This window comes from Haematobia irritans, chromosome 4 (genome assembly GCF_050003625.1).
Source record: "Haematobia irritans isolate KBUSLIRL chromosome 4, ASM5000362v1, whole genome shotgun sequence".
NCBI lineage: Eukaryota > Metazoa > Arthropoda > Insecta > Diptera > Muscidae > Haematobia > Haematobia irritans.
Window position 1 is genome coordinate 48,687,955 of NC_134400.1, and position 72,089 is coordinate 48,760,043.

The 72,089-nt window shown below is 34.6% G+C and overlaps 2 protein-coding genes and 1 long non-coding RNA gene across 3 annotated transcripts; 1 reads left to right on the forward strand and 2 right to left on the reverse strand.

Moving 5' to 3' along the window:
- Positions 1–4,344: 4,344 nt before the first annotated feature.
- LOC142233245 (uncharacterized) lies at positions 4,345–5,254 on the forward strand. The gene is made up of 4 exons (XR_012721367.1): positions 4,345–4,377; positions 4,781–4,846; positions 4,976–5,051; positions 5,146–5,254. It is a non-coding gene; the product is annotated as an uncharacterized LOC142233245 (long non-coding RNA).
- Positions 5,255–26,534: 21,280 nt separating this feature from the next.
- On the reverse strand, positions 26,535–26,966 carry LOC142235387 (ATP-dependent DNA helicase PIF1-like). The gene has a single exon (XM_075306641.1). It carries the CDS (start codon positions 26,964–26,966, stop codon positions 26,535–26,537), a length of 432 nt encoding a protein of 143 aa, XP_075162756.1.
- A 589-nt stretch (positions 26,967–27,555) lies between these two features.
- Positions 27,556–34,863, reverse strand: LOC142235388 (uncharacterized). Its single transcript, XM_075306642.1, has 2 exons — positions 34,374–34,863; positions 27,556–27,701 (listed from the first exon to the last, which is right to left on the reverse strand). The coding sequence occupies exons 1-2, from the start codon at positions 34,861–34,863 to the stop codon at positions 27,556–27,558; spliced, it is 636 nt and encodes a 211-aa protein (XP_075162757.1).
- Between the last annotated feature and the right edge of the window lie 37,226 nt (positions 34,864–72,089).

The following is a 72,089-nucleotide window of genomic DNA, read 5'->3' on the forward strand; positions in this document are numbered from 1 at the left end:
GTTATCACACCACCATGGAAAGACAAATGCGTGTGAGAATTTTCAAGCAAAATTTAAAAATCATACAGGATTTGAATGCAAATGAGCGTGGTAGTGCCAAATATGGTATCACTGAATTTGCTGATTTGACCAGTACCGAATATAAACAACGTACCGGCATGTGGCAACGAGATGAGGGTAATGCTGCTTTAAGGCCGGTACTATGTTCATTCTTGCGAAAAATTTTTATGGAAACCATTATTTCGCACATAGAAAGCGGCGTTTTTTTAGGTAGCTTGGAGCGCTGTTTTACAGGGAGCGATATTGGATTAAGTTGGTGGTTGTTGCGTGTTTTTAGAAAATAACATTTTATTTTTCCTTGGGCAATTGATCTGCTATTCCTTTGATCCTTTGTATAGTTTCGGAACAAAAATATGGTCCGTGTTTGATTTATAAACCCGCACAAATAGTTTTTAATAAATAAATTATTTCTTAATTCACATTGCAAATGGCGCCGTGCTATAAACGTCAGTTTTTCAACACGAAAAAACATAGTATCACAAATGGAAAAAATTTCGCAAATTTTTCGCATTTTTTGGTTTTGTATGCAGTTTCAACGCGAAAACCGAACAGAGTACCGGCCTTTAAGCCCTAAAACTGAAATTCCAGACATTGAATTGCCCAAAGAATTCGATTGGAGAGAAAAGGTCAATGTGGCTCTTGCTGGGCTTTTAGTGTTACCGGCAATGTCGAAGATTTGCATGATGTCAGGACTGATAAACTGGAACAATATTTCGAGCAGGAATTATTAGATTGTGATACAACAGATTCAACTAGTAATGGTGGTTTGCCCGATAATGCTTATGATGCCATTGAGAAAATTGGAGGTTTAGGACTTGAACTTGAAATGAATTTCCCTATCATGCACGCAAAGAACAATGCCGCTTCAATACATCGAAAATCCATGTTAAAGTAAAAGGTCATGTTGATTTACCCAAAAACTCATACATGTGATGGCTATCTGTACAACTCTTTGAAAGGTTTTTATGCAGCCATCATGGAAATACAAACCATACCATTTCTCATACTTAATACCACCACTCCATACCCAATAAATTTTCATCTAGTTTTTTTTCTCACATATATATTTTTTTCTTCGTCTTACGATATTGTTACTTCCTTATTATTTTTTGTCAAACGAAGGTATAGTGTATAATGTAAAGTTCATATTCAAATTCAATAAACTTAAGCCCATAACTCACGTTCAAGGGTAGTTCCTAAGCCAAAGTCACTGTTCCCGACTTATAATTCGTCACAAAGGAATGTTAGAGTTCTATACCAGAGACTATCTCAGTCACGTAATAAAATTGAATTGATAAAATGCAAGATATATGGACAATGAATGTCGCTGAGTGAAATTTAAAAGCAACAATTAAATTAAATCGCTTCATTCCAGCCTATCGCACTGATCAACATCAGTCCAAAATGATTGCAAGCATGAGTGCAATACATGAAAATTATTTTGCTATTTAAATAAAAACAAGTTAGAAAAGTCTAAAGTCGGGCGGGCCGACTATATATGCACCACTTTGTGATCTAAATTTTCGATACCATCTGAAATCCTCCAAATTTGTTGGGTGATATATATAAAGGTTTATGTTCCCATATACATACTTTTAAATCTGAACCGACAATATATTTAAGACTTCTTAGAAATTTTTTGACTTAAAATTTAAGTCGGTTAAATCGGTTAACGCCCCATGGCGATAGATATTTATTAGAAATAAAGTTCAATTTGAGTTATTTTTACAAGTTTTCGACTAACAGTGATGATTTTACAATGTATTTTGATCATTTTTCTCGAAATCAAAAAAAATATATATGGGAGCTATATCTAAATCTGAACCGATTTCAACCAAATTTGGCACGCATAGAAACAAAGCTAATTCTACTCCCTGTACAAAATTTCAACAAAATTCGAGTAAAAACTTGGCCTCTTTGGTCATATGAGTCTAAATCTGGCGAAAGATATATATGGGTGCTATATCTAAATATGAACTAATTGTTTTCCTAGTGCAAAATTTTAAGCAAAATACGCTAAAACTATGGCTTCTGTGATCATATAAGTCCAAATCGGGACTTAAATCTGAATCGATTTCAATAAAATTTAGCACACTTAACTTTACTGCTAATTGTAATCCTAGTGCAAAATTTCAACCAAATCAGGGTAAATCTCAGGCGTCTGGGCCCATATAATCGGAAGAATGATATATGGGAGCTATATCCAAATCTGAACCGATTTCAATAAAATTTGGCACACTAGACTATACTACTAATTGTTCTCCTAGTGCAAAATTTCAACCAAATTGGGGTAAAACTTTGGCTTCTGGCCCCATATAAGTACATATCGGGCGAACGATATATGGGAGCTATATCTCACTCTGAACCGATTTCTTCCAAAATCAATAGGGTTCTATTCTGATCCAAAACACATAATTGTGTCAAATTTGAAGTCGATTGAGCTTAAATTGCGATCTAGACTTTGATTATAAAAATGTGTTCACAGACAGACGGACATGGCTATATCGACTTAGGAACCCACCCTGAGCATTTTTGCCAAAGACACCATGTGTCTATCTCGTCTCCTTCTGGGTATTGCAAACATATGCACTAAATTATAAAACCCTGTATAGGGTATAACTTTTTATTTATGTGGCATTAACATTTACCATTTATTATACCCTCCATCATAGGATGGGGGTATATTAACTTTGTCATTCCGTTTGTAACACATCGAAATATTGCTCTAAGACCCCATAAAGTATATATATTCTGGGTCGTGGTGAAATTCTGAGTCGATCTACACAGAAAAAAAAGTGTCTCGTAAATTTAAGAAAATTTTTACAATAATTTATTACAAGAATTTTCCAGAATTTTAGTTCATTTTTCGCATCTTCAACGAAAATTAACTACTCGGAAGGAAATTTTACAAATTCTAAGTAGCAATCGTTTAGTTCATGGCCTACAAAATACGATGGAAATTTCCTTAAAAAATTTCTTAACTGGTAGTTAAAAATTCGTTTGTCATGCTATAAAACTACTTGTGAAATGTAAAGTATTTTGTAAATAATAAGTGCAATTTACTGTAAGATTTTTTTGTATGAGAAAATATTTTTTTACGAAAAATGAACTTGAAAGTGGATAGCAATTTCTTTCGGACAATTCCTATAGTTAATAATTGTTGGTAAAAAATTACCCAATGAAATATTTTTAGTTCACATGTAATTAAATTTATAGACATTTTCGTCAAAAATGGTAGATAACATTTCTTGAAAATTTTGCAAATTTTAAGTTAAACGTTTCATTGTTCGTAAACTGGTGTGCCTTTATGAATATTATTCTTATAGTAAATTGTCAGCAGATGCGATGAACTAATGCATAGTACAGAGATCTTTATCGGCATAGTGGAATGTGATTAATGTAAAGATGATGTTACTTGAGTTTTGTTGTGTATACATGAGCGTGGGGTTGTTTTTATTTTTGTTCATTTAGTGGTTTGCGTGTGTGTGTTTGTTATTCGCGGATGGTTTATTTGGCTGGATGAGGTGTTGTTTTCAATAAAGGCACATGTGTTTTTGTTGTAGTAGGAATGTTTTGGCTTTGCTTGGTTTTGTTTTGCATGCTTCAGTTGTATAGTTGGCGTTGGCGTGGGCTGTTGCATCTTTTAAGAAGGGATGCAACAAGGGATTATAAAGGCATGGAATATTTTGGATTTTTGAGACATATATTGGTGTTTGTTTATTAAACCTTTTAAATGAAAGTTGTTAATATTTTATCGGTAGTTTAGAAAAAAGTTATTACGAATATTTAGGAAAATATGTTGAAAGTGTATTGACATTTTTATTATTCTATGTAAAAAATTAATATTCAATTCCAGATGAATTTAGAAAATTTTTGTTATATCTCAGCGTATAGTTTATTCATAAATTGGTAAGTATTTTTTTAATATGACTTTCTTTTAAAAAGAATATTTTTTATGTATATTATTTTTTGTTAATTAATTTTTTTGGAAACCAGTTTAATGTTTTTCTTTGTTGTAAAAACAATATTTAATTTCAGAGCAACTCCAGATGGATTCGAACAAATAAAAAATAGAGAATTGGTAAGTTTTCTTTTAAAAATTGGCTTTATTTTAACTAGAATATTTACGTTTTTGTGACCTTTTTATCATCAAAATTACAGGTTTTTAATGCCTTATTTTAGTATTTCTTTAATCAAATTTTTTGGAAACCAATGTAATATTTTTAATGTAAAAACAAATATTTAATTTCAGAATAACCCCTTAAACATTTGGACTAATTTTTAGTACTCCTTTGCCTGTAATTTAATAGTGAATTGGTAAGGATTCTTTAACTTTCTTTTAGCCCCGGACAGTCATCCTTATTTTTTGTACATTAACGTCAGCCTTCGTCATTTTGACTACGGCTCATTTCAAGACGCTAAAATTTTCATCGTGAGCGAAAAAGTGAACCAAACTTGAGTTTATTTTCTTATTCAATTTGGTTTTAAGTAGTATAAAACAAAAATTCATAAAACGGTTGAATTAGTATAACTTAAATTCACCATTTACCAATAGACTAAAATGCATTTTAAATCGAAAATGAAATTACGTGTCGTCATTTTGACGAATGATGACTGTCTAGGGTTATCAAGAATATTTGGTTTTTAATGCATATTATTATTTTTTTCATTAGATTTTTTGAAAACTTATTTAATAATTTTATTTAATATTTAATTTCAGAGTAACCCAAATAAATTTGGACAACTTTTTATATTTCCCCTCAGCGTACAATTTAATAGAGAATTGGTAAGTTTTATATTAAAACTTTGGCTTTCTTTCAACTAGAATATTTATTTTATTATATCCTTCACATCGATAACAACACATTTTTATGAGTTTATTTAGAATACTTCATTATTTCTCTAATTGTTTCAGGTACAAATTTTATGAGATACGTTTTCCAAAGAAAAGTTGAATTCTTTACACCATTTGATAAAATGCCCCAAATATGGTAAGTTACAAGCTAAAATTAAGAATTAAAAATTATATTTCATTACATGGTGTTAGTTTTTAACAATTTTCATTTTTGTTTCCATTTTTTCCAGCAAGATATGTGAAAAAACTACCTACGATGAATAAAAAAAAGGATAAGTCAAAATGTCCAAACAGCGGGTTCAAATGAACTACTCTCTGTTCCACGTGGTCATAATTTTTATTCACAAAAAACATTGTATTAAGATCTTTCATCATAAGTTTTTATAATAAAGTACTTTTGCTTAAAGAAAGTTTAATTTTAATGTATGAAAATTTTCATAATAGTAAAACGGTTTGTTGTTTCTTTAATTATTTAATTTCTCTGTACTGTGGAATGATTGATTTAAAAATAGTTTAGTCGTCGACATTTTAAAGAGACTGTTAACCAGTTTTTATTATCGGGTTTCCCACAAAATAAGCAAGTAAACCAAAATAATACTGACTTTTTAACTTGGTAGGGGTATATAAATCTTATGGTGTTGTAAAAATGAACTAAACTACAATGTTATAGATGAACTAAAATTTAAGAAAATAATAAACTAGACAAGTTGAAAAAAATCTTAAGGGCTAAATCATGGTCAATATTACTACAGTTTAGTTCATTTTGCAATGGAAAAGGGTTCATTGTTTTTTCAGTGTAAGCATGTCCGTCCGTCCGTCTGTTGAAATCACGCTAACTTCCGAACGAAACAAGCTATCGACTTGAAACTTGGCACCAGAAGTTGTTATCGATGTAGGTCGGATGGTATTGAAAATGGGCCATATCAGTCCACTTTTACGTATAGCCCCCATATAAAGGGACCCTCAGATTTGGCTTGTGGAGCCTCTAACAAAAGCATATTTAATCCGATCTGGCTGAAATTTGGTACATGGTGTTGGTATATGGTCTCTAACAACCATGCAAAAATTGGTCCACATCGGTTCATAAATATATATAGCCCCAATATAAACCGATCCCCAGATTGGCTTGCGGAGCCTAAAAGAGAAGCAAATTTCATCCGATCCGGCTGAAATTTGGTACATGGTGTTGGTATATGGTCTCTAACAACCATGCAAAAATTGGTTCACATCGGTTCATAAATATATATAGCCCCCATATAAACCGATCCCCAGATTTGGCTTGTGGAGCCTCTAACAGAAGCATATTTCATCCGATCCGGCTGAAATTTGGTATATGATGTTGGTATATGGTCTCTAACAACCATGCAAAAATTGGTTCACATCGGTCCATAATTATATATAGCCCCCATATAAACCGATCCCCCGATTTGGCTTGCGGAGCCTAAAAGAGAAGCAGATTTCATCCGATACGGCTGAAGTTTGGTACATGGTGTTGGTATATGGTCTCTAACAACCGTGCAAAAATTGGTCCACATCGGTTCATAATTATATATAGCGCCCATATAAACCGATCCCCAGATTTGGGTTGCGGAGCCTCAAAGAGAAGCAAATTTTATCCGATCCGCCTGAAATTTTGTACATAATATTGGTATATGATCTCTAACAACCGTGCAAAAATTGGTCCACATCGGTTCATAATTATATATAGCCCCCATATAAACCGATCCCCAGATTTGGCTTGCGAAGTCTCCAAGAGAAGCAAATTTCATCCAATCCGGTTGTAATTTGGAACATGGTCCATATCGGTCCATAATTATATATAGCCCCCATATAAAACGTTCTCCAGATTTGACCTCCGGAGCCTCTTGGAGGAGCAAAATTCATCCGTTCCTGTTCAAAGTAGGAACGTGGTGTTAGTATATGGTCGCTAACAACCATACCAAAATTGGTCCAATCACACAAATTGGTCCATATCGGTTCATAATCATGGTTGCCACTAGAGCCAAAAATAATCTACCAAAATTTTATTTCTATAGAAAATGTTGTCAAAATTTTATTTCTAGAGAAAATTTTGTTAAAATTTTATTCGGTTCATAATAAAATTGTCATCATTGTCAAAATTTTATTTCTATAGAAAATTTTGTCAAAATTTTATTTCTATAGAAAATTTTGTCAAAATTTTATTTCTAGAGAAAATTTTGTTAAAATTTTATTCGGTTCATAATCATAGTTGCCACTCGAGCCAAAAATAATCGACCAAGATTTTATTTCTATAGAAAATTTTGTGAAAATTTTATTTCTATAGAAAATTTTGTTAAAATTTTATTTCTGTAGAAATTTTTGTCAAAATTTTCTTTCTATAGAAAATTTTGTCAAAATTTTTATTTCTATAGAAAATTTTGTGAAAATTTTATTTCCATAGAAAATTTTTTAATATTTTTTTTCTGTAGAAAATTTTGTCAAAATTTTATGTCTACTTTGTCAAACTGAATTATATACGTATTGGATCGATCTTTTTTGATTTAATATATATCACGTATGGACATACAATTTAGAAGATGGTGTTAGGAGGTTTTAAGATACCTTGCCATCGGCAAGCGTTACCGCAACTTAAGTAATTCGATTGTGGATGGCAATGTTTAGAAGAAGTTTCTACGCAATCCATGATGGAGGGTACATAAGCTTCGGCCTGGCCGAACTTACGGCCATATATACTTGATTTTGTATAACTTTGTTCAGAACAACTAATTTTATTTTTGGAACATAGCAAATTATTCTTGTGATTCCATTCTTTCCAACCATAGTACTGCATCATCAATAGCACTGCCTCCTTTATATTTACCATGAAATGACAGCATAATTTGTGTTTATTATCCCGATGCCCAGTAAAAAGAAACGATTGTAAAATGAACTTCGCTAAATAGAGCTTTATTTGTTAACATATTTCTATAAATTTCATGTTATATACATTATTTCTATTCAATCATGTAGTAGGGGGCGGCTAGATGGTGGTTGCTAGTTTATTACGAAAATACCACTCCATGTTATATTTATTTCGTCAATCGATCGTATAACAATTTTAAATAACAACGCGAACCACTTTTGCATTATAATTTAACACAAATCATTTGAATAAATAAATTATTTCTTAATTCGCATTACAAATGGCGCCATGTTTTGAAACTAACTAATCTCATCATATGGAAGGATTTAACACTATCTAATTAGGGACTGTGCGCTTTACGTCAGTTTTTCAACTCGAAAAAAAACAAAGTATCACAAATGAAAACATATTTCGGTAGTTTTTCCAATTTTTGGTTTTGTATGGGATTTCGCTGCGGAAACCGAACATAGTACCTACCTTAAGACTTAAATTCATTTACAATTTTAGTGTCACCTGTGATGTTAAGAGTGTAATAACGCTCTCGATTTTAATAATGCTCATGTTTTCAGACACGTCGTTAAGGTATATTACTAAAAAAAATTTTCGTTAGCCACGACATTTTTCGTGAGTCACGATATTTTTCGTGAGTCACGGTATTTTTCGTGCGTGAGTACAAATTTTATATTCGTGAGTGTGCGTGAATCCTACCAAACAATATCGTGCGTGAGTAAGATTTTTCAGTCGTGAGTGTGAGTGAGCGTGAGTAACCTATTACTCACGTGCACACCTCTAGTTTCTGTACGAACGAACGAAATCCCAGTCGACAGAAAAGCAGTGCCGAATACGGTGAGTATCGGTCCATGTTTTGGTATAACCCCCATATTAACCGATCTATAGGTATCATTTTATGACAATTAAAAAAATTTGTATATTGTATTTTTGTATATTTCACTTAATTTTTTTCTAATATTCTTTTCCAACGATCAACTTAGACACGAGAATTGTTATCAACGAGAGGTTTGAACAAAAGTTCTCCCTGAAGCCAAGCATTATTGTCTAAATTAAATCTGTCGAGTTGTCTGCCTACTTTTTGCCGCTTTTGATCTATTTTTACACAATAACATCGCACTTTTATTTTAATATAGTTAATATATTCCGCTGAAATGCTAAGATCTCCATAGTTTTTAGCAATATGGTTAAAAATATTATCAAATTTTTCTTCTTTCCGGTGTGAATTCAACCAAACATTGAGCAAATCTCGGTTTTTGAAACAAAAAGTGCCTAAAGGTAAGTACTATGTTCGCTTTTCGAGTTGAAATTTTCGCGGTTACTTTATTAAAATACTTCAATATAAAACAGATAAATTAACTCAATTGATACGCAGTTTCTTGTTCTTCTACTTTTCGGCAAGACTTTACAGGAATATGTTTGTTTTCATTTATAATTTTGATTATTTCATGAAAAGTAGTCGCGAAAATAAAGTGATTTTCAACTCGAAAACGGAACATAGTACCCACCTTAAAATAAAAACGCATTTATTCTTCAAAAAGCTGATAAAGGCAGACGTTTAAAGCGGAATTTAAAACGTGAGATGTTCTAGAATCATTCTGTTTTAAAGCCAAGGTGGAATAATGGTGACTTTTTTAGTTTTATTCTATTTAATTTTACGAACATTTTTGATTTTTTAAATTTGAGGTTATATAATAGCACTATTATTTGATATCACATTAACATTTTCACATTTTGTTTTCTGATAATTAAAGTACATACCATCCATCATCTTTCATTTCCATATTATAAATATTTATAATATATTTTCACTTTAAGGCCGGTACTCTGTTCGGTTTTCGCGTTGAAACTCCATACAAAACCAAAAAATGCGAAAATTTTGCGAAATTTTTTCCATTTGTGATACTTTGTTTTTTCGTGTTGAAAAACTGACGTTTATAGCACGACGCCATTTGCAATGTGAATTAAGAAATAATTTATTTATTAAAAACTATTTGTGCGGGTTTATAAATCAAACACGGACCATATTTTTGTTCCGAAACTATACAAAGGATCAAAGGAATAGCAGATCAATTGCCCAAGGAAAAATAAAATGTTATTTTGTAAAAACAAGCAACACCACCAACTTAATCCAATATCGCTCCCTGTAAAATAGCGCTCCAAGCTACCTAAAAAAACGCCGCTTTCTATGTGCGAAATAATGGTTTCCATAAAAATTTTTCGCAAGAATGAACATAGTACCGGCCTTTACTTTGAAAAGTGTTCTTGATATGTTAAAAATCACAACATGTGTTATAAATAGTTAAAACGCAGAAAATTGCACATGTTGTCAGCCCTGGCAAATAACGGTTTTTTGACGCATATTTTAACAAACCATAATTTCTGATATCTGAAAGTATTTATTATCGTATGACAGTAATAATTCTTGAATTTAGAATTTTGATTTTTGGCTCAAAAATTTGGTCCGCCAGACCATAGTGCGTTGTATTAGAATACGTTGATTATTAAAAATGAGTACTATCAACATTTTGGCCTGAGAATTCATTCAAATTCTAACAATGTTTTCACTATTTTCTTGACACATATTGTATATGTTCGTTTCCTACTCTACAACAAAATATGAAGAGACTTACCTTTCGCCCTAGAGAAACCAAAATTATTTTCTGTCATTTAAAATACGAAAGAAAACTATCCTTCGACATATTGAAACAGGGCATATAATTTAGGGTGTAAATTGTAGTTCAAATTATTTTAAATTATAGTAGTTGTAGAGTATTGTAGAAAATTCTCGTCAATTTATTGTTCGATATGTCATATAGTGTGACGAGTTAAATATTCACAAAAAACCGATTACGTGATCTGTGGTTATTCGGTACTCTTGGCTATTGTTGACGCCATCATCTCTAAATCCTACGGCATTTAATTTTTAATCATTCGAGATTTAGTTTGGTTGCCTTCAGAAACGTTGAATGTAGAAGCGCTAAAAAATTTTAATAAAAAACATTTCTCTAAAAAAATTGAAAATTACAAGGATTGGATACCCAGCTATTATTAAATTTTTGTCACGTGGAATTATTTTTAAAAGGTAGTGTCGTATTTGTATACCCTTCTCCATAGGATGGCGGGTATATTAACTTTGTCATTCCCTTTGTAACACATCGAAATATTTCTCTAATGGTGATTTCGTTTGGGGAAAAAAGTGTTGCATACAAATGGTACAACATTTTATGGTGTTACCACAGTGTTGCCGAATCCCCTTGCTATGACAACACCGTTTGCGTGTGAAAACGAACAAAAAAGGTGGTACGTGGTGTAAGTATATGGTCTCTTACAACCATGCACAAATTGGTCTACATCGGACCATAATTATATATAGCTCCCATATAAACCGATCCCCAGATTTGATCTCGGGAGCCTCTTGAAGGAGCAAATTTCATCCCATCCGGTTGAAATTTGGTACGTGGTGTAAGTATACAGTCTCTAATAACCATGTAAATATTGGTCCATATCGGTTCATAATTATATATAGCCCCCAAATAAGCCGATCCCCAGATTTGACCTCCGAAACCTCTTGGAGAAGCAAAATTCATCCCATTTGGTTAAATTTGGTACATTGTGCTTGTATTTGGCCACTAACAACCAAGCCAAAACTGGATCATATCGGTCTATAGTTATAAACCTACTCCAATCACACAAAAAATTGGTCCATATCGGTTCATAATAACGGTTGCCACTCGAGCCAAAAATAATCTACCAAAATTTTATTTCTATAGAAAATTTTGTCAAAATTTTAATTCCTTTTAATTTTTTTTTTCAATTTTTTAATTCTATAGAAAATTTTATTTCTATTGTTATTTTTTCAAAATTTTATTTCTATAGAAAATTTTGTCAAAATTGTATTTCTATAGAAAACTTTGTCAAAATGTTATTTCAATCGAAAATTTTGTCAAAATGTTATTTCAACCCGTGTAAAAATTTGGGGATCTAACTAGATATGATTAGATCTCAAAATTGGCAACTTTAGATCTAAGCAGATTTACCTTGATATGGTGAGACAGAATTAGATCAAATTATATAAATTCCACATATGACGAGATCTAACTTTAGATCCGGCTATATAATCATATCTAAGCCAATATAGACATAATCATATCTAAGCCAATATTGAGATATAATCATATCTAAGCCAATATTGAGATCTGATCAGACCTAATTCCATGGTAATTAGATATGATTAGAGCTTACTATTTTTGGAATCTACTCCTATCTCGGCAATAGAAAATTTTTTCAAAATTTTATTTCTATAGAAAATTTATGAAGTACATCTTAGTTGGAGAGGAATATTTTGCAAAATCTACCAAAACATCAAAAATTCTACCAATCTACCAAACAGTAAAAATTTGTAATTTTTGGTAGAATTCTACCAACAGTGCCAACCGTGTTCATAATTGTATATAGGCCCCATACACACAAAAAAATTTCACGAAAAAATTTCCAATTAAAATTTTAATTTAATTTTAAAAAATATTCAATTAAAAATTTAATTGATTCAACAAATGTTTTAATTGAAACAAAAATCATTCACAGAAATAATAGTATCAATTAATTTTTTAATTGGATCAATTAACTTTTTAATTGATCATCAATTAATTTTTTAATTGATACTATCATTTCTGTGATCATTTCTGTGATTGAAGACATTTCAATTAAAAATTAATTGGATCAATTAATTTCGTGATTGAATCAGAAAAAAAATTTTTTTGTGTGTATAAAGCGATCCCCACATTTCAATTCGGGCTCTCTGATTAGCGCGCAAAAGTTCATATCGGTGCGTAATTATTTGTAGACTTCCCTATATATACCGGACGAGAGCTGAGGTATATACGTATTTAATCGGCCTTTTTATACCCTCCATCATAGGATGGGGGTATATTAACTTTGTCATTCCGTTTGTAACACATCGAAATATTGCTCTAAGACCCCATAAAGTATATATATTCTGGGTCGTGGTGAAATTCTGAGTCGATCTAAGCATGTCCGTCAGTCCGTCTGTTGAAATCACGCTAACTTCCGAACGAAACAAGCTATCGACATGAAACTTGGCACAAGTTGTTGTTATCGATGTAGGTCGGATGGTATTGAAAATGGGCCATATCGGTCCATAATTATATATAGCCCCCATATAAACCGATCCCCAGATTTGGCTTGCGGAGCCTCAAAGAGAAGAAAATTTCATCCGATCCGGCTAAAATTTGGTACATGATGTTGGTATATGGTCTCTAACAACCATGCACAAATTGGTCCATATCGGTCCTTAAGTATATATAGCCCCCATATAAACCGATCCCCAGATTTGGCTTGTGGAGCCTCTAAGAGAAGCATATTTCATCCGATCCGGCTGAAATTTGGTACATGGTGTTGGTATATGGTTTCTAACAACCATGCAAAAATTGGTCCATATCGGTCCTTAAGTATATATAGCCCCCATATAAGCCGATCCCCAGACTTGGCTTGTGGAGCCTCTAAGAGAAGCATATTTCATCCGATCTGGCTGAAATTTGGTAAATGGTGTTGGTATATAGTCTCTAACATTCATGCTAAAATTGGTTCACATCGGTCCATAATTATATATAGCCCCCATATAAACCGATCCCCAGATTTGGGTTGCGGAGCCTCAAAGAGAAGCAAATTTCATCCGATCCGGCTGAAATTTGGTACATGATATTGGTATATGGTCTATAACCACCATGCAAAAATTGGTCCACATCGGTTCATAATTATATATAGCCCCCATATAAACCGATCCCCAGATTTTGCTTGCGAAGTCTCCAAGAGAAGCAAATTTCATCCAATCCGGTTGTAATTTGGAACATGGTGTTAGTATATGATCTTTAACAACCGTGCCAGAATTGGTCCATATCGGTCCATAATTATATATAGCCCCCATATAAAACATTCTCCAGATTTGACCTCCGGAGCCTCTTGGAGGAACAAAATTCATCCGATCCGGTTCAAATTAGGCGCGTGGTGTTAGTATATGGTCGCTAACAACCATACCAAAATTGGTCCAATCACACAAAAATTGGTCCATATCGGTTCATAATCATGGTTGCCACCAGAGCCAAAAATAATCTACTAAAATTTTATTTCTATAGAAAATTTTGTCAAAATTTTATTTCTATAGAAAATTTTTTCAAAATTTTATTTCTAGAGAAAATTTTGTTAAAATTTTATTCGGTTCATAATCATGGTTGCCACTCGAGCCAAAAATAATCTACCAAGATTTTATTTCTATAGAAAATTGTGTCAAAAGTTTATTTCTATAGAAAATTTTGTTAAAATTTTATTTTTGTAGAAGTTTTTGTCAAAATTTTCTTTCTATAGAAAATTTTGTCAAAATTTTTATTTCTATAGAACATTTTGCGAAAATTTTATTTCTATAAAAAATTTTGTTAAAATTTTATTTCTGTAGAAAATTTTGTCAAAATTTTATGTCTACTTTGTCAAACTGAATTATATATGTATTGGATCGATCTTTTTTGATTTAATATATACCACGTATGGACTTACATACAATTTAGAAGATGGTGTTAGGGGGCTTTAAGATACCGAGCGTTACCGCAACTTAAGTAATTCGATTGTGGATGGCAGTGTTTAGATGAAGTTTCTACGCAATCCATGATGGAGGGTACATAAGCTTCGGCCTGGCCGAACTTACGGCCGTATATACTTGTTTCAACTTGTTGTATCTAATATATACCCCGTATGGATTAACTTACAATTTAGAAGACGATGTTAAGAAGTTTAAAGATACCTTGTCATCACAACCGATGACAGTGTTTAGTAGAAGTTTCTACGCAATCCATGATGGAGGGAAATAAGATTCGGCTGGGCCGAACTTACGGCTGTATATACTTGTTCATTATTATTTCCTATTATATAAAAAGATATCTGCCGATATTCAAAAATTTGTCCTATATAGACGATTTATTAACGTAGTCATATAAAGTTCTTTCGATATTCACACATATGAGAACATAAACCGATTTCATACAAATTTAAAACATTGGCTAATGAAAAAGGTATTAACCGAAGATTTAAATTTCAACGAAGTAGGCGAAAATAATGTGAATAAATTTGTGAAAATCGGAAGAGCTTTATGAACTGTGAACCGCTAAAATAGGTTACTAAATTTTTGTAATACGGACAAATATGTGAAAATCGGCAGATATATATTTTTGTGAGCTATATTTAATAGAGATACAAAAGTAAAAAAATCGAGTTTACGAAGAATCGACTTTTTGTAGCCTTCAAATTCTATTAAATGAATTTTCATTTCAACTTTTAATGTTGGGAAAATCATTTCTATCAGGGTATGATCTACAAAAAAATCTGTCTACCGTTCGTCTTTCCACGTATTTGTTGTTCGCATGATTTCGGTCGAAACTATTAACCAATTTTGATGGAATTTGCTACAGAGTGAGTTGTTATAGTTCTACCTATACTTGCAAAAAACCATCAAAATCGGTTCAGATTTATATATAACTCCCATAAATACCCATCGACCGTCTCCCAATGTCCTTATTTATTAAACAATCTTAATCAAAGTTCAAGTTCAGATGTATAAGTAAATATGTTTCCACAAATTTAAGTAAATTTATTAGACATAAATAATTTTTTCACTTGTTAGAAAAAATTTCGTAGTTTGATGGAAAAAATTGAGTTGAAAATTGCAAAAATGTATTTAGCCGCATACGCAATTCAAGATCAGAGCATTTGAGGTAAAATTTACAAATTTTAAACTATTTTGTGGGGAATACGATTTTAGTAAATACTACGTATACTGTTTTTGTGTGTACAATCTCTCTCAAAATCTAGTTCAAAATTATTAACGACAAAGAAACTTTCTCATATAGGATAAACAACTACGCATAAACAGGAAGGCGTTGGAGGATGTCGAGGATATGAGACGAAATAAGAATGTAATTTTGCCTACGCATAAACAGGAAGGCGCTGGAGGATCTCGAGGATATGAGACAAAATAAGAAAGTAATTTTGCCTACTTAAAAAGACATAAGGACATTATATTTGTACCTTACACAAAAAATGGAAACTGACATTGAAGCTTTAAGGAATGAATTCTTATTGGCATCTTGGATCGAACTGAAGACTTCATCTTTTACACTAATTAAAATTTTTAATAGAAGAAGGCCAGTTGAAATACAAAGACTCTCGCTGAAAAGTGATGAGAATCAAGATAAAACTGCACATATCACCGACCTTTTGTCCGTAAATCTTTATCGCCAGTTTCAGTTGATTTTGCCAAACAAATGGAGAAACACCGTTAGTATTCTCCTTGACCCTGTAATGAAAGAAGCAGTTTAATTATAGAGACAACATCACAAGCAGAGATAGCATTGAGGAAGCATATGGCCAGAAACCGCTCAATAATCAACGTCGAGGAAGCGTCAATTGATAAGGTGGCAAAATTTATGGGGCACCACAAAGACATGCATAAAGGTGTATATCGTCAAACTGTACCTGAAGCTGAAATTACAATCGTCTCAAAACTGTTAACGTCAGCGAAGATGACGACAGTGATTCCGACCAAGAAACAAATTTAGAAGATTCAAATCTTGTCGCAAAATGTGCAACTAATTTAAATAAAGGAAAAAAACACCATCAAAAAGATTCTATAAAATAATAAAAACACACAATTCAAAAGACGATATTGCCTTCATAGAAAATGTCACTTGAAAGGGATATAAGTGTACAATCACTAACAACATTATTTGTGATGACTCAAGAAAATCAAGGTAAACATTTATTAAAAAGGAAAAGAAATGAAAACTCGGTAAAAGAATATGCGTCAAATCTTAATGATACAATCGAAAGTCAAAATCTTGCGTCCAGTGATCCTAGCGTCGGCTCAACGCATTAGTTTCAAGATGAGGTTGAAACCATTAATCTTCCATCAAGAAGAAAACTATGTAGTAAGTTGATCTATAAGGAAATGAGATCATAAATGTAGATTTTTTCCTTTCCTTTATCTTAGTTTGCTCCTTTATTTAAATAGTAAAAAACTTCATCCCTGCTATCCTGCACTATAATTTTTTCATACTAAAACATTTCATTTTTTTATTTAACCCAACCCAAAGAAATAGTTAATATTTTTCACCTTTCTATTCTTGTAAAGGGTGATTCTTTTGAGGTTAGGATTTTCATGCATTAGTATTTGACAGATCACGTGGGATTTCAGACATGGTGTCAAAGAGAAAGATGCTCAGTATGCTTTGACATTTCATCATGAATAGACTTACTAACGAGCAACGCTTGCAAATCATTGAATTTTATTACCAAAATCAGTGGCAGAAAATCCGCTTTTTTATCGACAAATTTTGTTCAGCGATGAGGCTCATTTCTGGTTGAATGGCTACGTAAATAAGCAAAATTGCCGCATTTGGAGTGAAGAGCAACCAGAAGCCGTTCAAGAACTGCCCATGCATCCCGAAAAATGCACTGTTTGGTGTGGTTTGTACGCTGGTGGAATCATTGGACCGTATTTTTTCAAAGATGCTGTTGGACGCAACGTTACGGTGAATGGCGATCGCTATCGTTCGATGCTAACAAACTTTTTGTTGCCAAAAATGGAAGAACTGAACTTGGTTGACATGTGGTTTCAACAAGATGGCGCTACATGCCACACAGCTCGCGATTCTATGGCCATTTTGAGGGAAAACTTCGGAGAACAATTCATCTCAAGAAATGGACCGGTAAGTTGGCCACCAAGATCATGCGATTTGACGTCTTTAGACTATTTTTTGTGGGGCTACGTCAAGTCTAAAGTCTACAGAAATAAGCCAGCAACTATTCCAGCTTTGGAAGACAACATTTCCGAAGAAATTCGGGCTATTCCGGCCGAAATGCTCGAAAAAGTTGCCCAAAATTGGACTTTCCGAATGGACCACCTAAGACGCAGCCGCGGTCAACATTTAAATGAAATTATCTTCAAAAAGTAAATGTCATGGACCAATCTAACGTTTCAAATAAAGAACCGATGAGATTTTGCAAATTTTATGCGTTTTTTTTTAAAAAAAAGTTATCAAGCTCTTAACAAATCACCCTTTATTTAGGAAATAAATCAAGACGAAGCTGGACTCAACCTGAAAAAGCGGCAGTATGTTTGGAGTCTGGATACCCCAATGACTTGGCTCAGTTACCGAGCTTTGCCGAATATATAGCCGCAATAAAAAATATCCTGCTTTAAGCGACCGAACACCCGAACAACTAAAGACTTGGATAGACAATCAACGAAAGAAAAAGAAGAGTAAGGAGGATCGCGCACTAAAGAAAAAAGAAATATGATGTTTTTTTCTGTTCATATTTTCCTACAAAAGGCATGAAACCAATGTGATCAGCAAGAACATTTTTGTATCTAAACCCCTTGTTTAGTAGTTTTGAAATTTCACTTTTTTTGGTTGAGCTCCCAATTCCGAAATAAAATCTTTGCATATGTGGTAGATATTCATGCATCGACTTAACCGAACTGTCGACCGTTAATACTTTTATTTAATAATTTCACATTGTCTACTGATTATCCCCTCTAATGTATTATCGTTTTACATGATTATGCTTCATTAATAATATCTTGATCCTATTAATTTTAATGGCATATTTTTATGATTAACATTATAGATGTTAACCATAAAATATCTTCGAAACAATAAATTAAATTGAAAATATTAATTTTACGACATAATCCCATTATGACATTTACTTTGTAATTTACTTTATCGTTTGGTGGTATTATTTTCAATTGTAGTAAGCTATTCCGCGGTTATATGAAGAACAAAATATTGGTATATACTTGACAAATTCAAGAATAAATTCCAAGTCATATATAAGATAGTGTATATTAAAATCTTCCAATGTATGTATATTAATTTGATGTTATGAAAACCTTTTCAATTTAAAAACAAGTATATACGGCCGTAAGTTCGGCCAGGCCGAAGCTTATGTACCCTCCATCATGGATTGCGTAGAAACTTCATCTAAACACTGCCATCCACAATCGAATGCCGATGGCAAGGTATCTTAAAACCTCCTAACACCATCTTCTAAATTGTATGTAAGTCCATACGTGGTATATATTAAATCAAAAAAGATCGATCCAATACGTATATAATTCAGTTTGACAAAGTAGACATAGAATTTTGACAAAATTTTCTACAGAAATAAAATTTTAACAAAATTTTCTATAGAAATAAAATTTTCACAAAATTTTCTATAGAAATAAAAATTTTGACAAAATTTTCTATAGAAAGAAAATTTTGACAAAAATTTTTACAAAAATAAAATTTTGACAAAATTTTCTATAGAAATAAAATTTTGACAAAATTTTCTATAGAAATAAAATTTTGGTAGATTATTTTTGGCTCTAGTGGCAACCATGATTATGAACCGATATCGACCACGGTTGTTAACGATCATATACTAACACCATGTTCCCAATTACAACCGGATTGGATGAAAATTGCTTCTCTTGGAGACTTCGCAAGCCAAATCTGGGGATCGGTTTATATGGGGGCTATATATAATTATGAACCGATGTGGACCAATTTTTGCATGGTTGTTAGAGACCATATACCAATATCATGTACCAAATTTCAGACGGATCGGATGAAATTTGCTTCTCTTTGAGGCTCCGCAACACATATCTGGTGATAGGTTTATATGGGCGCTATATATAATTATGGACCGATGTGGACCAATTTTTGCACGGTTGTTAGAGACCATATACCAATACCATGTGCCAAATTTCAGCCGGATCGGATGCAATTTGCTCCTCTTTGAGGCTTCGCAAGCCAAATCTGGAGATCGGTTTATATGGGGTCTATATATAATTATGGGCCGATGTGGACCAATTTTTGCATGGTTGTTAGAGACCATATACCAACATCATGTACCAAATTTCAGCCGGATCGGATGAAATTTGCTTCCCTTTGAGGTTCCGCAAGCCAAATCTGGGGATCGGTTTATATGGGGGCTATATATAATTATGGACCGATGTGAACCAATTTTTGCATGATTGTTAGAGACTATATACCAACACCATGTACCAAATTTCAGCCAGATCGGATGAAATATGCTTCTCTTAGATGCTCCACAAGCCAAATCTGGGGATCGGTTTATATGGGGGCTATATATAATTAAGGACCGATATGGACCAATTTTTGCATGGTTGTTAGAGACCATATACCAACATCATGTACCAAATTTCAGCCGGATCGGATGAAATTTTCTTCTCTTTGAGGCTCCGCAAGCCAAATCTGGGGATCGGTTTATATGGGGGCTATATATAATTATGGACCGATGTGAACCAATTTTTGCATGGTTGTTAGAGACAATATACCAACACCATGTACCAAATTTCAGCCGGATTGGATGAAATTTGCTTCTCTTTTAGGCTCCGCAAGCCAAATCTGGAGATCGGTTTATATGGGGGCTATATATAATTATGGACCGATGTGGACAAATTTTTGCATGGTTGTTAGAGACCATATACCAACACCATATACCTAATTTCAGCCGGATCGGATGAAATATGCTTCTGTTAGAGGCTCCACAAGCCAAATCTGAGGGTCCCTTTATATGGGGGCTATACGTAAAAGTGGACCGATATGGCCCATTTTCAATACCATCCGACCTACATCGATAACAACTACTTGTGCCAAGTTTCAAGTCGATAGCTTGTTTCGTTCGGAAGTTAGCGTGATTTCAACAGACGGACGGACGGACGGACGGACATGCTTAGATCGACTCAGAATTTCACCACGACCCAGAATATATATACTTTATGGGGTCTTGGAGCAATATTTCGATGTGTTACAAACGGAATGACAAAGTTAATATACCCCCATCCTATGATGGAGGGTATAACAAGTAAGTAAAGTAGAAAGTTGGGCGGGCCGACTATATCATACCCTAAACTACCCCTACTGAATAAGTAAACAGAGTTAATATGCCAAATCATACCAACGTTATTATTATTATTGTTAAAAAGAGGAAATCGGTGAATTGGTCTCGCTTATAAATCCACAAATATATTGTTATGGAAGAGCTTGCTTCAACCGCCGAACTGAACGGACGTGTTTTTAATAGCGAATTATTCAATTTCATCGTAATAAGTACTTATTACGAATTACAAGTGTGGTGGTAAATGAAGCCACCATGGAGCGAAATTCAAAGTCACCCACTGGGTTGCTAAATTCAGGGCCCAGTGGACGGGTATCGACTGGAGTTATAAATTTGGTTAATGACCAAGAGTTAGGTCCAATTAGTCGACCTGTAGACGGGTCGACAGGTTGCGATACTTTGACAAGTCGAACCTTCCCTAAGGTAAGGACATCAAAAGGTCATCCCTCAAGAGATTTAGAGAACGCTGAAATTCCTTGCTTATCAAAAAGAAATTAGGATCAGTCGACCCAAGCACGTTATCGACTAAGCAAAGCAATTTCTTAAAATGGGCGGAAGTAATTCTGGAAGTTGGAAAAATGGAAAGATTGCCGAATGAACTGTCATCTTCCAAAAGGGATCAAAGATCATTTACCTCAGCGGCAAAAAAAAACGTCTTGTGATGGCGATTGTTAAAAGGGGAGCAGTGGACGGTTCTAAAGCAAAATGGGGAGAAATTGAGAATGCTTTGTCTGGCGTCTACTCACAGGTGCTGGAATAGTTTCCCGGTCCAGATCCTCAACACCAAGAGGCTGGTTGGTATCAAGAAGTTGCTCTACAGTTAGTCGATAAGAAAGACATACCGGCTAGACCTAGAGCACATGTATGGATAGGTTAGGTTAGGTGGCAGCCCGATGTATCAGGCTCACTTATACTATTCAGTCCATTGTGATACCACATTGGTGAACTTCTCTCTTATCACTGAGTGCTGCCCGATTCCATGTTAAGCTCAATGACAAGGGACCTCCTTTTTATAGGCGAGTCCGAACGGCGTTTCACATTGCAGTGAAACCACTTAGAGAAGCTTTGAAACCCTCAGAAACGTCACCAGCATTACTGAGATGGGGTAATCCACCGCTGAAAAACTTTTTGGTGTTCGGTCGAAGCAGGAATCGAACCCACGACCTTGTGTATGCAAGGCGGACATGCTAACCATTGCACCACGGTGGCTCCCACAGTTATATGTAGCCGATCCCCAAAAAATATCTACCAACATTTTATTACTATCCTGGGATCGGTTTATATGGGGCCTATATATAATTATGGACCGATGTGAACCAATTTTTGCATGTTTGTTAAAGACCATATACTAAAACCATGTACCAAATTTCAGTCGGATCGGATGAAAGTTGCTTCTCTTAGTGGCTCCGCAAGCCAAATCTGGGTATCGGTTTATATGGGAGCTATATATACTTATGGACCTATTTGGACCCATTTTTGCATGGTTGTGAGAGACCATATACTAACATAATGTACCAAATTTCTGATGAATTTTGCTCCTCCAAGAGGCTCCGCAAGCCAAATCTGAGCGTTGGTTTATATGAGAGCTTTCGATTGTGTTACAAACGGAATAACAAACTTAGTATAGCCCCATTCCTATGGTGGTTCTATCTTGACACCGAAGTAGACTACATTTCATTTACCGTTTTCGGACAGTATTGAACCAGCTGAGTTGCTAACAAAGAGAACTATGAAAAGATTAATAATTTCCTTAATGCTAGATTGCCGGATGATGACTATATCAGACTTCAAACTGTAGATGAATTCACACTTAGACTTCAGCACATAGGCAACAAATTTATTAGCGCATCTGAAGTATCTGCTCAGGAAGCGGCATACAATAAATTGGGTTTGAGTCTATCTCAATGCAGTAATTTTCATAAATACTTTTCCGCTACAACAAAGTGTTCACATAATTAAGTCTAGAGAAGAACTTCAAAGCCTACCTCAGGATTCAACGGATATTTTTAAATCAAATCTTCTAGATCATTACGCTCTTCGTCCACAACTTTTGAATAATGTATGCTTGGTAAGCTTTGCTGCACACAACGTGTATTAAAAAACTTTGAGAGGTCGTGTAGAGGACGACAACTCCGAAAACGTTGTTTCACATTCCGGCCAAATTGGAGCTCCCATGCCTTTAATGAGGACAAGGAATGGATATATTTACAAAACAACCAATCCATGCATTACAAGGTTTCCATTATTCAAAGGTGAGTCCAATAGTAAGAAGTATTTTAGATCCTTAGTGATGCTGTATTATCCATGGAGAACGATAATGAGAGTACATGTAGAATACACAAACATATTATTGAAGAGAACCGGTTGAACTATTGAAGCAGGGAGAACTTGACGAAATTTTACAGAAAGTTCAAGATGGTAACAATAATGATAATATCTCTGACGACAATGCAACTTCAGCTCAATTGCTTGATTATGAGTTCAGAGCATTAGCGTTTCTAGAAATTGGCGAACATGTGACTGCTCTCAATATTGGCGAAAACGAACAACGCGAGGACAACGATTTTCAAGATGGTGTTTGTCTCATTAGACTTCCACCTTTAGTTAATGAAACCGACCTACTGGCTTCTGTAAGGACCTTAAATCCAAAACAAAGAGCGTACTTACATATTTTGTACAATGTAGTCGAGAGAGTGACATTTTACGTGTATATTGGTCGTTGAGCAGGTGTTGGCAAAAGTCGACTTCAGGTTTAACTCCATTCCAGGAGTAAACCTAACTTTGCTCAAAGTTTTACTTGCTGCCCCAACGGGTAAAGCTGCATTTGGTATAGGAGGTTCGACGCTTCATGCAATATTTTCTTTGCCAGTAAATCAATTTTCAGGAGAACTGCGACCTCTTAGCAGTGACAACGTCAATACCCTCGTAGCAAAATTTTTGGATTTCAAGGTTATTATTCAATGGTTGAGTCCAGAAAGCAAATTTTTAAGAACACCAATTCATTCGATGAGATTTCCATTTTGGCATTTGGAGATTTCAAGCAACTTCCACCTGTTTGTGACAGATGGATCTTTCACAGTAATTCTGCGAACCCTTATGGAGCCATTGTTGGAGGACTGTGGGACAGATTTAATTTTTACGAACTAACGGAAATAATGCGACAAAGTGAGCAATTGGCATTCGCTTTAGCTTTGAATCGAATGTCGACAGGAGAAATGACCGATGTGGACATATCTATATTCAAATCACGGATTGTGAATTCTACTGCAGATATTCCATGTAATGTAATTCACTTGTTTTGCTCTAATGAAGAAGCAAATAATTACAATACATCGGAAACTCAAGGTATTTGTCATGAACTTACTTTAGAAGTTCCTGCAAAGTATATGATGATCATAAATATGAATACAGCCGCTGGTCTTTCTAACGGTGCTTCATGCATACTAAAGTCTATAGATTTTGAACAAGGCTCATAAGATGCACGCAGACAGAGGCCTCACAGTACCGAACTATTGTGGACTGCTATTGATAAATGCCAAAGAACGTTTCAATTCAAAAGAAATGAACAGATTTCTATAGACAATTCCCTTTAGTGGTTGCTGAAGGAATAACTATCCACAAAAGGCAAGACCCTACATTTGAATTTGAATTGAAAAGTTTCAGAGCACATAGAGAAGATTTAATAACAGATATTACAATTATGGCATCTGATTTTCTTTGCCTGGTTGAAACGTGGACTTTTGCAGAAGAAGAAACAGATATAACCGGTTTTGCTGTCATCGACAGATACACTAATCAATCCTGATAGAAATGAATTGCGAGTTCGACACAAACGAGGCATTACAATACTTGCTAGAACAAGTTATGCCAAGATACTAGAACTGTACTCAAAAGTGACTATAGCAATGGGGGGTCAAACTTTCCAGTATGTTGTATTCGAGTACAATGACATATATGTCATTGTTTTATATAGGAATACAGCATACGAAGAAACATTTTTCAGATCTCAACTTGGAGAGCTTGTGGACAATGTGAAGTCTCGATGTCAGAATATACTTCTCATTGGAGATAACTTGACGGAAAAAATGCTTTGCGCAAAAGGTTTCTCATCCCAAGATCCGAAACAACAAAACATGGGACGCAAATTGATTGGGCATTTTCTACACTGGAACCGAGTGGAATAATAAGCAAAACTTATACTACAATGTACATCCCTCATGATGGAATTACTGTGGCTATTTAGTTACTAAGAAACTATCTTTATTTAATTAATATTATTTTTATTATATTAAGTCATATCATAAGTATACAATATTATCAATTAGTTTTAGACCTATTACTAACTAGTTTTAATTATTGTTTATATAAATTTATTTTCGAATTGAAATATAGATATATTTTAAAAGTGAAAAAAAAAATTAAGACTTATTGGTTTAAAATTCACGAAATTGTACGTTGGCAAAGTACAGTTAATTCAAGCATTTCGAATGTACATGAATTAATTGTTCTCACTTCAATCACTTACGTATCCATGGTGGAGGGTACATAAGATGCGACATAGCCGAACTTAACCTATTTTACTTGTTTTTGGTTGGGTTCCCATTTCCGAAATAAAATCTTGCATATGTGGTGGATATTTATGCATCGGCTTAAACGAACTTTCGACCGAAATACTTCTATATAATCCCTTAATATTGTCTACTGTTTATCCCCTCTAATGAATTATCGTTTTACATGATTATGCTCCATTAATAATATCTTGATCCTATTAATTTGAATGGAATATTTTTACGATTAACATTATAGATGTGAACCATAAAATATCTTGGAAGCAATAAATTAAATTGAAAATATTAATTTTACAACATAATCCCAATATGACATTTACGTTGTAATTTACTTTATCGTTTGGTCGTATTATTTTCAATTGTCGTAAGCTATTCCACGGTTATGTGAAGAAAAAAATGTTGGCAGTATAATTAACAAATTCAATAATAAATTCCAAGTCATTTATAAGGTAGTGTATGTTAAGATCATCCAATGTATGTATATTAATTTGATGTTGTGAAAACGTTTTCAATTGAAAAACAAGTAAGTACAGTAGAAAGTCTTTAACAAAGATTTACATTTGGCATATTTAGTCAGTTTTTTCGCTTTTTACGACATTACAAGCATAATATTGCAAAAGCTATATGGAAAGAAGTCCTCTTCATATTTTTGTTCTTTTTTTTATTTTTTTTGTGTTTCAGAAATAAAGCATACAAAGAGGTAGTAAAAAACAATAATTAGCTCATTTAATATGTATTAAATGTAATGTATTGCAATACATCAATAATACAATAAAGGAAAAAGTCATATTTTAAATAATCAAATAAAAAAATTAAATTTCACGAACGATTTATCCTTTGCTTCAAATGAACTGCCACACTAACATAGTATTTATGAATAGTGATTCCTTCAGCAGGAACTACAGGGAATTGCTTTAGGTCGATGTTGACGTTTTCATTCCTTCTGTATTGAAATTAACGAACCAAAGGCACCAATTTTCACCAAGTATTAAATTCTCGCAAATGATGTAGGAGTCATATCCTGGTATATCAAAAAACTCTCGATTTAATGTCCACATTTCAACAAAGCACAATATATCTGCCTTAAGCATTACTTTGTCATCTATGTGAGCATTCAAACTTTGCACGTTATGATATATAATGTTAAAACTATTTGAATTTAGCAAAGCGTCAAATTTAGTCTTTAAGCGCTTAACAGTTGTAAGGGCATTAAATTCCACATTAACGGCGTCAGAAACTGAGGGATAAAGTTTCCAACTAAGTAAAGGCCTGATGCTTGTGTTGCTCTGCTGTATGCATCGTATAAAGCCGAACGATTCATCCGTTGCTTCAAATGAACTGCCACACTAGTATATGTTCCTCCCTGACTTTTATGAATAGTGATTCCTTCAGCAGGAGCTACAGGGAATTGCTTTCGGTCGATGTTGACGTTTTCATTCCTTCTGTATTGAAATGAACGAATCAAGGGTACCAATGGTGTCCATAAACGTTCATTATCAGGAAATTTAATCCACGATGTTGATACCTTTAGATTAGCATCGTGATCTATTTGCATTAGAGTACCTGTCGCCCCATTAACTAAGCCATCACTCGTATCGATATTAACCGTTATCATGTATTTAGCTGAGGTTTTAAGTACCAACACACATGAGTTTCTGATGTCTTAAATAATTTTACGGCTTCAAGAATTCTACTTCTGCTATTTGCAGGTAATGACGTAGATTTTATATTATCCTCCGCATGTAATATTACTCCTTCCGTTGGTATGGAATTCAGCATCTCGGTATTGAAAATATCGTCTTCGTTATTCGAACAAAACAAATGTATAGCTTCAGAAGGAACATTTGCTGGTGATAGAACTCGTGATCTGAATAATTCTATATCAGCCTCTGACATTGTCCCACATGCCACATTATTTAAAGCTATCGCAAATGCTTGGTCTCTTTGTCGCATTATTTCGGTTAGTTCGAAATATTTAATATTGTCCCAAAGCCAAGTGCCATATATAGCGCTGTACGGATCATTTGATGGAGGAGAAAATATCTATCTATCCCAAACTGGAGGGAGTTGTTTTAAATTCCCAAACACAACTACGGAAGTTCCGCCAAATGCAAGCGTACTTCGGAAAATTTGTATCATAGCTTAATAATTTTGCTCCCACCATTGATATTTCGTCAATTATTAACAATTTTAGACTTTGTAATTTAATGTTCAACGTATTGACAGTATCCGCATGTAGATTCATTAACAGGCAAGGAAAACATAGGATGAAGTGTAGTACCGTCAATACCAAATGCGGCTTTTCCAGTTGGTGCGCATAGCAAAACTTTTAGCAAAGTCGGATCTGTTCCTGATATTTGATGTACAAACAAAAAAGTGTCTCGTAAATTTAAGAAGATTTTTACAATAATTTATTTCAAGAATTTTCCAGAATTTTAGTTCAATTTTCGTTAAATTTTTCGGAAGGAAATTTTATAAAATTTAAGTAGCAATCGTTTAGCTCATGGACTAGAAAATACGATGGAAATTTCCTTAAACATTTTCTTAACTGGTAGTTAAAAATTCTTTTGTCATACGATAGAACTACTAGTGAAATGCAAAGTTCTCTCTAAATAATATGTGCAATTTACTATAAGATTTTTTTGTATGAGAAAATATTTTTTTACGAATATTGAACTTGAAAGCGGATAGCAATTTCTTACTAGCAATTCCTATAGTGAATAGTAGTTGGTAGGACATTTCCCAATGTAATATTTTTAGTTCACATGTAATTAAATTTATAGACATTTTCGTCAAATTGGGTAGATACCATTTCATTAAGTTTTTGTTAATTTCAAGTTAAACGTTTCATCGTTCTTAGACTGATATGCATTTACTGTTTTTCGAGTAAATTGTAGACAGATGCGATGAACTAATGCATAGTACAGAGATAGGCTGTCCATTACATCTCTTTTAAAGAGAACATGTTCTCTTTTTGTGTTCGTATCTTTTTGTTCACTCTCTTTTTTAGTGCCGTATTTTTATGTCCAACAGTGCTCTTTATGTACTCTATTTCAAAAAAAAAAATCCTAGATTGATGGAATTTTATTTATTTAGTAGGAATTCGCCACTAATTGTTTACTGGGTTAAATCTGTTGACAAATTAAAGGCCGGAACACAAATGCGACGTTTCGACGTACTGCGTAAAAATTAGAAATAGATGTAATTGAACGTACGACGTAAATACGCCAAACCGTTGTCGTCGTCAATTGTGGGCGAGATCATAGGAACATGTGTGTTTTATTTTTGACAGCGTATTTTTGAATTTATTTTGCTTATTTTTTAAGAAAATGTGATTCTTTTTGTTTTTTATTGTTTTATTATATATTTATTTCGTTGTTTCTATCATTAGAAACTTTTACTATTTTTATTTTAATTTTAACATCAATAAAATTATTAATTATTTAATAAAGAATTTTTTTATTGTAAACTCTGTTTTAGTTAAAATGTTCTCTTTTTTTAAAGCGAAAGTTCTCTTTTGAAAATTATCCATATGGAAACCCTATACAGAGATCTTTCTTGGCAAAATGGAATGTGATTAATGTAAAGATGATGTTACTTGAATTTTGTTTGAGAGCGAGAGCATGCATTGAGAGCAATGCAATAATGAGAAATGGTATCGAGTGCCGGGTATGTTGTATATATCTGAGCATGGGGTTATTTTTATACCCACCACCATAGCCCACCAACACATCGAAATATTGCTCTAAGACCCCATAAAGTATATATATTCTGGGTCGTGGTGAAATTCTGAGTCGATCTGAGCATGTCCGTCCGTCCGTCTGTTGAAATCACGCTAACTTCCGAACGAAACAAGCTATCGACTTGAAACTTGGCACAAGCAGTTGTTATTGCTGTAGGTCGGATGGTATTGCAAATGGGCCATATCGGTCCACTTTTACGTATAACCCCCATATAAACGCACCCCAAAATTTGGCTTGCGAGGTCTCTAAGAGAAGCAAATTTCATCCGATCCGGCTGAATTTTGGTACATGGTGTTAGTATATGGTCTCTAACAACCATACAAAAATTGGTCCACATCGGTCCATAATGATATATAGCCCCCATATAAACCGATCCCCCGATTTGGCTTGCGAGGCCTCTAAGAGAAGCAAATTTCATCCGATCCGGCTGAAATTTGGTACATGGTGTTAGTATATGGTCTCTAACAACCATGCAAAAATTGGTCCACATCGGTCCATAATTATATATAGCCCCCATATAAACCGATCACCCGATTTGGCTTGCGAGGCCTCTAAGAGAAGCAAATTTCAGCCGGATCGGATAGCCCCCATATAAACCGATCACCAGATTTGACCTCCGGAACCCCTTGGAAGACCAAAATTCATCTGATTCAGTTGAAATTTGGTACGTGGTGTTAATATATGGCCTCAAACTCCCATGCAAAAATTGGTCGATATTGGTCCATAATTATATATAGGCCCCATATAAACCGATCCCCAGATTTGACCTCCAGAGCCCCTTGGAAGGGCAAAATTTTTCCCATTCGGTTCGAATTTGGTACGTGATGTTGGCATATGGTATCCAACAACCATGCAGGAATTGGTTCCTATCAGTCCATAATTATATATAGCTCCCATATAAACCGATCCCCAGATTTGACCTCCGGTGCCTTTTGGAGAAGCAAAATTCATCCGATCTGCTTCAAATTTGGTACGTGGTGGTAGTATATGATATTTAACAACCATGCCAAAAGTGGTCCATATCAGTCCATAATCGTGCATAGCCCCATATAAACCGATCCCGAGATTTGGTTTTGGAACCTCTTGGAGGAGCAAATTTAATCCGAGTGAGTTGAAATTTGGTACATTGTGCTAGTATATAGTCGTTAACAACCTTGCATAACTAGGTCCATATCGGTCTATAGTTATATATGGCCCTCAGATAAATCGATCCCCAATCACACAAAAATTGGTCCATATCAAGTTCATAATTGTATATAGCTAACATATAAGCGACCCCCATATTTCAATTCTGGCTCTCTACGTACAAAATGTCCATATCGATTCGTAATTATTTGTAGACTTAACTATACATAACTTTTTTGTCTAATATATACCACGTATGGACTAAATCACAATTTTAAGATACCACAACCCAAGTAATTCAAGTATGGATGATAGTCTTTCGTAGAAGTTTCTACGCAATCCATGGTGGTGGGTACATAAGATTCGGCCTGGCCGAACTTGCGGCCTTATATACTTGTTATTCTTTCAGTGGTTTGTGTGTGTGTTTGTTATTCGCGGATGGTTTATTTGGCTGGATAATGTGTTGTACTCAATGAAGGCACATTTGGTTTTTGTTGTTGTAGAAATGTTTTGGTTTTGTTTGGCATGATTCAGTTGTATAGTTGGCGTGGGTTGTTACATCTTTTTAGTAGGTACAGTGGCGTGCAGAAATGAGTACATACTTACTTTTTTCATTTCTAAACGAATAAAATAAGCAGCAAGAAAGAAACTCAAAATAATTTTATTTGTCCTTTATTTCTTCTTCAATTCTAAATAAAACAAAAAAAATCAAAACAAAAAGTAAAGAATTCAGAGAGATAAATAAACATAACAAAAAAACTCGCATGTCCTCAATTGTGCACTTTTCTATACCGGTGTCAGTTGGAACATGTTCTAGTACTTGGCCCATATCTCTTTATTATACCCTCCACCATAGGTTAGGTTGGTTAACCTAACCTACCCTCCACCATAGGATGGGGGTATATTAACTTTGTCATTCCGTTTGTAACACATCGAAATATTGCTCTAAGACCCCATAAAGTATATATATTCTGGGTCGTGGTGAAATTCTGAGTCGATCTGAGCATGTCCGTACGTCTGTTGAAATCACGCTAACTTCCGAACGAAACAAGCTATCGACTTGAAACTTGGCACAAGTAGTTGTTATTGATGTAGGTCGCACGGTATTGAAAATGGGCCATATCGGTCCACTTTTACGTATAGCCCCCATATAAACGGACCCCCAAATTTGGCTTGCAGACCCTCTAAGAGAAGCAAATTTCATCCAATCCGGCTGAAATTCGGTACGTGGTGTTAGTATATGGTCTCTAACAACCGTGCAAAAATTGGTCCATATCGGTCCACTTTTACCTATAGCCCATATAAACGGACCCCCAAATTTGGCTTACGATTGCTCTAAGAGAAGCAAATTTCATCCGATCCGCTGAAATTTTGTACATGGTGTTAGTATATGGTCTCTAACAACCAGGCAAAAATTGGTCCACATCGGTTCATAATTACATATATCCCCCATATAAACCAATCCCCCGATTTGGCTTGCGGAGCCTCTAAGAGAACAAAATTTCATCCGATCCGTCTGAAATTTGGTACATGGTGTTAGTATATGGTCTCTAACAACCATGAAAAAAGTGGTCCACATCGGTCCTTAATTATATATAGCCCCCATATAAGTCGATCCCCCGATTTGGCTTGCGGAGCCTCTAAGAAACGAAAATTTCATCCGATCCGGCTGAAATTTGGTACATAGTGTTGGTATATGTTCTCTAATGACGATGCAAAAATTGGTCCATATCGGTCCATAATTATATATAGCCCCCATATAAATCGATTCCCAGATTTGTCCTACGGAGCCTCTTGGAGGAGCAAAATTCATCCGATCCGGTTGAAATTTGGAACATGGTGTTAGAATGTGGTCTCTAACAAACACGCAATAATTGGTCCATATCGGTCCATAATTATATATAGCCCCCATATAAACCGTTCTCCAGACTTGATCTCCGGAGCCTCTTGGAGTAGCAAAATTCATCCGATCCGGTTGAAATTTGTAACGTGGTGTTAGTATAAGGCCGCTAATATACATGCCAAAATTTGCTCACTAAGCCATTTTTCACTATTTTTGCACTATGCTTCGGGTAACCATCCTGTTGAAATACAACTTCATCTTCAGGATAGGCACTCTTGTCAAGAAACTCTTCCTTCTTCATTATACCATCAATTTTCTGCAATGGCCCAATGTTCCACCAAGTGAAGCAGCCCCAAAACATGATGCTTCCACCACCATGCTTCACAGTTTTTATACCCACCACCATAGAATGGTGACGGGGGTATAATAAGTTTGTCATTCCGTTTGTAACACATCGAAATATCGATTTCCGACTATATAAAGTATATATATTCTTGATCAGGGAGAAATTCTAAGACGATACAACGATGTCCGTCTGTCCGTCTGTCTGTCTGTCTGTTGTAATCACGCTACAGTCTTCAATAATGAAGCAATCGTGTTGAAATTTTGCACAAACTCGTCTTTTGTCTGCAGGCAGGTCATGTTCGAAGATGGGCTATATCGGTCCGGGTTTTGATATAGTCCCCATATAAACCGACCTCCCGATTTGTGGTCTTGGGCTTATAGAAATCGTAGTTTTTATCCAATTTGCCTGAAATTGGAAATCTAGAGGTATTTTGTGACCTTAAAGAGGTGTGCCAAAAATGGTGAGTATCGGTCCACGTTTTGGCATAGCCCCCATATAGACCGATCTCCCGATTTTACTTCTTGGGCTTATAGAAACCGCAGTTTTTATTCAATTTACCTGAAATTGGAAATCTAGAGGTATTGTCGGACTACAAACACGTGTGCCAAAAATTGTGAGTATCGATCCATATTTTGGTATAGCCCCCATATAGACCGATCTCCCGATTTTACTTCTTGGGCTTATAGAAACTGCAGTTTTTACCCAATTTGCCTGAAATTTGAAATCTAGAGGTATTTTATGACCATAAAGAGGTGTGCCAAAAATGGTGAGTATCGGTCCATGTTTTGGTATAGCCCCCATATAGACCGATCTCCCGATTTTACTACTTGGGCTTATAGAAACCGCAGTTTTCATCCAATTTGCCTGAAATTTGAAATCTAGAGGTATTTTGTGGCCATAAAGAGGTGTGCCAAAAATGGTGAGTATCGGTCCATGTTTTGGTATAGCCCCCATATAGACCGATCTCCCGATTTTACTTCTTGGGCTTATAGAAACCGCAGTTTTTATCCAATTTATCTGAATTTGGAAATCAAAAGGTACTTTAGAACCGTAAAGAGGTGTGCCAAAAATGGTGAGCATCGGTCCATGTTTTGGTATGGTGCCCATATAAACCGACCTCCCGATTTGGGGTCTTGGGCTTATAGAAACCGTAGTTTATATCCAATTTGCCTGAAATTGGAAATCTAGATGAATTTTAGGAACATAAATAGGTGTGCCTAAAATGATGAGTATCGGTCCATATTTTGGTATATCCCCCATATAGACCGATTTCCCGATTTTACTTCTTGGGCTTCTAGAATCCAAAGTTTTTATCCAATTTGCCTGAAATTGGAAATCTAGAGGTATTTTCGGGCCATAAAGAGGTGTGCCGAAAACGGTGAGTATCGGTCCATATTTTAGTATAGCCCCCATAAGAACGATTTCCAGATTTAAATCCTTGGGTTTCTAGAAACCGTAGTTTTTTCTGATTTGCCTGAAATTCTAAATATTCTGGTATTTGAGGCTCACAAAAACGTGTATCGGATTAAGTTTTTATCGGTCCATTTGGTAATGCCTCCATATAGACCGACTTCACTTCTTGAGGGTGTAGAAGGCCAACTGATCATAAAACTTGCTTGAAACTCAATGTAAAATTTCCAAATTTTACTTCTCGTGTGAAAATCTACAGATTCAAGATTTCAAATCAAGACGATATTTTATAATTTTCTTGCACACTTACAAGAGATGTTAATAATTCCTCTAAAACTAAAACAAAAATGGTTCTTATAAATCCAGAATCTGATATAGTCCTCATAGGTGAAATCTTTAAATTTATCTTCCGGAAGTGTCCTCAAGCCCTCCTGAAATTTCAAAGGAAACTCTAATATTTGGTTCATGGTGGTGGGTATTTAAGATTCGGCCCGGCCGAACTTACTGCTGTATATACTTGTTTTTTTTTAACATGGTAGCGTTGAATGGTATCACCAGGACGACGCCAGCAATATTTTTTAACGTTCGATTGGAAACGGTTAAATTTTGAATCATCTGGCCAGATAACACGTTTCCAGTCATCTGTCGTCAAATTTGTATGCTCTTTTGCAAACTTAATTCGCACCTTTTGATTGTTTTCGGATAATGCAGGTTTATTGTTTTTTACATCTGAAACATAACCAATGTTGTGGAGCACTCGTCTTGCTGTATATTCACTAACTTGCTTATTTTTGGCAACAGTAGTATTTTTCGGTGTTACGGACTTGTTCTGCCTCATTTCTGCCATAATAAGGCGAGCGTCCGCTTCGGTCAACAGTTTTCGGCGGCCTCTGTTTTGCTCATTGGGAGTAGTATGTCGTCCTTTTTGGACGCGAATGATCACAGACTGACTTATATTTAGTTCCTTGACCATTTTCCGCGATGAAGACCCTTTATTAGTTAAGGACACTATATTGTACTCCACATCGCGCGATAACTTTTTCATTTTGGTTTTATGCAGAGTACATCAAAAAGTGCAAAATTGAGTACATGCGAGTTTTTTTGTTATGTTTATGTATCTCTCTGAATTCTTTACTTTGAGTTTTTTGTTGTTTTATTTAGAATTGAAGAAGGAATAAAGGGAAGTTATTTTCAATTTCTTTATTGCGGCTTTTTTTTACTCGTTTAGAAATGAAAAATATTAATTATGTTCTCATTTCTGCACGCCACTGTATGTAAGGGAATATAAAGGAATGGAATATTTTTGTTTTTTACGGTTTTATGACCTTTTTATCATCAAGATTACAGGTTTTTAAACAGGCAGGCATTATGAGTGGTTATTTTTTTTTTTTGATTTATAAATATTTTGATTTGTTATAAATATTTTGATTTATTACATAGTTTTGATTTATGATATTGTTTGATTATATAGTTGTGATTCGAATATTGCTGTGTATGTCTTACTGATCTTAACAATAATTATTTTTCTGAGTGTATGAAATACTCAAATCCATTGTTTAAGTATATTAAGCTCTCTTGAGTTTATCATTAATTCTCTAAATCTCATCATTCTCATTATTATCGTTTGTCACTTTCATTACAATATCTGATATATAGCGAATTCTCTCACTCTTGGGGATATAATTTGTTCTTTTGAAGTATAACAGTTAATTTTGTATTGTATGTAGCTATAAAAGGAATAAAGTTTGTCTACTGCGAACTGTGAACAACGTCAGTGTTCTTCTTTCTTTCCGGAAAAAATAAAAACGTGGACAATTCTAGACTTACGAGTCTGTTTTGGCCCTTACCATAAAAACATATAATAATTCGAACATTAACCAGCTTGGACACACGCCTGGCTAAGATTTGTTCCTTAATAAATAAATATAAAATAAATTAAAATAAAATAAAATAAATTTAATTTTGGACCATAACCACCGTTGGACCCCTCATCCATCCCGGTCCATCCTTAAATAGGTGTAGGACCCTTAATCCTTCCCTACAACCCTTATTTTAGTATTTCTTTCAACTAATTTAATATTTTTAATGTAAAACACAAATATTTAATTTCAGAATAACCCCTTAACAATTTGGAAAAATTTTTATTTATATATAATAAATATAATTTAATAGTGAATTGGTAAGGTTTCTGTAACTTTCTTTTAAACAGAATATTTCGTTTTTTTATGCATATTTCTATTTCTTTATAGATTTTTTTGGAAACCAATTTAATGTTTTTATTTAATGTATAAAATAAATATTTTGTGTTATTATTTCTTTAATTAGATTTTTTGGAAACCAATTTAATGGTTTTATTTAATGTATAAAATAAATATTTTATTTTAGAGTAACCCCAAATGCATTTGGACAATTTTTATATTCCCCCTGGCGTACAAGTAAACAGAGAATTGGTAAGTTTTATATTAAAACTTTGGCCTTTTTAACTAGAATATTTATTTTATTATGTCCTTCACATCGAACACAGTTTAGTAGTAGTAGTACTCTCTCTTTATTTTCTTAAGTAATACATTTACAAATCAATACAATGCATTTTACGATAACATATTTAGGTATCTTAAGATATAAAGAATAATGTAGTTGTAAGAATACATGACATTGACCTATGGTCGTTAGTCATTAAGCTTGTTTCTTTATGTGAACGTAAGTTATTTAAAAAGTAAATTCATGTAAAAGTTGTTCTCTGTATTGGATACAAGTTCTAATATAATAAGCTAAATCTTTCCAAGCAATTTAGAGGCCATCTAAAGCACAAATTAGATCATTTTCAGTAAGCAAAACATTTTTAAAATACATGTGTCTGAATTCCTTTAATGCAGGACAATGGCCTAGGAAATGTTGTAAGTTTTCAGTTTCAAGCATATTGCACATAGAACATTGGCGGTTTACGGTCTGTGGAAATATGTTGCCATTCAATTGAATTAGGTCACTTCTAGCTTTGAAGATCCACATAATTTCTTCCTGAGAGAGATGCTCATTTATATAAAACTGGGCGCTTGAAGGATTCAATTTTTTATAAAACCTTTGAGTTTCTCTTGCTTGCCTATTACACTTGTAAAGATATTCTATTCGCATATTTTGCAGCAAAAGTTCACTTCTCCGCATCCAGTCAGATTTCGTATTTATCTCCATTCTCCCAACATCGTGTTTCAACATTAAGTTATTTATGGCTTCTGCCCAAAATATTCCGCTTTGCAATATTTTGTTTGCAAGTTGGTGAGGAAGTCGTTTTTCATTATAGTCAAAAATAATTCGAGACAAATATTTCATATGTGTTCCCAAGGTAAATATGTGGCCATTTTCTACACCAGTTTCCAGCATTAGTACATATGTGGGCGTACATTTTGGCAATCTTAAAATTTTTTTCAAAAAGTATAGAACAAGTCTGTCGACTTCCCCAAAGTTGGAGTAACCCCAAACTTGCGACCCGTAACTTTGTATCGCTCTCCAAACCGCCAAAAATAATTTCCATTTAGAGTTTACTGATACATTGGGCTTATTTAGAAAACTTTCCCATGTGCAATTAATGCTATTCTTCGCCGCTTGATTTCTAGCTACGACGTGTTTGGTGAAGGATAGTTTCGGCGTCAAAGTCAACCCTAGGTAGCAGTATTCAGATGTGACCTTAATTTGTTCGCCTTTATAATACCACTGTTCATATTTTGATATTTTACCACCCTTCCTGAATACCATAATTTGGGATTTACTCATATTAACCTCCATATTCCACAAATTACAATATTCTTCCAGTCTATTAATCATCCGTTGAAGTACATTAACATCATTCGCTAGCAGGACAATGTCATCAGCATAAAGCAAAAGACGTATATTTAAACCTTCCACGTTTGTGCCGCCCCCAAGCCATTCATAAAGATCATCTAGGTACAGAGCAAATAAAAGTGGTGAAAGTAGGCAGCCTTGCTTCACTCCTGTTTTTGTGGAAAATTCTTCTGAGAGTTCTGTGCCTGTCCACACAGAAAATATGGTCTTTTCATACACCCTTTCGATAAATCGGACTATTTTTGTCGATACACCAATGTTATGTAGCTTATACATCATTGCACTTCGAGATACCTTATAAAAGGCAGCTTTGAAGTCGACAAAGAATGCATACGTCTTCATTTTTCTATTCCAGTTTAGGTGAATGACCGACGTTAGTGAGAAAATATTGTCAGATGTGGAGTAATTTCTACGAAAACCTGCTTGAAATTCGTTTAATTTGTCGTGTTTCTCAACCCAATCTGTTAATCTCTGTGAAACAATTCCCATCATAACTTTGGGAAGACAATTCATAAACGAAATTCCACGGTAATTACTTGGTTGTGATTTATCGCCTTTCTTGAATATAGGGTATATAATGCTCTTGCAGAATGAATTGTCTACTTCCCCATTCTCAAGTATATAATTACAAGATATCGCAATTTGCAATAGGAGCTCATCCGGGGCATATTTGTAAAATTCGTATGGTACACGGTCTTCTCCAGGAGCCTTATTTACTTTGGTCTTAGCAAACGCTTCCTTAACTTCACGGAGCGTTATTTCTCCATCCAAATCTTCATCAAATAGAAGCATGTGTGCATAATGAAAATCTGGTGCCAACAGGGGTTGGTTAAGTAACTGAAAAAAGTGATGTTTCAAATCTTCCATAGGCACCTCTATGTTATTTATTGCATCCTCATTTCGTATTTCCCTTACAATTTTCCACCAGTCTTTGGAATCTCGCACATTATCGATTTTCCTTTCGATATTGAACTGGTATTTCGCTTTCGATTTGATACATATATCCTTATATTTGCGATTTAGTTTTAAGTACCTAGACCTATTGTCCAATGTGCATTCCCTTTGATATTTTCTTAGACTTACACCATTATTTCTCTAATAGTTTCAGGTACAAATTCTATGACATACGTTTATCTGAGAAAAGTTGAATTCCTTACACCACCTCAAATAACGTAAGTTAAAGCTCTTTATATTAGCGTTAACTTACGTTATTTACGTTACACAATTCTATTTTATAACATGATGTTAATTTTTAATTAGTCCTTACATATTTTTCAGCAAGATATGTGAAAAATATACTTACGATGAATAAAAAACTAAGGATAAGTCAAAATCCACGTGACCGTAATTATACCCTGCACAACACTGTGGATTATTATAAGTTAGTGCATATGTTTGCAACACCCAGAAGGAGACGAGATAGACACATGGTGTCTTTGGCAATAATGCTCAGGGTGGGTCCCTGAGTCGTCCTAGCCATGTCCGTCTGTCCGTCCGTCTGTCTGCGTACACATGTTTGTGATCAAAATCTTGTTATCTAGGTCGCAGTTTAAGTCCAATCGCCTTCAATTTTGGCACAAATTCCTGTTTTGGGTCAGAATAGAACCCTATTTCTTTTGAAAGAAATCAGTTCAGATTTAGATATATATACTAATACCACGTTCCTAATTTGAACCGGATCGGATGAATTTTGCTAATCCAAGAGGCTCCGGAGGTCAAATCTGGAGAACGTTTTATATGGGGGCTATATATAATTATGGACCGATATGGACCAATTCTGGCACGGTTGTTAAAGATCATATACTAACACCATGTTCCAAATTACAACCGGCTTGGATGAAATTTGCTTCTCTTGGAGACTTCGCAAGCCAAATCTGGGGATCGGTTTATATGGGGGCTATATATAATTATGACCGATGTGGACCAATTTTTGCATGGTTGTTAGAGACCCTATACCAACATCATGTACCAAATTTCAGCCGGATCGGATGAAATTTTCTTCTCTTTGAGGCTCCGCAAGCTAAATCTGGGGATCGGTTTATATGGGGGCTATATATAATTATGGACCGATATGGACCAATTTTTGCATGGTTGTTATAGACCATATACCAACGCCATGTAACAAATTTCAGCCGGATCGGATGAAATTTGCTTCTCTTTTAGGCTCCGCAAGCCAAATATGGGGATCGGTTTATATGGGGGCTATATATAATTATGAACCGATGTGGACCAATTTTTGCATGGTTGCTAGAGACCAAATACCAACACCATGTACCAAATTTCAGCCGGATCGGATGAAATTTGCTTCTCTTTTAGGCTTCGCAAGCCAAATCTGGGGATCGGTTTATATGGGGGCTATATATAATTATGGACCGATGTGGACCAATTTTTGCATGGTTGTTACAGACCATATACCAACACCATGTACCAAATTTCAGCTGGATCGGATGAAATATGCTTCTGTTAGAGGCTCCACAAGCCAAATCTGAGGGTCCCTTTATATGGGGGCTATACGTAAAAGTGGACCGATATGGCCCATTTTCAATACCATCTGACCTACATCGATAACAACTACTTGTGCCAAGTTTCAAGTCGATAGCTTGTTTCGTTCGGAAGTTAGCGTGATTTCAACAGACGGACGGACGGACATGCTTAGATCGACTCAGAATTTCACCACGACCCAGAATATATACTTTATGGGGTCTTAGAGCAATATTTCGATGTGTTACAAACGGAATGACAAAGTTAATATACCCCCATCCTATGATGGAGGGTATAAAAACAACCCATGCGCAAACATACCGATTACATCGATGACAGTTATGGATTACAGGTAGATAAAAGAGATATAGTAAAAATTTCCTATATTCTAACAAGTGTGTCTCCTTAAGTTTTAAAAGGAGTGAATACTTCGTAGTACGAATGAACTAAAATATTTTTCTATGCCAAGTGTTATTATACCCTTCACCACTACTGTGGTACAGGGTATAATAAGTTTGTGCATTTGTATGGAACGCCAAGAAGGAAAAGTCTGAGACCCATCGTTTAGTATACCGATCGTCTTAGAATTAAATTCTGAGTCGATTTATGTATTTTTGTGCGCAAAGTACAGGTCGCAGTTTAAGTCCGATCGTCCTCAAATTTGGCACAGGGTCGTTTTGGGGAACAAAGACGATCGCTATTGATTTTGGAAAAAATCGGTTCAGATTTAGATATAGCTGTCATATATATTTATCCCCAATCTGGTTATAATTGGCCCATTTATCAACCAATCTTCTTCAAATTCCGTACATCCAAATATTTTATGAGTCTCGAAAAACTTGTAAAATATTATCCAAATCGGTTCAGATTTAGATATAACTCTCATATATATCTTTCGTCCGATTTAGACTCATATGGCAACAGAGGCCAAAGTGTATCAAGTGTGATCTAATTTGGTTCAGATTTAGATAAAGCCTCCATATATTCGTTTTTCCGGTTTATACAAATATGGCCAAAATTCCTTGACTTTATACAGAACTCTGTAATGATTTCCCTATATCTTAGTCATATCCTATACACTGTAATGCCAGAATTTCCACAGAACGGTTGAGTTTTAAATAAGGCTCCAAGTCGCCCGACTTGACCAAATAATATATCGCAACCCACACTTGACCACATATCTTGGCAAGATCTAACCAATATCCTTGTAAAATCGCCACTGATGAGTTGAAAAAAATTGTAAATATTACTAAAATTGTCCTATATCCCGAATACATAATATAAATAAGGCTTCCAGTCGCCCGACTTGACCAAATAATATTGTTACGTTTTTATATTTAGGCGTTTTTAATTACCCGACAATTAAAACACAGTACTTTTAAATAACGACAATCTACAATTTATTTACTATGACTTCACACTTTACAATTCGTTCACACTGAAGTTATTCGTTTGACGCTTTAATTAAGACTGACTCGTTAGCAGCATGCGAGCGCTTTTATATATGACGGTGTAGCAATACGAGAACATTCTGGTAGCACTACAATATTCTGGCAACGCCAGAACATTCTTAGACAATGCTAGAAGGATCTACGACCATTAAGTTATTCGTCTGGTGGCTGCCAAACACATACACACTCACATAGATATATGCTATATATATGCAATCTTTCGAAGGTAGCCGGAGCGTTGCAGAGCCCGAATGGCATTACATTGAATTGCCAGAGACCGCCATTAACGCCAAAAGCCGTCTTTTCCTTGTCTTTCTCGGCGATCTCTACTTGCCAATATCCACCCTGCAAATCAAGCGTAGAAAACCATGTAGTTCCTGCTAGTGTGTCCAACGTGTCATCAATGCGTGGAAGCGGATAACTGTCCTTTTTGGTGACATCATTCAGTTTTCTGTAGTCCACGCAGAATCGGGTACTTCCATCCAGCACAACTGGGGAACACCAAGGACTTGATGATGGCTCGATCACTCCACTCTCCGCCATTTCCTTTATGAGCTTTTGAACTTCGTCTCTTTTTGCCAGGGGAACACTTCGTGGTGCCTGTTTTATGGGCCTTTCTTCTGCGGTTTTAATTTCATGTTTCACTACACATGTTCTTCCTTGATTTCCCTTTTCAGAAGCAAAAGCAGAGGCGTTTTTCCACAACAATTGCTTGGCTTTATTTCTCTCTGACGGCGATAGATGACGTGTCCAAGCCTCGAAATACCCTTCTAGATGTTTTCTCACTGCTCCATGTGTCTTTGATGAGTTGCCTTCTAAATTGACTATTGCCTCGGCTGGTGTACATTTTCCAATATCAGAAAATTTTACAATTTGCTCATGATTGTCAGACAAGTTCAAGACACGAACTGGTATTAGTCTCTCTTCGTTCGTTGTTACCAGGGCATTTGCTATCAAGATGTTGTTGCTTTTGTTTTCTGCTGGTTCAACAACCCACAATTGGCCGAATTCACAATCTTCATCCATAGAAACCCATATAATTGCTTCGGCATTCGGTGGTATAGACTCTGACTGGCTCGTTGTCAAACGTTTGACAAGTGTATTCTCGTCGTATCCCACGTTTACCGTTATTTCGGCATCGCTCCATGTCATTACACGACGCTTCATATCCAAATTGAGACCAAAAGCAATCATGAAATCCGCTCCAATTATAACTTCGTCTACTATATCGGCCACAATGAAATCATAAGTAACGGATTTGTTAGCAATAGTTAATTTTACGGTGACCTTTCCATATACGGTTGCGGGTTCCCCTGTAGCCGTGCGTAGCTTGACTCCAATCAGTGGTGTAACTTTTCCTTTTACTAAATCAGATCTAATGATAGACTTTGATGCACCAGTATCCAACGTCAAAGTACGCTTGTCGCCATTAATAACACCCGCAATAGTTAAATTGTTATTTTTCTGTTGAACTATTGCTATGGAGATGGTGTGGCCATCGTCTGTGGGAGCCAGCTCTTGCCCCGCTGAACTAGCTCGATTTAGTTTAAAGGTGACTCACTTGACTGTGGGGTCACCTTTTTATGGCTATTATTTAATGGAGATGGTGATGTGGACCTTGACCGTTTGCGTCGTGCTTTGCATTCTCGAGCTAGATGTCCAGGCTTATCACAGTTATAGCACTTCATTCTGGATTTTGTTGTTTCCTGCTTCATTTCTTGCATTGCCTGCTTAACGGCTTCTTTCACTGAATCAATCACGGAATTTGATTCGTCATTCTCAGTCTCCACCTTACGTACTTTGTGAACTTGAGGACGTGCTAGTACTCTCGCTGTCTCTTGTGCAAGGGCAAATGTTACAGTTTCCACAAATGTAGCTTTTTGTGACGCATATGTTGCACATTTTATGTCTGGGTCTCGAATGCCATTCACAAAGGTCTCAATTTTGATGCGGTCCACAAGTGGGTGACTCTCTCCTAGGTATGCCAAAAGCACCAACCGCTCAACCTCTGTTGCAAAGTCTTGTAGAGTCTCATTTGACTTCTGGACTCTTCCTCTTAATTCCATTCTGAAGATGTCTTGCTTATGTTCTCCGCCGTACTTACGTTGAAGTGCCGCTATTACTTCATTATAATTATTTCTAGAGGCAGCGGGAATGCTTTGTATCACATCAGCGGCGTTGCCCTTTAATGCCAATAGAAGTTCAATTGCTTTGTCATTGTCGTTCCATAAATTTCTAGAAGCAACCATTTCAAATTGGAATTTGAATACATCAAATGAAGTTGAGCCATCGAAAACAGGAGGTTTGGTTTTTGAGCCCTCGATGACGCGCACTGGTCCACCTTTAATTTCCAGCTCTGACATTTTTCTTTCAATGTGTAGAAACTTCTCATCATGAACCATAATTTTCTCATCCACAGAAATAATCTTCTTATCCAGCTCCCCAATTTGGCTTTCGATATGGTCCACACGTTTTCCCATGCCTTCAGCAATTTGTTGAAGATTCTCATTTAGAATTCTAGAATTTTCGTCCATCTTTTTTGAATTTTCGTCGAATTTTTCTTCCAATTTTCTAGAATTAGCTTCCATCATTTTTCTAGAATTCTCTTGCATTTTTAGAGAATTTTCTTCCATCATTTTGCTCAAAATATTGACCATCGATGTGTAATCAACAACATTAGAAGCTACAGTTGGAGTTTCCAAGGCGCTGGCTACTACTGATTCGTCAAGATCTTCCTTATAATCGAACTCATGTGTTTCGATATCAATACTGCGCCGCTCGAACTCTTCCAGTAGTCGCTTTTGTAATTGAGCCTTGTTTCCTGTTGTCGGCAGCTCCAGTTTGCTCAATTCCTTTTTTAAGTCTTCCACACGAAGCTCATTAAACTTCATTGTAGATTTTTTTCCGTTATTTCACTTCCGACACCAATTGTTACGTTTTTATATTTAGGCGTTTTTAATTACCCGACAATTAAAACACAGTTCTTTTAAATAACGACAATCTACAATTTATTTACTATGACTTCACACTTTACAATTCGTTCACACTGAAGTTATTCGTTTGACGCTTTTATTAAGACTGACTCGTTAGCAGCATGCGAGCGCTTTTATATATGACGGTGTAGCAATACGAGAACATTCTGGTAGCACTACAATATTCTGGCAACGCCAGAACATTCTTAGACAATGCTAGAAGGATCTACGACCATTAAGTTATTCGTCTGGTGGCTGCCAAACACATACACACTCACATAAATATATGCTCGCATTACTACAACAACAATGACAATAGACAATGAGATGAAATGAGAATGCAGAATAACAAAGCAAAGGGGTTGCTATTCTATAAGAGAGTAAGAACTAACATTTCGGTAAGCAAACAAAAGAACATAAAAGAAATTCAGGAAAATACTAGAAAATGAATAGATGATTCCAACAAGTGATAGCGAAATTTCATCGTTACAATTTGAAGTTCCAAATTAACGGAAACTAATTTAAATAAACTTATATCTATAATTATCAGATTCGTAACAATATATCACAACCCACTCTTGACTACATATCTTGGCGACATCTAACCAATATCCTTGTAAAATCGCCAATGCTAAATAGCAAAAATTGTAAATGTTACACTCAAAAAAAAGTGAACTCTCTATTTCACTAAAGCCAATTTAACTTTATTTTAGTTCATGGAATTATTATGTTTGGAGAAAGTTCCCTTTACTCTAATAATTTTTTGTGTACGTTAGTTAAATTAACTAAAACCGAGGAAAGAAATATACTCAAATGAAGCATAAAGGTTAACTAAATTCGTGTCTTCTACAAAATAGTTCAGAATTTCTTTAAATTTGGAAATTTTACCAAAAATGCGTCCATCATGAACTTCGTATGTCACTAAAGAAATTCTTGCAATTTTGAACTCCAAGATTTTCCTTCAAACTAAAAAATTTTCTTTAACAAGCGAAAAAACTTAGTTATGTCGAATAAATTTTCTTGAATTTGTCGAAAAATATTTACTTATTTTTATGACATCGGCGTGATGCCAACGTTTGTAATACTATTTAGTTAAAATTTTCTACAAATATTCAAAATTTTCTAAAATTAACCGAAAGTTTTCTTCCTGGTGGGTTCACTGTTTTTTCAGTGTACTCGAAATGTCCTATATCTCGAATACATAAGTATCGCGTGATAAATCATAAATGCTCTTTTGTACAATTGCATTAAACTTTCTGCCGCTTCATATTTCCCATATTTATACCCTGCGCCACACGGTAGGGTATAATAAGTTTGTGCATTTGTATGTAAAACCAAGAAGGAAAAGTCTGAGACCCATCGTTTAGTATACCGATCATCTTAGAATTAAATTCTGATTCGATTTTTGTGCGCAAAGTACAGGTCGCAGTTTAAGTCCGATCGTCCTCAAATTTGGCACAGGGTCGTTTTGGGGAACAAAGACGATCGCTATTGATTTTGGAAAAAATCGGTTCAGGTTTAGATATAGTTGTCATGTATAGTTATCCCCGATCTGGTTTTTTACTAACAATGTGTTTCATCCCAGGGCGTTATTCGATTTAAATTTTAATTCTAGAGATTTTGTAGAAATACAAAAAAAAATGTCTCCATTAAAAGTATTTGTATCTGGAAACGCAAACCTTTATACAGCTCCCAACAAATTTGAAGTAGTTGAGATGGTAACACAAATGTTTGTGTACATAGCGGTGAAGGGTATAATATAGTCGGCTCCGCCCGACTTTAGACTTTACTTACTTGTTTTTATGTCAAATATATTATGAGAATAATTTCAAAAACGTCCCATTAGTCCATGGATATGATTCCAATAATGTACCTACTGGATGGATTTTGCAATGTGGTAAGTTTTTCTATAAACGGTATTTTATCCGCTTTTAATAAAACCAAAATTTCAATTTATTAACAATAATTATTTTCACTTGCAGGTAGTCTTGTAATAGTAATTTTTTTTTTAATATTCTTACTGTTTAATGCTAACTAAGCTGATATCCTTATTGGCTCTAGGAAATACTATTGAAAACCGTAAGTTGAAAATCGATATGAATGATAGAATTTCATACTATTTTTCTTATATTTCAGATGCTTATAAGACAAATCCGCCCAATAAAAGTTAGCCAAAATCGATGAAATTGGACAACAATTCAATGAATATAGCAACTTATCAACATATTATCATCTTTCATATGGATAGAAAACATGGAAGTTTAAATTAATTAGTTTAGTCCTAATAACATAGAATATTACTCTTTTGAAGAAGTAATTACTAACTACCGACAAGTAACTGCATCCAACGTACGAATAAAAATATTTCCTTTATTGTATATCATAAGCCATAGTTTTTGGTAATATTATAATAATTTTTTGAAATAAAATACTGGTAGTTATAGAAAATTGACTTGTTTTGTACGAAAAATTTCTTATTTGTATACAGGCTTGTTGTACCTTTGATTCCTCAATTTCTCTACTTTTTTGAAAATTATACTGACAAACAGTTTATTTCAAACCAATTTCTTAATACAGCTTTCCCAAAAAATTGTTCATTTTTCCGGACAGCAGGAATATTTTGAATGAGTGTAAGTGCATTCTTCCCACAGCGTAGTAATAATGAACTAAAATACGATGCAATACATCAACTAATATATAAGAAAATCGTGAAGTTATCTAGACGAAAAAAATCATTGGCGCCAAATCATGGTCATTCTTACTATGGGTTAGTTCATTTTTCCTAAAAAATAGTAAACTTTTTTTTCGGTGTGGAGAAAATTGTAAAGATAAAAACTTAAACTTTTGTATTCGTCAACGAAAATATATTTCTTATATGTTGAATACGAAATGGAAAATGCAAAAGAATCTGAATTTCCGTTGGATCCTAGCTACGGAAAGTTGGAGTCTAATCTCCACTGAAAAAACAGTGAACCCATCAGGAAGAAAAATTTCTGTTAATTTTAGAAAATTTTGAATATTTTTAGAAAATTTTAACTAAACAGTATAACAAACTCTAGCATCACGCCGATGTCATAAAAATAAGTAAATATTTTTCGACAAATTCAAGAAAATTTATTAGACTTAATTAATTTTTTTTCACTTGTTAAAGAAAATTTTGTAGTTTGAAGGAAAAATTTGGAGTTCAAAATTGCAAGAATGTCTTTAGTGACATACGAAGTTCATGATGAACGCATTTGTAGTAAAATTTACAAATTTAAAGAAATATTGAACTATTTTGTGGAAGACACGAATTTAGTTAATCTTTATCCTTCATTTGTGTACATTTTTTCCTCGGTTTTAGTTAATTTAACTAACGTACACAACAAATTATTAGAGTAAAAGAAACTTTCTCCAAACATAATAATTCCATGAACTAAAATAAAGTTAAATTGGCTTTAGTGAAATTAAGAGTTCACTTTTTATTTGAGTGTCCTGATATATAATACCAAATACCAAAAGTCTATTGAATGACACGAAAATCGGTCAAACATCACCAACTGTCATTTATGAAGATAACCAAAGTTGCTTGAGACTTTTTAAAGAAGAAAAACTCAGCTATACACCCAAAAAAAAGTGAACCCACCGTGGAAGAAAATGTAGGTTTATTTTAGAAAATTTTAACTAAAATAGTTTTCTAATGCAACATGTTACAAATAAGTTCATAATTTTTTGCCAAATTGAAGAAAATTTATTAAAAATAATTAATTTTTATACCCTCCATCATAGGATGGGGGTATATTAACTTTGTCATTCCGTTTGTAACACATCGAAATATTGCTCTAAGACCCCATAAAGTATATATATTCTGGGTCGTGGTGAAATTCTGAGTCGATCTAAGCATGTCCGTCCGTCCGTCTGTTGAAATCACGCTAACTTCCGAAAGAAACAAGTTAACGACGTGAAACTTGGCACAAGTAGTTGTTATCGATGTAGGTCAGATGGTATTGAAAATGGGCCATATCGGTCCACTTTTACGTATAGCCCCCATATTAAGGGACCCTCAGATTTGGTTTGTGGAGCCTCTAAGAGAAGCATATTTCATCCGATCCAGCTGAAATTTGGTATATGGTGTTGGTAATTGGTCCACATCGGTCCATAATTATATATAGCCCCCATATAAACCGATCCCCAGATTTGGCTTGCGGAGCCTAACAGAGAAGAAAATTGCATCCGATCCGGCTGAAATTTGGTACATGATGTTGGTATATGGTCTCTAACAATCATGCAAAAATTGGTCCACATCGGTCCATAATTATATATAGCCCCCATATAAACCGATCCCCAGATGTGGCTTGCGGAGCCTCTAAGAGAAGTAAATTTCATCCGATCCGGCTGAAATTTGGTACATGATGTTGGTATATAGTCTCTAACAACCATGCAAAAATTGGTCCACATCGGTCCATAATTATATATAGACCCCATATAAACCGATCTCCAGATTTGGCTTGAGAAGCCTCAAAGAGGAGCAAATTGCATCCGATCCGGCTGAAATTTGGTACATGGTATTGGTATATGGTCTCTAACAACCGTGCACATTGGTCCACATCGGTCCATAATTATATATGGCGCCCATATAAACCGATCCCCCAGATTTGGGTTGCAGAGCCTCAAAGAGAAGCAAATATCATCCAATCCGGTTGTAATTTGGAACATGGTGTTAGTATATGATCTTTAACAACCGTGCCAGAATTGGTCCCCATATAAAACATTCTCCAGATTTGACCTCCGGAGCCTCTTGGAGGAGCAAAATTCATCCGATCCGGTTCAAATTAGGCATGGTCGCTAACAACCATACCAAAATTGGTCCAATCACACAAAAATTGGTCCATATCGGTTCATAATCATGGTTGCCACTAGAGCCAAAAATAATCTACCAAAATTTTATTTCTATAGAAAATTTTGTCAAAATTTTATTTCTAGAGAAAATTTTGTTAAAATTTTATTCGGTTCATAATAAAATTTTCATCATTGTCAAAATTTTACTTCTATAGAAAATGTTGTCAAAATTTTATTTCTATAGAAAATTTTGTTCAAATTGTATTCGGTTCATAATCATGGTTGCCACTCGAGCAAAAAATAATCTACCAAGATTTTATTTCTATAGAAAATTTTGCCAAAAGTTTATTTCTATAGAAAATTTTGTTAGAATTTTATTTCTGTAGAAATTTTTGTCAAAATTTTCTTTCTATAGAAAATTTTGTCAATTTTTTTTTCTATAGAAAATTTTCTGAAAATTTTATTTCTATAGAAAATTTTGTTAAAATATTATTTCTGTAGAAAATTTTTTCAAAATGTTATGTCTACTTTGTCAAACTGAATTATATACGTATTGGATCGATCTGTTTTGATTTACTATATACTACATATGGACTTACATACAATTTAGAAGATGGTGTTAGGAGATTTTAAGATACCACTTATGTAATTCGATTGTGGATGGCAGTGTTTAGATGAAGTTTCTACGCAATCCATGATGGAGGGTACATAAGCTTCGGCCTGGCCGAACTTACGGCCGTATATACTTGTTTTCTCTTGTTTAAGAAAATTGCATATGTTAAAAGAAAAAATTGGATTTAAAAATTGTTAAAATGTCTTTAGCGCTATACGAAGTTCATGACAGATACAATTTTAGTAAAATTTACTCATTTGAGAGACTTATCAACTCAATTTAAGGAAATATCGATTTCCGACTATATAAAGTATACACATACACACACACACACACACATATATGTATATATATATATATATATATATATATATATATATATATATATATATATATATATATATATATATATATATATATATATATATATATATATATATATATATATATATATATATATATATATATATATATATATATATATATATATATATATATATATATATATATATATATATATATATATATATATATATATATATATATCGGGAAATCAGTCTATATGGGGGCTATACAAAAACATCGACCTATACTTACAATTTTCGGCACGCCTATTTATGGTCCTAAAATACCTCTAGATTTCCAATTTCAGGCAAATTGGATAAAAACTACGGAATTTCTCCCTGATCAAGAATATATATATATATATATATATATATATATATATATATATATATATATATATATATATATATATATATATATATATATATATATATATATATATATATATATATATATATATATATATATATATATATATATTCTTGATCAGGGAGAAATTCCGTAGTTTTTATCCAATTTGCCTGAAATTGGAAATCTAGAGGTATTTTAGGACCATAAATAGGCGTGCCGAAAATTGTAAGTATAGGTCGATGTTTTTGTATAGCCCCCATATAGACTGATTTCCCGATTTTACTTCTTGTGTTTTTGGAATCCGAAGTTTTTATCCAATTTGTCTGAAATTGGAAATCTGGAGGTAATTTTGGACCATAAAGAGGTGTGCCGAAAATGGTGAGTATCGGTCCATGTTTTAGTATATCCCCCATATAGACCAATCTCCCGATTTTACTTCTTGGACATAGAGAAACTGTAGTTTTTATCCAATTTGCCTGAAATTGGAAATCTAGAAGTATTTTATGACATAAAATAGGTGTGCCGAAAAGGGCGTGTATTGGTTCATGTTTTGGTATATCCCCAATAATGACCGATTTCCGTATTTTATTTCTTGGGATTATAAAAACCGTAGCTTTTATGCAATTTGTATGAAATTCGAAATCTAGAATTATTTTTGGATCATAAAGAGATACGCCGAAAATGGTGAGTATCGGTCCATGTTTTACTATAGCCCCCATAAGAACGATTTCCCGATTTAGCCCCTTGGGTTTCTAGAAACCGTAGTTTTTATCCGATTTGCCTGAAATTTCACTTCTTGAGGGTATAGAATGCGCACCGACCATGAAAATTGCTTGAAACTCAATGTAAAATTTCCAGATTTTGCTTCTCTGGTGAAAATCTACAGATTTAAGATTTCAAAACAAGACGTTATTTTATAATTTTCTTGCACACTTACAAGAGATGTTAATGATTCCTCTAAAACAAAAATGGTTCTTACAAATCCAGAATCTGATATAGTCTTCATAGGTAAAATCTTTAAATTTGTCTCCGGGAAGGAAGTGTATTGGTTGAACTGCTCTACTTGATTTGTCCTGAAACCCCCCTGAAATTTCAAAGGAAACCCTAATATTTGATTCATGGTGGTGGGTATTTAAGATTCGGCCTGGCCGAACTTACGGCCGTATATACTTGTTTTGTCTAGTATATACCACGTATGGACTAACTCACAATTTAGAAAACGATGTTAAGAAGTTTTAAGATACCACAACCCAAGTAATTCGATCGTGGATGACAGTGTTTCGTAGAAGCTTCTACGCATTCCATGGTGGAGGGTACATAAGATTCGGCCTGGCCGAACTTACGGCCGTATATACTTGTTAATACTTCAATTCCACACATAGAAGATTTCCATTAAGAGTTACCTTTTGCTAAATTTGATCGGTTAAGAAATAAGGCTATTATGACAAAATTTTGGAAAATCGGTGTATGCGTATATATGGGGGTATATCTAAATCTGAACCGATGTCGACGAAATTGTGCATTTCAATTGTGCCAAATTTGACGACAATCGGTTAGAAAATAAGCGCAATGTGACCCCATTAGTCAAAATCTGGCGAGACATATATATGGGAGTTATATCTGTTCTTGTGTCAAAAAAAACACTGTGTGCCAAATTACATCGAAATCGTTAATAAATTCGACCGGAATCCTGCGAACACCAAATACATGGACGAAACACAAGATCGGTTCAGGAAGTGATTCTGAGTCGATTGGTATATATTTTATGGGGTCTAAAATCAATATTTCTGGTAGGCACATTTTTTGTCAGATCAAAGCTATTATACCCTGACCACTATGTGGTTTATGGTATAAAAATGTTAAGTTCAAATCGTACTGCTTTAGCATATTAACATGAACATTATATGCTTACATTTAAATTAATGTTCTAAAAAAATTGATTTCCAAGCACCGAAACCTATGAAAAACATACTTTTCTATCCGTGTAGTTTTTCCAACCAAATAAAATACTACGTACGCCCCTATGTGGTATAGAAACGTTTATCAGGCTAACACCGTTCTTATTTATTTACAGTAATTTGTTTTATCTTATTTTATATTTATTGGTCATCTGCATTGATATATAAGCGTAAGTATATTTGCTGCATTAATAATATATGAATGCCATTATTTTTAATGACATATTTTTATTGTTAATAGGCTATAAATTGTGTGAATAATTTTTCATAAAATAATATCAGTAAATTGAATTGAATTGAAAATGATGAATTATGAATATATTAATTTTATGTCTGTGTACCAGATTATTATTTGTTTGGACAAATACCAATTATCTTCAATTTTGCGTAAAGCATTGTTAAAAACATTCATTCACAGAATATCAGTTTAATTAAGGATTTTTTGCGAAGGAATTAATTAGTTTTATTTATATTGCGTTAGTCACATAAAATTAACATAGCTATAGAATTTAAATGAAATTGCCTCATTAATAAAGCAGTCATATCTCTGTGCTAAGTATTATGAGTAGTACATATCGATAATTTGGGAATTTTATAGCCAAACATCGAGATGATTCAAACATCATATAGATTGAGAGGGATGACGATTATTTGAATAAATGGTGTGCTTGTAAGTCAATGATCTTCGAGTATACTGAAAAAAATATTTACCTGATATTAAAGATTACGCAACCTAAATTTGAGGATGTTCAATTTACAAAATATTAAGAACAAATTTCTTTAAAATAATGCAATTTTAATTAAAATAAAGTTTATAATCTTTGCTTCAATTTTTTTTTCATTAATTTTAGGACACACATTTTTGAAATTTGCGTCCCTCCGTTAAAGTCGAATGTCTTTGAAACAAGGCAAAATTTTGCACAAGGTAACCTTTTGTGATATTAATCAGATCTACAGAATATTATGCAAATTGGTTCAGATTTGCATATAGCTTCCATATATATGCATCGCTCGATTTTCCCAAATTTGGCCATAGTACTCTTATTTATTAACCAATGTTACTCAAATTTCAAATTTTGATGTACTAGCCGATCGTATTTATACATATGTGTAGCTTTTACATAAGAATATTGCTCGATTTTTACGAATTTGGATTTTCTACCCACACTAATTGAGCGATAATGGGCTCAATATTAGTGGCATACTAACCCCGTAGGTGCAATATCAATTTATTCCATATATGTAGGGACATTTTCACTCAACATAATTGTAATAATTTCTACATTTTGGTGGCTCTAGAAAAGGAAATTAGAAGCCGGCAAGGCTTGATCTTTAACAATGTGTGGTAACAACAGTTACCATTAGCGCAAAAAAAAAAACAAACAAAATTTCAAGAGTACCACAAATCTACCAAACAAATATTTCTATAGAAATTTTTGCCAAAACTTTATTCCTGTAGGAAATTTTGTCAACATTTTATTTCTATAGAAAATTTTGTCAAAATTGTATTTCTATAGAAATTATTTTCAAAATATTATTTCTATAAAAAAATTTCTCAAAACTTTATTTCTATGGAATTTTTTCTCAAAGTTTTATTTATATAGAATTTATTATCAAAATGTTATTTCTACACTGTTAGAAAAATATATTTTTCATATGTTTATGTGTATATTATAAAATTATGCATTTATTTATGTTTATGCTCGACTCCACGTTCTTCTTTCATTAGAGTTTCGCCGTCAAGGCGAAAGGTAAAATTTTAAAAAATTATAAAATTGAATAATTTCTTCAACATTATTTGTATTACAGAAAAAGGTGCCAAGAACTAAAAAATTTCGTGGAAGTGAAAATTATGTGAAGGAATGACCACAATCTACTTGGGGAGAAAATTCTTCCATGCATATAATATTTTTGGGCTCAAAATGCTTCCAAACATATATTATGTTCACATAAAACAAACATATTAATGTTTCGGCTGTATCCAATAATATATGTGCTTCCTGCAAAATATGTTTGGAACATATGTTAGAGAAGCGATTTTTTTGAGGGTGTATAGAAAAATTTCTCAAAAAAATTTGTTTATAGAAACTTTTTCCACAATTTTATTTCTATAGAGATTAAAAAAATACTATTTTTTGTAGAATTCAACCAACTGTGGCAACCGTGGTGGTAATACAATTTTTTTTCTACGTTACATACGTTGTATTTTTAAGTTTTAATATAATAAAGTACTTACAACCATTTTTATACCCTCCACCATAGGATGGGGGTATATTAACTTTGTCATTCCGTTTGTAACACATCGAAATATTGCTCTAAGACCCCATAAAGTATATATTCTGGGTCGTGGTGAAATTTTGAGTCGATCTGAGCATGTCCGTCCGTCTATTGAAATCACGCTAACTTCCGAACGAAACAAGCTATCGACTTGAAACTTGGCACAAGTAGTTGTTATTGATGTAGGTATTGCAAATGGGCCATATCGGTCCACTTTTACGTATAGCCCCCATATAAACGGACCCCCAAATTTGGCTTGTGATTGCTCTAAGAGAAGGAAATTTCATCCGATCCGGCTGAAATTTGGTACATGGTGTTAGTATATGGTCTCTAACAACCATGCAAAAATTGGTCCATATCGATCCACTGTTACGTATAGCCCCCATATAAACGGACCCCCAAATTTGGCTTGTGATTGCTCTAAGAGAGGCAAATTTCATCCGATCCGGCTGAAATTTGGTACATGATGTTAGTATATAGTCTCTAACAACCATGCAAAAAGTGGTCCACATCGGTCTATAATTATATATAGCTCCCATATAAACAAATCCCCCGATTTGGCTTGCGGAGCCCCTAAGAGAAGCAAATTTCATCCGATATGGCTGAAATTTGGTACATGGTGTTGGTATATGTTCTCTAATGACTATGCAAGAATTGGTCCATATCGGTCCATAATTATATATAGCCCCCATATAAATCGATCCCCAGATTTGTCATCCGGAGCCTCTTGGAAGAGTAAAATTCATCTGATCCGGTTGAATTTTGGAACATGGTATTAGAATGTGGTCTCTAACAAACACGCAAGAATTTGTCCATATCGGTCCATATTGGTCCATAATTATATATAGCCTAAACCGTTCCTCAGATTTGTCAAAATTTTATTTCTATAGAAAATTTTGCCAAAATTTTATTTCTATTGAAAATTTTTTCCAAATTTTATTTCTATAGAAAATTTTTTCCAAATTTTACTTCTATAGAAAATTTTGTCAAAATTTTATTTCTATAGAAACTTTAAACTTAATTATATACGTATTTAATCGGCCCTTTTGTAGTTTAATATATACCACGTATGGACTATGTGGTATGTATTACGTTGTTAGGAAGTTTTATGATACCTTGCCATCGGCTTCAGTAGACGTTTCTACGGTGGAGGGTACATAAGCTTCGGCCTGGCCGAACTTACGGCCGTATATACTTGTTTTTTATTTATCTGGCGTAAAAGTACTAAATCGCCTTCTTTCAAAATAAGTGGAATAGAAAATTGGTTATTATGAACTCTATTTTAGATTTCTCCAAATATTCTTTTGACTTAGCAAGAGAATATTTAAGTCTTTGTTTTAATTCATTGGCGTAGTCATCCATATTATAAAATTTTTTATCTTTTCTTATGTCATCATTCGTTAAATAAGGTAACTTAGCAAAAACTAATTCATATGGTGAATAATTAGTATCAACATGTGGTGTGTATTATAGGCAAACGTAAAATATGGTAGCCAATCCTTGGTGAAATTTAACAAAAAATTCGTTAAGAGCTCTATGAATTCTCTCTATTGAACCCAATGTCTCATGGTGGTATGGATCACTAAATACTTGCTTTATATCCAATAAACGACATACTTCCGCCATTAGCTGATTCGTAAACTCTGTACCCTTATCTGACTTTAGAATTTCCATAAATTAAAATAAATTGCTCTACAAGAGTTTTCGCAACGGTTTTCGCGTCTTTGGTCTCCATTGGATACGCTATAACATACTTTGTCAGCTCACATTGTATGGTTAATATATATCTGTTATTATTGGAAACCCTCAATGGACCTACAGTATCTATTGATATAGTTTCAAAACTTGTTCCTGGTCTATCTGTCATCGTAATTGTGTGACTAGTCGGTTTATTCAATTTACATTGTGGGCAACTTAAAACATATCTCTTGACCATCTTTGACATATTTTTCTATATGTATCGTTGCTTTAATTTTAGTAATGTTTTGCGGACTCCTAAATGTCCTCCGTGAGGTGAGTCGTGGTATTCCGCTATTATTTTCAATTGTCTATGCGCGCAGTTTATTCTTTCGGTTCTTCATATAATATAATTTTCAAATGAACTTTATTCTTATGTATCAATTCATTCATACTTGTTTTGAATTCTTCCATGGCCATGGATTTGAACAATTCATCATTTTTCTCATTGCTAATTCTTTTATTCGTTGTTGTTGCATCTTCTTCAAAGTCACCTTAGTGTTTAATGGATTATTGCTGTATATCACTTATACATTGCTATCATTTATCTCAAATACTGTTTTAGTTTTCTGTATATTTGGTAAAAACTCGATTTTTCTCATATTTCCTATGTCAGTGGGTGATGTGCATTCCCAAATTAAAAGTCATCATCACTATGGGTGTCGTCATTATGCTTCTGTGCATGCAACTCTTTTTGCATGCTTCTAGTTATGGCTAGGACTTGAGCATCTCGCTCGCTTGAAGAGGGAATCATCGCTTTCAAAGTTTCACTATTTATGTTTATTCTTGACAAAGCGTCAGCATTCGTTTTCATCTTGACTTTCTTGTACACTATTTCAAAATCATAGTCACATAAATCCATTCGAATACGTGTCATCTTAGAAGATGGATTCTTATGTGAGAACAATGAAGCAAGTGGTCTGTGGTCAGTTACAAGGAGTTCCTTTTCTAGTACTGGTTTATTTAAATCGTGTTTTGATAGAGTAGCGCTGGCGTACGAAATTGGTAAATCGCTGCCAATCACTCCTTGAGACAAAACTGCTCCCAGAGCATAATTAGATGCGTCTGTCGTCAATATAAAAGTTTGTGAAAAATCCGGATATTGTAGTACTGGAGGTCTAAGTAAACTTATTTTTAAAGTTTCAAATGCATTTTGGCACTGTAAATTCCATTCGAATTTCCAATTCTTTTTCAGAAGCATATTCAAGCATTTTGCCTTATCGACAAAGTTCGGTATAAAGCGCCTATAATAATTACAAAAGGCTACAAATCATCTGACTTCATCAGCGTTAGTTGGGACTGGATACTGTCTTATTACTTCATCTTTGGCTGGATCTGTTTTCACTCTTTTATCCGTTATGAGGTGTCCCAAATAGACCACCTCCGGCTTCAAAAAACTGCATTTATTCGCATTTAATTTAAGGTTGAACTTTCTCAATTTTCGAAATACATCTCGCAAATTTTCATTGTGCTTTTTGAGACTACATCCAAAAACGATGATATCATCCACATAAAGAAAAGCGGATGCATCTAAACCACTTAAAGCAACTGTTAGCATTCGTTGAAAACTATTCGATGAAATTTTCAAACCAAATGGTAAACGTTTGAATTGATAATGGTCATTTCCAGTTGAGAAAGCTGTGATTCGCTGTTAACATTTATTTGGTAGAACGAGCTTGTCATATCAAGTGTTGAGAAATACTTAGCTCTACCAAGCCTGTCCAAAACATCTTTAATCCTCGTTAGAGGAAACTTATCATTTACTATTCTGTTGAGTTTCTTAAAATCAACAACCAAACGCTATTTCTTTTGCACATCTGTAGATTTCTTTGGTACAACCAATAATGGTGAATTGTAAGGGCTAACAGAATCTTCAATTATGTCGTCTTCCGAAAGTTGTGCAACTTGCTTGTTAATTTCTTCCATTTGGGTCTGTGGTAGTCTGTAGTTTTTTATGTAAATTGGAGTGGAATCTGAAGTTTGAATGCGCTGTGTGTAAAAATTGTTTACACTAAGCTTCTCTCCAGGTAAATGGAAAATATCTTGAAATTCTCTAAAGATATTTATTATCGACTCTCTAGCTTCTGGATCACTTATAGCAATATCCAATGATTCCAATAAAATGTCCAACCTGGTGTTTCTATCATGAATGTTAACATTTTATTTGAGCAGTTCAGTGTTACAAAAGCATTTGTTTTCAATTCAATATTAAATATTCTTCATTTTGCGCCTCTTGGATGACATCCTCCTTTTCCTCCTCTTCCTCTTTCGGCAGCAGCTTCTGGTACGAATTGGGCAGGATCGCCATGTAAAGTTTGTCGTTGTATATTTGTTGTTGTGATCAATGTTGATGAATTTTTTGTTTTAGATAAATTGTGTCTGTCTAAATGTTTCGCCGGCGCTTAAAAACGCCACGAGCAGAAAAATAAATTTTATCTTCTTGCAGGCACAGATTCAGTGCCAAAGCAAGTTAATCCTTGTTAATTAAATGAAATGCCAGTTTAGGCTTTCTGATCTAGATTGATGGTCTTTATTGAAAAATGTCATCTTTTATACTTAAATAACGGTATTTCATTTTCTATTTCCTTTTTCATTAATATCCTTAAAAATAAACAACAATCTTTAAACATAACATATGATCTAAACTTATTACTAAACAGCTGATAAAAAATCCAATTACACTTAAACTACTAAACAGCTGAGTTACATATACAATGCCGCTTACACTACAATATATCACCGTCAAACAAGGGATAATTCTGTCAGTCACTGCTTGTAACTCCGCCGGAGCAATTCCATCAGGTCCGGGGGATTTGAATGCCCCAAAGCTATTTAACGCCCATTTTATTCTAGATACCGATACAATTTCTCGATAGGAAATGACCGCTGAAGTAGTAATCCGCTCCACTGCGTGTTCGATATCTTGCACAGTGCTCATATTTGTCTCTGGTATTTCCGGTATCATCATATTGAACGATTCCCTATACCTATTCCAATAAGCTTTCCTAACATTTGGCGGAAATATGGTCTTTGAAGTACGAACTGCCAATCTGAAACTGATGTAGCGATGATCTGAGAAGCTATGTTCCCTCAAAACTTGCCACTCAGATATATTATCATTCAGTTCCGGACAGGCCAATGTGACGTCCAAAACCTCTTGCCTGTTTTTGGAGACAAAAGTTGGTGTATCTCCCTTATTGCAAACTACCAGGTTATTACGCAAAATAAACTCTATTAGCGACTCTCCCCTTGGATTAGTATCACTTCTTCCCCAAATACTATGATGTGCATTTGCATCGCATTCCACAATGAGTTTTGTCTTTGTTTTCAGTGACTCCTCAACTAAGGTCTTAACGGCACATGGAGGCATCTCCCTATCATGTCCCATGTAGACCGAAGATACCCAGTATTTGCATTTGGATATCTCTAGACTGGCTACGACAGTGTCTGCATTGCTCAATGAAGGAAACAGAAATAAGTTTAGTTCATTCTTAGCAATTATACATGCTCGATTTTTATCTTTACCGGTATTATGCAAAAGTTTGAAACCCGGAGTACTTAATTCACAGATCTTATTCTTAGATATGTATGGTTCTTGAATAAGAACTATATCTATGTCTCCTTCCATCAGGAGAACCTTTAAGGCAGCACAAGCGGCCTTACAATGGTGAAGATTTTTCTGGAGGAACCGTAGAACCATCCAAATTTTCAACCACCGTCACATCAGCCGCTTCAATTGAGTCATCTAGGGCTTCCTCTTCACAGATCTCGTTGACTCTCGCACCAATCCGCGGTTCAGCTTTGGTGATCGTTGAGCCTGTAGGAACTTCCCGCATACGATGTTCGTCAATGTCTGCAGTTTTTATGCCTCCTTCGGCTTCGCAAGATTTTTATACCCTCCATCATAGGATGGGGGTATATTAACTTTGTCATTCCGTTTGTAACACATCGAAATATTGCTCTAAGACCCCATAAAGTATATATATTCTGGGTCGTGGTGAAATTCTGAGTCGATCTAAGCATGTCCGTCCGTCCGTCCGTCCGTCCGTCCGTCCGTCCGTCCGTCCGTCCGTCCGTCCGTCCGTCTGTTGAAATCACGCTAACTTCCGAACGAAACAAGCTATCGACTTGAAACTTGGCACAAGTAGTTGTTATCGATGTAGGTCGGATGGTATTGAAAATGGGGCATATCGGTCCACTTTTACGTATAGCCCCCATATAAAGGGACCCTCAGATTTGGCTTGTGGAGCCTCTAACAGACGCATATTTCATCAGATCCGGCTGAAATTTGGTACGTGGTGTTGGCATATGGTCTCTAACAATCATGCAAAAATTAGTCCACATCGGTCCATAATTATATATAGCCCCCATATAAACCGATCCCCAGATTTGGCTTGTGGAGCCTCTAAGAGAAGCATATTTCATCCGATCCGGCTGAAATTTGGTACGTGGTGTTGGTATATGGTCTCTAACAATCATGCAAAAATTGGTCCACATCGGTCCATAATTATATATAGCCCCCATATAAACCGATCCCCAGATTTGGCTTGCGGAGCCTCAAAGAGAAGCAAATTTCATCCGATCCGGCTGAAATTTGGTACATGATGTTGGTATATGGTCTCTAACAACCATGCAAAAATTGGTCCACATCGGTCCATAATTATATATAGCCCCCATATAAACCGATCCCCAGATTTGGCTTGTGGAGCCTCTAAGAGAAGCATATTTCATCCGATCCGGCTGATATTTGCTACATGGTGTTGGTATATGGTCTCTAACAATCATGCAAAAATTGGTCCACATCGGTCCATAATTATATATAGCCCCCATATAAACCGATCCCCAGATTTGGCTTGTGGAGCCTCTAAGAGAAGCATATTTCATCCGATCCGGCTGAAATTTGGTACGTGGTGTTGGTATATGGTCTCTAACAATCATGCAAAAATTGGTCCACATCGGTCCATAATTATATATAGCCCCCATATAAACCGATCCCCATATTTGGCTTGCGGAGCCCCAAAGAGAAGCAAATTTCATCCGATCCGTCTGAAATTTGGTACATGATGTTGGTATATGGTCTCTAACAACCATGCAAAAATTGGTCCACATCGGTCCATAATTATATATAGCCCCCATATAAACCGATCCCCAGATTTGGCTTGTGGAGCCTCTAAGAGAACCATATGTCATCCGATCCGGCTGAAATTTGGTACATGGTGTTGGTATATGGTCTCTAACGATCATGCAAAAAGTGGTCCACATCGGTCCATATATAGCCCCTATATAAACCGATCTCCACATTTGGCTTGCGAAGCCTCAAAGAGAAGCAAATTGCATCCGATCCGGCTGAAATTTGGTACATGGTATTGGTATATGGTCCCTAGCAACCGTGCAAAAATTGGTCCACATCGGTCCATAATTATATATAGCGCACATATAAACCGATCCCCAGATTTGGGTTGCGGAGCCTCTAAGAGAAGCAAATTTCATCCGATCCGGCTGAAATTTGGTACATGGTATTGGTATATGGTCTCTAGAAACCGTGCAAAAATTGGTCCATATCGGTCCATAATTATATATAGCCCCCATATAAAACGTTCTCCAGATTTGACCTCCGGAGCCTCTTGGAGGAGCACAATTCATCCGATCCGGTTCAAATTAGGAACGTGGTGTTAGTATATGGTCGCTAACAAACATACCAAAATTGGTCCAATCACACAAAAATTGGTCCATATCGGTTCATAATCATGTTTGCCACTGAGCCAAAAATAATCTACCAAAATTTTATTTCTATAGAAAATTTTGCCAAAATTTTATTTCTAGCGAAAATTTTGTTAAAATTTTATTCGGTTCATAATAAAATTTTCATCATTGTCAAAATTTTATTTCTATAGAAAATTTTGTTCAAATTTTATTCGGTTCATAATTATGGTTGCCACTCGAGCCAAAAATAATCTACCAAGATTTTATTTTTATAGAAAAATTTGTCAAAAGTTTATTTCTATAGAAAATTTTGTTAAAATTTTATTTCTGTAGACATTTTTGTCAAAATTTTCTTTCTATAGAAAATTTTGTGAAAATTTTTATTTCTATAGAAAATTTTGTGAAAATTTTATTTCTATAGAAAATTTTGTTAAAATTTTATTTCTGTAGAAAATTTTGTCAAAATTTTATGTCTACTTTGTCAAACTGAATTATATACGTATTGGATCGATCTTTTTTTTTGATTTAATATATACCACGTATGGACTTACATACAATTTAGAAGACGGTGTTAGGAGGTTTTAAGATACCTTGCCATCGGCAAGCGTTACCGCAACTCAAGTAATTCGATTGTGGATGGCAGTGTTTAGAAGAAGTCTCTACGCAATCCATGATGGAGGGTACATAAGCTTCGGCCTGGCCGAACTTACGGCCGTACATACTTGTTTCACTTCTGACTCTACCGGAGGCTTGTCCGTTTCGGAATTCTTTGGTTGATCGCTTTTGTATACCTTCATATGGATATCATGAAAGCCATAACTTAAACGTCCTTGGATCTGGGCTAGATGTGGCAGTGACTCAATGTTCAATATAAACACCGCATGTCGTCTTGGTCCATCCACCTCATCCAAACGTCCAACCTTCCAATCGGCGGTTGGAAGCTCTGGGTTACATTCCTTTAGTCTGTTTAGTATCGACTCAGGATCAGGGGGTTTGCAGGTATTCATGCATGTGCTCTAGGTTTAGCCGGTATGTCTTTTTTATCGACAAACTCCAAAACGGCTCCTTCCCAAACTTCACCAATTAGCATCAAAGCACCTTTAAAAAGCAATCCACAGACCTCTGATCCACAAATGCTATTAACTTATATCGTCCTTGATACCATCCAGCATCTTGCCGTCGGTCGCTAAAAATGCCTTTATTTTGAAGAAGCCGCATCTTTGGCTCGGAATCAATACCAAAATCCTTAAGGGAAGGTCAAAATCTTTGAATCCAAGTAAACTTTTTTTTTGAGTGTGGAAGTTTGCTTCGATAAACGTTGATTATTTTACAGGATGTAAACACAATTTCATAAAGACTAACTGAACAAATCTTTTTTTGCTAATTGAATCTTCCCTCACATCTTTGCGGATGTGAGAGATTTATTATAAGCGTAAACCGCGCTTAATAAGTCTTAGCAAAGATCTACAACTTCAGCAGAGAATCGCAAAATTTCAAGATTTGTGTCCTAAATTTAATGAAAAAAATTTTTGTAGCAAGGATTACAAACTTTCTTTTAATTAAAATGTCATTGTTTTAAATAATTTTGTTCTTAGCTTTGCGTAAATTTTGAGTCCTAAAATTTAAGTTGCATAATCTTCTATATTATGTCAATATTGTTTTCAGCGCATACAGCGAAAAGCAAATGGAAAACTATTTTATTAAGGAAAATGCTGATGTTTCCCACAACAACTGAAACATCCATAAGGAAAGTAGAGCGAATTTAATGGATTGACCTACCTTGTGTTTCATAATGTTAACATATGAAAACGCACTTCGACGGTGCTCCCATTTTAAGGAAACTACAGTAAAATTAGCAATAACCAGGAAATGCGATTGATGCCTTACGTGCATTTAATTGGACTCCACTTCTTCAAATCATTCAAACTTAACATGGCTTTGATTGAAAATTGATTACTTCGTTTTAATATTTTTTGTTGGCCAATTCATTTGTCCATTGGCGTAGCTAAGCTGGGTGTTTGTAAAAAGTTTGGCCATAAAAAAAACTAACTAAAATTTTTTTAAATCTTAAGCAGTTTATGGTTAGAGTGTAGCCGTAACCCATTTTTCAGGATTACGTAGGTACTATGTTTGAATTTTCCATAATAACTAAAAATTAAAAGTTCAAAAATACACAATTGAAGATAATTTAATTTTTATAAAATGTTATCAATAGTGGATAATTAAAATTCCAAAACATCGAATGCGGAACCATTCGTCTTTTGAAATTAATTTATTGAAATTAATTAATTGATTTTTTTTTTTGCCACGAATTAGTAGTACATGTAAGTAAATACTTACATATAAAATAATTCCCTTGGCCAATTTATTAACCATTCTTAATTAAATATTTTTAGTGTTTTCATCGATAAACCAAAAAAGGACCCCTTCCCGATCACATGTACAACAAATCAAGTTTTCCACATCTAAAAATTTCAAGTAAATCGATGAAGTTATTTTTCTTGACTATATACAAACAATTATATAGGCCAAAAGTTCGGCCAGGTCGGCCTACATGAACCAATTTTCGCATTGTAATTAGAGGGCCAAATTTCAACCGGATCGATTTATATGGGCGCTATATATAATTATAGACATATATGATCTAATTTTTGCATTGCGATTAGAGGCAGGGCAGTCAATAAAATTTCAAGAAAAATCTTCACTTTTTTCGATAAAAATGGTCATAATCGGCACTTGCGTTTTAAAAATCGTCAAAAAATCGGCAATATAAATAATATTAAAATTAAACATATTTTTTAGTAAACACAAAACAAAAGTATTTATTTCATATACAAAACAGAAAATAATGTACACCAAAAAAAAAATATATAAAGAAATCAGTTTTGTATGCAAATAACATTACCATAAAAATCATTTTGTGGTTAAACAAAAATATTTCGTAATTCTTGTATAAAAAATCTATTTTTCTAAAATATTGTTATTAATTGAGTAACATTTTTATTTAAAAATTAAATGTTTTGAAATTAAAGAAAAAATCGTGTTTTCTAAAACAGGTGATTTTTTATTGTGTTTCCGATAGATATTGCTATATGTGGTTATTTTTATACCCACCACCATAGAATGGTGACGGGGGTATAATAAGTTTGTCATTCCGTTTGTAACACATCGAAATATCGATTTCCGACTATATAAAAAATATATATTCTTGATCAGGGAGAAATTCTAAGACGATATAACGATGTCCGTCTGTCCGTCTGTCTGTCTGTCTGTTGTAATCACGCTACAGTCTTCAATAATGAAGCAATCGTGCTGAAATTTTGCACAAACTCGTCTTTTGTCTGCAGGCAGGTCAAGTTCGAAGATGGGCTATATCGGTCCAGGTTTTGATATAGTCCCCATATAAACCGACCTCCCGATTTGGGGTCTTGGGCTTATAGAAATCGTAGTTTTTATCCAATTTGCCTGAAATTGGAAATCTAGAGGTATTGTAGGACCACAAATACGTGTGCCAAAAATTGTGAGTATCGATCCATATTTTGGTATAGCCCCCATATAGACCGATCTCCCGATTTTACTTCTTGGGCTTATAGAAATCGTAGTTTTTATCCAATTTGCCTGAAATTTGAAATCTAGAGGTATTTTATGACCATAAAGAGGTGTGCCAAAAATGGTGAGAATCGGTCCATATTTTGGTATAGCCCCCATATAGACCGATCTCCCGATTTTACTTCTTGGGCTTATAGAAACCGCAGTTTTTATCCAATTTGCCTGAAATTTGAAATCTAGAGGTATTTTATGACCATAAAGAGGTGTGCCAAAAATGGTGAGTATCGGTCTATGTTTTGGTATAGCCCCCATATAGCCGATCTCCCGATTTTACTTCTTGGGCTTATAGAAACCGCAGTTTTTATTCAATTTATCTGAAATTGGAAGTCTAGAGGTATTGTAAGACCACAAATGCGTGTGCCAAAAATTGTGAGTATCGATCCATATTTTGGTATAGCCCCCATATAGACCGATCTCCCGATTTTACTTCTTGGGCTTATAGAAATCGTAGTTTTTATCCACTTTGCCTGAAATTTGAAATCTAGAGGTATTTTATGACCATAAAGAGGTGTGCCAAAAATGTTGAGTATCGGTCCATATTTTGGTATAGCCCCCATATAGACCGATTTTCCGATTTTACTTCTTGGGCTTCTAGAATCCAAAGTTTTTATCCATTTTGCCTGAAATTGGAAATCTAGAGGTATTTTCGGGCCATAAAGAGGTGTGCCGAAAACGGTGAGTATCGGTCCATATTTTAGTATAGCCCCCATAAGAACGATTTCCAGATTTAACTCCTTGGGTTTCTAGAAACCGTAGTTTTTATCTGATTTGCCTGAAATTCTAAATATTCTGGTATTTGAGGCTCAGAAAAACGTGTATCGGATTAAGTTTTTATCGGTCCATTTGGTAATGCCTCCATAAAGACCGACTTCACTTCTTGAGGGTGTAGAAGGCCAACTGATCATGAAAATTGCTTAAAGCTCAATGTAAAATTTCCAAATTTTACTTCCCGGGTGAAAATCTACAGATTTAAGATTTCAAATCAAAACGTTATTTTATAATTACAAGAGATGTTAATCATTCCTCTAAAACTCAAACAAAAATTGTTCTTATAAATCCAGAACCTGATATAGTCCTCATAGGTGAAATCTTTAAATTTATCTTCCGGAAGTGTCCTCAAGCCCTCCTGAAATTTCAAATTAAACCCTAATATTTGGTTCATGGTGGTGGGTATTTAAGATTCGGCCCGGCCGAACTTACTGCTGTATATACTTGTTTATACTGTACTAGAATTTTATTATAATTAGTAAAAGTTTTATTGCACATTCTGAGTAAATCATTATCAATTTTGGTATTAAAACAACTTGAGTTATTTCATTTTAGGTTATTTTTTGGACAGAATATTCCATCCAATGAATTATTCTCCAGCTATAATGTAGTTTTAGTTTTTTGCTTAAAAATTTCTATGTTTACTGTGGAGTTTGGAAGAATCTTGATTATTTGTACGAATTTTGACAAATCTCGAAAAGGCGAAGTACACCACGTTTTGCTTCCGAATTTTTTTCCCCAAAATTTTTCAAATTTATTTTAATATTTTCAAAAATTTCTTCAAAATGTAAAAACTTTAACTCCCTAAACTATGTGTCTAAAGAACGTAGTTAATATCGTTAAAATCGGAAAAAATCGGAATTGTCCATTTTGTGAGTAAAAAATCGTCAAAATGCCGATAAATCGGCAAAATTGGCAGTCCTGATTAAAGGGCATATACTAGGTTAGGTTGCAGTCCGCTTTTTCAGGTTTACTTAGACTTTTTGTCCATTCAACATATAACTAATATTACGTGTAAAATGTCAACCAGATCGGAAGAAATTCGCTCCTTCAAGGGGCTCCAGAAGGCAAATCCTGGGATCGGTTTACTTGGGGGCTATATATAATTATGGACCGATATGGACCAAGGCCATATATCAATACTACGTACCAAATTTCAACCGGATCGGATTGCAGGAAATCAAATTTGGGAATCGGTTTATATCGGCGCTATATATAATTAAGGACCGAAGAACCAATTTTCCGTTGTTTTAAGATGCCAAATACAACGTACTAAATTCCTACCGGATCGAATGAAATTTGCTCTTCCAAGAGGCTCCGCAAGCCTAATCTGGGGATCGGTTGATGTGGGGCTGTATATAATTATGGACCGATATGGATCACTTTTTGCACGGGTAACACGACGTACCGTCAACCGGATCGGATGAGATTTGATCCTCTAAAAGGCTTCGCAAGCCAAATCTGGGGGTGGGTTTATATGGGCACCTAAAATTGGTCTGATATGGCCCATTTGCAATACCATCTGACCTATATCAATAGCAACTACTTGCGCCAAGTTGCAGCTCGATAGCATGTTTCGTTTGGAAGTTAGCTTGATTTCAAAAGACGGAGGGACAGATGGACATCAGTATTGATTCATAATTTGTCTCAGAATTTCACCACAACCCAGAATATATATACTTAATGGGGTCTGAGACCAATATTCGATATATTACAAACGGAATGGCATAGACCCCCATCCTATGGTAATATACGTTTACATGCACACAACACATTTTTTATTAGATTAAATCACAAAATTAATTGATCCAATTAATTTTTTAATTGCAATTTCTTCAATCACGAAAATGATAGTATCAATCACAGTTTTAATTAAGCATCCAAAAAAATACTTGATTAAAAAATTAATTGATTTCATTTGCAAATTTCTATTAATTTTTTAATTGATTCAATTAAATTTTTAATTGGCGTTGATTGCAAAATTCAATTAATATTTCAATTAAAAACGAAACTATTTTTAATCGCTATACTATATTTCAATCACATTCTATAACTATTTTTATACCCTCCATTATAGGATGGGGGTATATTAACTTTGTCATTCCGTTTGTAACACATCGAAATATTGCTCTAAGACCCCATAAAGTATATATATTCTGGGTCGTGGTGAAATTCTGAGTCGATCTGAGCATGTCCATCCGTCTGTTGAAATCACGCTAACTTCCGAACGAAACAAGCTATCGACTTGAAACTTTGCACAAGTAGTTGTTATTGATGTAGGTCGCAAGGTATTGAAAATGGGCCATATCGGTCCACTTTTACGTATAGCCCCCATATAAAGGGACCCTCAGATTTGGCTTGTGGAGCCTCTAAAAGAAGCATATTTCATCCGATCCGGCTGAAATTTGGTATATGGTGTTGGTACATGGTTTCTAACAACCATGCAAAAATTGGTTCACATCGGTCCATAATTATATATAGCCCCCATATAAACCGATCCCCAGATTTGGCTTGCGGAGTCTAAAAGAGAAGCAAATTTCATACGATCCGGCTGAAATTTGGTACATGGTGTTGGTATATGATCTCTAACAACCGTGCAAAAATTGGTTCACATCGGTCCATAATTATATATAGTCCCCATATAAACCGATCCCCAGATTTGGCTTGCGGAGCCTAAAAGAGAAGCAAATTTCATCCGATCCGGCTGAAATTTGGTAAATGGTGTTGGTATATGGTCTCCAACAACCATGCAAAAATTGGTTCCTATCGGTCCATAATTATATATAGCCCCCATATAAACCGATCCCCAGATTTGGCTAGTGGAGCCTGTAAGAGAAGCATATTTCATCCGATCCGGCTGAAATTTGGTACATGGTGTTGGTATATGGTCCCTAACAATCATGCAAAAATTGGTCCACATTGGTCCATAATTATATATAGCCCCCATATAAACCGATCCCCAGATTTTGGCTTGCGGAGCCTCAAAGAGAAGCAAATTTCATCCGATCCGGCTGAAACTTGGTACATGATGTTGGTATATGGTCTCTAACAACCGTGCAAAAATTGCTCCACAGCGGTCCATAATTATATATAGAGCCCATATAAACCGATCCCCAGATTTGGGTTGCGGAGCCTCAAAGAGAAGCAAATTTTATCGATCCGCCTGAAATTTAGTACATGATATTGGTATATGGTCTCTAACAACCGTGCAAAAATTGGTCCACATCGGTTCAAAATTATATATAGCCCCCATATAAACCGATCCCCAGATTTGGCTTGCGAAGTCTCCAAGAGAAGCAAATTTCATCCAATCCGGTTGTAATTTGGAACATGGTCCATATCGGTCCATAATTATATATAGCCCCCATATAAAACGTTCTCCAGATTTGACCTCCGGAGCCTCTTGGAGGAGCAAAATTCATCCGATCCGGTTCAAAGTAGGAACGTGGTGTTAGTATATGGTCGCTAAATACCAAAATTGGTCCAATCACACAAAAATTGGTCCATATCGGTTCATTATCATGGTTGCCACTAGAGCCAAAAATAATCTAACAAAATTTTATTTCTATAGAAAATGTTGCCAAAATTTTATTTCTAGAGAAAATTTTGTTAAAATTTTATTCGGTTAATAATAAAATTTTCATCATTGTCAAAATTTTATTTCTATAGAAAATTTTGTCAAAATTTTATTGCTATAGAAAATTTTGTTAAAATTTTATTCGGTTCATAATCATAGTTGACACTCGAGCCAAAAATAATGGACCAAGATTTTATTTCTATAGAAAATTTTGTCAAAAGTTTATTTCTATAGAAAATTTTGTTAAAATTTTATTTCTGTAGAAATTTTTGTTAAATTTTCTTTCTATAGAAAATGTTGTCAACATTTTTATTTCTATAGAAAATTTTGTGAAAATTTTATTTCCATAGAAAATTTTTTAATATTTTCTTTCTGTAGAAAATTTTGTCAAAATTTTATGTCTACTTTGTCAAACTGAATTATATACGTATTGGATCGATCTTTTTATACCCTCCATCATAGGATGGGGGTATATTAACTTTGTCATTCCGTTTGTAACACATCGAAATATTGCTCTAAGACCCCATAAAGTATATATATTCTGGGTCGTGGTGAAATTCTGAGTCGATCTAAGCATGTCCGTCCGTCCGTCCGTCCGTCCGTCCGTCCGTCCGTCCGTCCGTCCGTCCGTCCGTCCGTCTGTTGAAATCACGCTAACTTCCGAACGAAACAAGCTATCGACTTGAAACTTGGCACAAGTAGTTGTTATCGATGTAGGTCGGATGGTATTGAAAATGGGGCATATCGGTCCACTTTTACGTATAGCCCCCATATAAAGGGACCCTCAGATTTGGCTTGTGGAGCCTCTAACAGACGCATATTTCATCAGATCCGGCTGAAATTTGGTACGTGGTGTTGGCATATGGTCTCTAACAATCATGCAAAAATTAGTCCACATCGGTCCATAATTATATATAGCCCCCATATAAACCGATCCCCAGATTTGGCTTGTGGAGCCTCTAAGAGAAGCATATTTCATCCGATCCGGCTGAAATTTGGTACGTGGTGTTGGTATATGGTCTCTAACAATCATGCAAAAATTGGTCCACATCGGTCCATAATTATATATAGCCCCCATATAAACCGATCCCCAGATTTGGCTTGCGGAGCCTCAAAGAGAAGCAAATTTCATCCGATCCGGCTGAAATTTGGTACATGATGTTGGTATATGGTCTCTAACAACCATGCAAAAATTGGTCCACATCGGTCCATAATTATATATAGCCCCCATATAAACCGATCCCCAGATTTGGCTTGTGGAGCCTCTAAGAGAAGCATATTTCATCCGATCCGGCTGATATTTGCTACATGGTGTTGGTATATGGTCTCTAACAATCATGCAAAAATTGGTCCACATCGGTCCATAATTATATATAGCCCCCATATAAACCGATCCCCAGATTTGGCTTGTGGAGCCTCTAAGAGAAGCATATTTCATCCGATCCGGCTGAAATTTGGTACGTGGTGTTGGTATATGGTCTCTAACAATCATGCAAAAATTGGTCCACATCGGTCCATAATTATATATAGCCCCCATATAAACCGATCCCCATATTTGGCTTGCGGAGCCCCAAAGAGAAGCAAATTTCATCCGATCCGTCTGAAATTTGGTACATGATGTTGGTATATGGTCTCTAACAACCATGCAAAAATTGGTCCACATCGGTCCATAATTATATATAGCCCCCATATAAACCGATCCCCAGATTTGGCTTGTGGAGCCTCTAAGAGAACCATATGTCATCCGATCCGGCTGAAATTTGGTACATGGTGT

What these genes read in the sequence shown, in the direction of transcription:
- LOC142235387 (XM_075306641.1), bottom strand. Translation starts at nt 26,966, where the DNA reads ATGATAACGGTTAATATCGATACGAGTGATGGCTTAGTTAATGGGGCG.
- LOC142235388 (XM_075306642.1), bottom strand. Translation starts at nt 34,863, where the DNA reads ATGAAAAAGTTATCGCGCGATGTGGAGTACAATATAGTGTCCTTAACT. An exon ending in ATATTGCTGGCGTCGTCCTG is followed by an intron (nt 27,702 to 34,373) that starts GTGATACCATTC and finishes ATCAAATATCAG; the next exon opens with GAACAGATCCGACTTTGCTA.